The following is a 67,317-nucleotide window of genomic DNA, read 5'->3' as shown; positions in this document are numbered from 1 at the left end:
GGCGTGGGCACAAGTGCGGGCTAGGCTTAAGGCCTGGGCACAAGTGCGGGCTAGGCTTAAGGCCTGGGCACAAGTGCATGCTTCGCTTAAGGCAGGGGCACAAGTGCGGGCTTGGCTTAAGGCAGGGGCACAAGTGCGGGCTTGGCTTAAGGCAGAGGCACAAGTGCGGGCTAGGCTTAAGGCAGGGGCACAAGTGCGGGCTAGGCTTAAGGCCGGGGCACAAGTGCGGGCTAGGCTTAATGCCGGGGCACAAGTGCGGGCAAGGCTTAAGGCCGGGGCACAAGTGCGGGCTAGGCTTAAGGCCGGGGCACAAGTGCGGGCTAGGCTTAAGGCCGGGGCACAAGTTTTGGCTAGTTTTAAGGCCTGGGCACAAGTGCGGGCTAGGCTTCAGGCCTGGGCACAAGTGCGGGCTAGGCTTAAGGCCGGGGCACAAGTGCGGGCTGGGCTTAAGGCCGGGGCACAAGTGCGGGCTAGGCTTAAAGCCTGGGCACAAGTGCGGGCTAGGCTAAAGGCCTGGGCACAAGTGCGGGCTAGGCTTAAGGCCGGGGCACAAGTGCGGGCTAGGCATAAGGCCTGGGCACAAGTGCGGGCTGGGCTTAAGGCCTGGGCACAAGTGCGGGCTGGGCTTAAGGCCTGGGCACAAGTGCGGGCTGGGCTTAAGGCCTGGGCACAAGTGCGGGCTAGGCTTAAGGCCGTGGCACAAGTGCGGGCTAGGCTTAAGGCCGGGGCACAAGTGCGGGCTAGGCTTAAGGCCGGGGCACAAGTGCGGGCTAGGCTTAAGGCCGGGGCACAAGTGCGGGCTAGGCTTAAGGCCGGGGCACAAGTGCGGGCTAGGCTTAAGGCCGGGGCACAAGTGCGGGCTAGGCTTAAGGCCGGGGCACAAGTGCCAGCTAGGCTTAAGGCCAGGGCGCAATTGCAGGCTAGGTTTAAGGCCGGGGCGCAAGTGCAGGCTAGGCTTAATGCCTGGGCACAAGTTCGGGCTAGGCTTAAGGCCTGGGCACAAGTGCAGGCTAGGCTTAAGGCCGGGGCACAAGTTCGGGCTAGGCTTAAGGCCGGGGCACAAGTGCGGGCTAGGCTTAAGGCCGGGGCACAAGTGCGGGCTAGGCTTAAGGCCGGGGCACAAGTGCGGGCTAGGCTTAAGGCCGGGGCACAAGTGCGGGCTAGGCTTAAGGCCGGGGCACAAGTGCGGGCTAGGCTTAAGGCCGGGGCACAAGTGCGGGCTAGGCTTAAGGCCGGGGCACAAGTGCGGGCTAGGCTTAAGGCCGGGGCACAAGTGCGGGCTAGGCTTAAGGCCGGGGCACAAGTGCGGGCTAGGCTTAAGGCCGGGGCACAAGGGCGAGCTAGGCTTAAGGCCAGGGCACAAGTGCGGGCTAGGTTTAAGGCCAGGGCACAAGTGCGGGCTAGGTTTAAGGCCGGGGCACAAGTGCGGGCTACTCTGCACATGGACAATTTAGGACTAGATCCTTTGTTGTACAGTGCGGAGCCTCTCCATAACCCCATGCTCCAAGCGACCAGGCACTTCTTGTCTGTCCTCCGTAAATGGGTAATGCCTTCTTCCCCAATTACAGTCGTGCATGCGCATTCAGATGGGACAAGAGCGAAGAGCGTAAAGCTGGCCCTATGTGCATAACCAACATGAAGCTGAAGACAAAAACAAACAAACAAGCATACAAGGGGCTCAAAAGTGCGGGCTAGGCTTAAGGCCTGGGCACAAGTGCGGGCTGGGCTTAAGGCCTGGGCACAAGTGCGGGCTGGGCTTAAGGCCTGGGCACAAGTGCGGGCTGGGCTTAAGGCCTGGGCACAAGTGCGGGCTGGGCTTAAGGACTGGGCACAAGTGCGGGCTGGGCTTAAGGCCTGGGCACAAGTGCGGGCTGGGCTTAAGGCCTGGGCACAAGTGCGGGCTGGGCTTAAGGCCTGGGCACAAGTGCGGGCTGGGCTTAAGGCCTGGGCACAAGTGCGGGCTGGGCTTAAGGCCTGGGCCCAAGTGCGGGCTGGGCTTAAGGCCTGGGCACAAGTGCGGGCTGGGCTTAAGTCCTGGGCACAAGTGCGGGCTGGGCTTAAGGCCTGGGCACAAGTGGGGGCTGGGCTTAAGGCCTGGGCACAAGTGCGGGCTGGGCTTAAGGCCTGGGCACAAGTGCGGGCTGGGCTTAAGGCCGGGGCACAAGTGCGGGCTGGGCTTAAGGCCGGGGCACAAGTGCGGGCTGGGCTTAGGGCCGGGGCACAAGTGCGGGCTGGGCTTAGGGCCGGGGCACAAGTGCGGGCTAGGCTTAAGGCCGGGGCACAATTGCGGGCTAGGCTTTAGGCCGGGGCACAAGTGCGGGCTAGGCTTAAGGCCGGGGCACAAGTGCGGGCTAGGCTTAAGGCCGGGGCACAAGTGCGGGCTAGGCATTAGGCCGGGGCACAAGTGCGGGCTAGGCTTTAGGCCGGGGCACAAGTGCGGGCTAGGCTTAAGGCCGGGGCACAAGTGCGGGCTAGGCTTAAGGCCGGGGCACAAGTGCGGGCTAGGCTTAAGGCCGGGGCACAAGTGCGGGCTAGGCTTAAGGCCGGGGCACAAGTGCGGGCTAGGCTTAAGGCCGGGGCACAAGTGCGGGCTAGGCTTAAGGCCGGGGCACAAGTGCGGGCTAGGCTTAAGGCCGGGGCACAAGTGCGGGCTAGGCTTAAGGCCGGGGCACAAGTGCGGGCTAGGCTTAAGGCCGGGGCACAAGTGCGGGCTAGGCTTAAGGCCGGGGCACAAGTGCGGGCTAGGCTTAAGGCCGGGGCACACGTGCGGGCTAGGCTTAAGGCCGGGGCACAAGTGCGGCTAGGCTTAAGGCCGGGGCACAAGTGCGGGCTAGGCTTAAGGCCTGGCCACAAGTGCGGGCTAGGCTTAAGGCCTGGCCACAAGTGCGGGCTAGGCTTAAGGCCTGGCCACAAGTGCGGGCTAGGCTTAAGGCCTGGCCACAAGTGCGGGCTAGGCTTAAGGCCGGGGCACAAGTGCGGGCTAGGCTTAAGGCCGGGGCACTAGTGCGGGCTAGGCTTAAGGCCGGGGCACTAGTGCGGGCTAGGCTTAAGGCCGGGGCACTAGTGCGGGCTAGGCTTAAGGCCGGGTCACTAGTGCGGGCTAGGCTTAAGGCCGGGGCACTAGTGCGGGCTAGGCTTAAGGCCGGGGCACAAGTGCGGGCTAGGCTTAAGGCCGGGGCACAAGTGCAGGCTAGGCTAAAGGCCGGGGCACAAGTGCGGGCTAGGCTTAAGGCCTGGGCACAAGTGCGGGCTAGGCTAAAGGCCTGGGCAAAAGTGCGGGCTAGGCTTAAGGCCGGGGCACAAGTGCGGGCTAGGCTTAAGGCCTGGGCACAAGTGCGGGCTAGGCTAAAGGACGGGGCACAAGTGCGGGCTAGGCTTAAGGCCTGGGCACAAGTGCTGGCTAGGCTTAAGGCCTGGGCACAAGTGCGGGCAAGGTTTAAGGCCTGGGCACAAGTGCGGGCAAGGATTAAGGCCGGGGCACAAGTGCGGGCTAGGCTTAAGGCCGGGGCACAAGTGCGGGCTAGGCATAAGGTCTGGGCACAAGTGCGGGCTAGGCTTAAGGCCGGGGCACAAGTGCGGGCTAGGCTTAAGGCCGGAGCACAAGTGCGGGCTAGGCTTAAGGCCGGGGCACAAGTGCGGGCTAGGCTTAAGGCCGGGGCACAAGTGCGGGCTAGGCTTAAGGCCGGGGCACAAGTGCGGGCTAGGCTTAAGGCCGGGGCACAAGTGTGGGCTAGGCTTCAGGCCTGGGCACAAGTGCGGGCAAGGCTTAAGGCCTGGGCACAAGTGCGGGCTAGGCTTAAGGCCGGGGCACAAGTGCGGGCTAGGCTTAAGGCCGGAGCACAAGTGCGGGCTAGGCTTAAGGCCGGGGCACAAGTGCGGGCTAGGCTAAAGGCCGGGGCCCAAGTGCGGGCTAGGCTTAAGGCCGGTGCACAAGTGCGGGCTAGGCTTAAGGCCGGGGCACAAGTGCGGGCTAGGCTTAAGGCCGGGGCACAAGTGCGGGCTAGGCTTAAGGCTGGGGCACAAGTGCGGGCTAGGCTTAAGGCCGGGGCACAAGTGCGGGCTAGGCTTAAGGCCGGGGCACAAGTGCGGGCTAGGCTTAAGGCCGGGGCACAAGTGCGGGCTAGGCTTAAGGCCGGGGCACAAGTGCGGGCTAGGCTTAAGGCCTGGGCACAAGTGTGGGCTAGGCTTAAGGCCTGGGCACAAGTGCGAGCTAGGCTTAAGGCCAGGGTGCAAGTGCAGGCTAGGTTTAAGGCCGGGGCACAAGTGCAGGCTAGGCTTAATGCCTGGGCACAAGTTCGGGCTAGGCTTAAGGCCTGGGCACAAGTGCAGGCTAGGCTTAAGGCCGGGGCACAAGTTCGGGCTAGGCTTAAGGCCTGGGCACAAGTGCGGGCTAGGCTTAAGGCCAGGGCACAAGTGCGGGCTAGGCTTAAGGCCGGGGCACAAGTGCGGGCTAGGCTTAAGGCCGGGGCACAAGGGCGAGCAAGGCTTAAGGCCAGGGCACAAGTGCGGGCTAGGTTTAAGGCCGGGGCACAAGTGCGGGCTACTCTGCACTTGGACAATTTAGGACTAGATCCTTTGTTGTACAGTGCGGAGCCTCTCCATAACCCCATGCTCCAAGCGACCAGGCACTTCTTGTCTGTCCTCCGTAAATGGGTAATGCCTTCTTCCCCAATTACAGTCGTGCATGCGCATTCAGATGGGACAAGAGCGAAGAGCGTAAAGCTGGCCCTATGTGCATAACCAACATGAAGCTGAAGACAAAAACAAACAAACAAGCATACAAGGGGCTCTAAAGTGCGGGCTAGGCTTAAGGCCTGGGCACAAGTGCAGGCTAGGCTTAAAGCCTGGGCACAAGTTCGGGCTAGGCTTAAGGCGTGGGCACAAGTGCGGGCTAGGCTTAAGGCCTGGGCACAAGTGCGGGCTAGGCTTAAGGCCTGGGCACAAGTGCATGCTTCGCTTAAGGCAGGGGCACAAGTGCGGGCTTGGCTTAAGGCAGGGGCACAAGTGCGGGCTTGGCTTAAGGCAGAGGCACAAGTGCGGGCTAGGCTTAAGGCAGGGGCACAAGTGCGGGCTAGGCTTAAGGCCGGGGCACAAGTGCGGGCTAGGCTTAATGCCGGGGCACAAGTGCGGGCAAGGCTTAAGGCCGGGGCACAAGTGCGGGCTAGGCTTAAGGCCGGGGCACAAGTGCGGGCTAGGCTTAAGGCCGGGGCACAAGTTTTGGCTAGTTTTAAGGCCTGGGCACAAGTGCGGGCTAGGCTTCAGGCCTGGGCACAAGTGCGGGCTAGGCTTAAGGCCGGGGCACAAGTGCGGGCTAGGCTTAAGGCCTGGGCACAAGTGCGGGCTGGGCTTAAGGCCGGGGGCACAAGTGCGGGCTGGGCTTAAGGCCGGGGCACAAGTGCGGGCTGGGCTTAAGGCCGGGGCACAAGTGCGGGCTAGGCTTAAAGCCTGGGCACAAGTGCGGGCTAGGCTAAAGGCCTGGGCACAAGTGCGGGCTAGGCTTAAGGCCGGGGCACAAGTGCGGGCTAGGCATAAGGCCTGGGCACAAGTGCGGGCTAGGTTTAAGGCCGGGGCACAAGTGCGGGCTAGGCATAAGGCCTGGGCACAAGTGCGGGCTAGGCTTAAGGCTAGGGCACAAGTGCGGGCTAGGCTTAAGGCTAGGGCACAAGTGCGGGCTGGGCTTAAGGCCTGGGCACAAGTGCGGGCTGGGCTTAAGGCCTGGGCACAAGTGCGGGCTGGTCACAAGTGCGGGCTAGACTTACGGCTAGGGCACAAGTGCGGGCTGGGCTTAAGGCCTGGGCACAAGTGCGGGCTGGGCTTAAGGCCTGGGCACAAGTGCGGGCTGTTCTTAAGGCCTGGGCACAAGTGCGGGCTGGGCTTAAGGCCTGGGCACGAGTGCGGGCTGGGCTTAAAGCCTGGGCACAAGTGCGGGCTAGGCTTAAGGCCGGGGCACAAGTGCGGGCTAGGCTTAAGGCCGGGGCACAAGTGCGGGCTAGGCTTAAGGCCGGGGCACAAGTGCGGGGTAGGCTTAAGGCCTGGGCACAAGTGCGGGCTGGGCTTAAGGCCGGGGCACAAGTGCGGGCTGGGCTTTAGGCCGGGGCACAAGTGCGGGCTGGGCTTAAGGCCGGGGCACAAGTGCGGGCTAGGCTTAAAGCCTGGGCACAAGTGTGGGCTAGGCTAAAGGCCTGGGCACAAGTGCGGGCTAGGCTTAAGGCCGGGGCACAAGTGCGGGCTAGGCATAAGGCCTGTTCACAAGTGCGGGCCAGGCTTAAGGCTAGGGCACAAGTGCGGGCTGGGCTTAAGGCCTGGGCACAAGTGCGGGCTGGGCTTAAGGCCTGGGCACAAGTGCGGGCTGGTCACAAGTGCGGGCTAGGCTTAAGACTAGGGCACAAGTGCGGGCTGGGCTTAAGGCTTGGGCACAAGTGCGGGCTGGGCTTAAGGCCTGGGCACAAGTGCGGGCTGGGCTTAAGGCCTGGGCACAAGTGTGGGCTGGGCTTAAGGCCTGGGCACAAGTGCGGGCTGGGCTTAAGGCCTGGGCACAAGTGCGGGCTGGGCTTAAGGCCTGGGCACAAGTGCGGGCTAGGCTTAAGGCCGGGGCACAAGGGCGAGCTAGGCTTAAGGCCAGGGCACAAGTGCGGGCTAGGTTTAAGGCCGGGGCACAAGTGCGGGCTACTCTGCACTTGGACAATTTAGGACTAGATCCTTTGTTGTACAGTGCGGAGCCTCTCCATAACCCCATGCTCCAAGCGACCAGGCACTTCTTGTCTGTCCTCCGTAAATGGGTAATGCCTTCTTCCCCAATTACAGTCGTGCATGCGCATTCAGATGGGACAAGAGCGAAGAGCGTAAAGCTGGCCCTATGTGCATAACCAACATGAAGCTGAAGACAAAAACAAACAAACAAGCATACAAGGGGCTCTAAAGTGCGGGCTAGGCTTAAGGCCTGGGCACAAGTGCAGGCTAGGCTTAAAGCCTGGGCACAAGTTCGGGCTAGGCTTAAGGCGTGGGCACAAGTGCGGGCTAGGCTTAAGGCCGGGGCACAAGTGCGGGCTAGGCTTAAGGCCGGGGCACAAGTGCGGGCTAGGCTTAAGGCCGGGGCACAAGTGCGGGCTAGGCTTAAGGCCGGGGCACAAGTGCGGGCTAGGCTTAAGGCCGGGGCACAAGTGCGGGCTAGGCTTAAGGCCGGGGCACAAGTGCGGGCTAGGCTTAAGGCCGGGGCACAAGTGCGGGCTAGGCTTAAGGCCGGGGCACAAGTGCGGGCTAGGCTTAAGGCCGGGGCACAAGTGCGGGCTAGGCTTAAGGCCGGGGCACAAGTGCGGGCTAGGCTTAAGGCCGGGGCACAAGGGCGAGCTAGGCTTAAGGCCAGGGCACAAGTGCGGGCTAGGTTTAAGGCCAGGGCACAAGTGCGGGCAAGGTTTAAGGCCGGGGCACAAGTGCGGGCTAGGTTTAAGGCCGGGGCACAAGTGCGGGCTACTCTGCACATGGACAATTTAGGACTAGATCCTTTGTTGTACAGTGCGGAGCCTCTCCATAACCCCATGCTCCAAGCGACCAGGCACTTCTTGTCTGTCCTCCGTAAATGGGTAATGCCTTCTTCCCCAATTACAGTCGTGCATGCGCATTCAGATGGGACAAGAGCGAAGAGCGTAAAGCTGGCCCTATGTGCATAACCAACATGAAGCTGAAGACAAAAACAAACAAACAAGCATACAAGGGGCTCAAAAGTGCGGGCTAGGCTTAAGGCCTGGGCACAAGTGCGGGCTGGGCTTAAGGCCTGGGCACAAGTGCGGGCTGGGCTTAAGGCCTGGGCACAAGTGCGGGCTGGGCTTAAGGCCTGGGCACAAGTGCGGGCTGGGCTTAAGGACTGGGCACAAGTGCGGGCTGGGCTTAAGGCCTGGGCACAAGTGCGGGCTGGGCTTAAGGCCTGGGCACAAGTGCGGGCTGGGCTTAAGGCCTGGGCACAAGTGCGGGCTGGGCTTAAGGCCTGGGCACAAATGCGGGCTGGGCTTAAGGCCTGGGCCCAAGTGCGGGCTGGGCTTAAGGCCTGGGCACAAGTGCGGGCTGGGCTTAAGGCCTGGGCACAAGTGCGGGCTGGGCTTAAGGCCTGGGCACAAGTGGGGGCTGGGCTTAAGGCCTGGGCACAAGTGCGGGCTGGGCTTAAGGCCTGGGCACAAGTGCGGGCTGGGCTTAAGGCCGGGGCACAAGTGCGGGCTGGGCTTAAGGTCGGGGCACAAGTGCGGGCTGGGCTTAGGGCCGGGGCACAAGTGCGGGCTGGGCTTAGGGCCGGGGCACAAGTGCGGGCTAGGCTTAAGGCCGGGGCACAATTGCGGGCTAGGCTTTAGGCCGGGGCACAAGTGCGGGCTAGGCTTAAGGCCGGGGCACAAGTGCGGGCTAGGCTTAAGGCCGGGGCACAAGTGCGGGCTAGGCATTAGGCCGGGGCACAAGTGCGGGCTAGGCTTTAGGCCGGGGTACAAGTGCGGGCTAGGCTTAAGGCCGGGGCACAAGTGCGGGCTAGGCTTAAGGCCGGGGCACAAGTGCGGGCTAGGCTTAAGGCCGGGGCACAAGTGCGGGCTAGGCTTAAGGCCGGGGCACAAGTGCGGGCTAGGCTTAAGGCCGGGGCACAAGTGCGGGCTAGGCTTAAGGCCGGGGCACAAGTGCGGGCTAGGCTTAAGGCCGGGGCACAAGTGCGGGCTAGGCTTAAGGCCGGGGCACAAGTGCGGGCTAGGCTTAAGGCCGGGGCACAAGTGCGGGCTAGGCTTAAGGCCGGGGCACAAGTGCGGGCTAGGCTTAAGGCCGGGGCACACGTGCGGGCTAGGCTTAAGGCCGGGGCACAAGTGCGGGCTAGGCTTAAGGCCGGGGCACAAGTGCGGGCTAGGCTTAAGGCCTGGCCACAAGTGCGGGCTAGGCTTAAGGCCTGGCCACAAGTGCGGGCTAGGCTTAAGGCCTGGCCACAAGTGCGGGCTAGGCTTAAGGCCTGGCCACAAGTGCGGGCTAGGCTTAAGGCCGGGGCACAAGTGCGGGCTAGGCTTAAGGCCGGGGCACTAGTGCGGGCTAGGCTTAAGGCCGGGGCACTAGTGCGGGCTAGGCTTAAGGCCGGGGCACTAGTGCGGGCTAGGCTTAAGGCCGGGTCACTAGTGCGGGCTAGGCTTAAGGCCGGGGCACTAGTGCGGGCTAGGCTTAAGGCCGGGGCACAAGTGCGGGCTAGGCTTAAGGCCGGGGCACAAGTGCAGGCTAGGCTAAAGGCCGGGGCACAAGTGCGGGCTAGGCTTAAGGCCTGGGCACAAGTGCGGGCTAGGCTAAAGGCCTGGGCAAAAGTGCGGGCTAGGCTTAAGGCCGGGGCACAAGTGCGGGCTAGGCTTAAGGCCTGGGCACAAGTGCGGGCTAGGCTAAAGGACGGGGCACAAGTGCGGGCTAGGCTTAAGGCCTGGGCACAAGTGCTGGCTAGGCTTAAGGCCTGGGCACAAGTGCGGGCAAGGTTTAAGGCCTGGGCACAAGTGCGGGCAAGGCTTAAGGCCGGGGCACAAGTGCGGGCTAGGCTTAAGGCCGGGGCACAAGTGCGGGCTAGGCATAAGGTCTGGGCACAAGTGCGGGCTAGGCTTAAGGCCGGGGCACAAGTGCGGGCTAGGCTTAAGGCCGGAGCACAAGTGCGGGCTAGGCTTAAGGCCGGGGCACAAGTGCGGGCTAGGCTTAAGGCCGGGGCACAAGTGCGGGCTAGGCTTAAGGCCGGGGCACAAGTGCGGGCTAGGCTTAAGGCCGGGGCACAAGTGTGGGCTAGGCTTCAGGCCTGGGCACAAGTGCGGGCAAGGCTTAAGGCCTGGGCACAAGTGCGGGCTAGGCTTAAGGCCGGGGCACAAGTGCGGGCTAGGCTTAAGGCCGGAGCACAAGTGCGGGCTAGGCTTAAGGCCGGGGCACAAGTGCGGGCTAGGCTAAAGGCCGGGGCCCAAGTGCGGGCTAGGCTTAAGGCCGGTGCACAAGTGCGGGCTAGGCTTAAGGCCGGGGCACAAGTGCGGGCTAGGCTTAAGGCCGGGGCACAAGTGCGGGCTAGGCTTAAGGCCGGGGCACAAGTGCGGGCTAGGCTTAAGGCCGGGGCACAAGTGCGGGCTAGGCTTAAGGCCGGGGCACAAGTGCGGGCTAGGCTTAAGGCCGGGGCACAAGTGCGGGCTAGGCTTAAGGCCGGGGCACAAGTGCGGGCTAGGCTTAAGGCCTGGGCACAAGTGTGGGCTAGGCTTAAGGCCTGGGCACAAGTGCGAGCTAGGCTTAAGGCCAGGGTGCAAGTGCAGGCTAGGTTTAAGGCCGGGGCACAAGTGCAGGCTAGGCTTAATGCCTGGGCACAAGTTCGGGCTAGGCTTAAGGCCTGGGCACAAGTGCAGGCTAGGCTTAAGGCCGGGGCACAAGTTCGGGCTAGGCTTAAGGCCTGGGCACAAGTGCGGGCTAGGCTTAAGGCCGGGGCACAAGTGCGGGCTAGGCTTAAGGCCGGGGCACAAGTGCGGGCTAGGCTTAAGGCCGGGGCACAAGGGCGAGCTAGGCTTAAGGCCAGGGCACAAGTGCGGGCTAGGTTTAAGGCCGGGGCACAAGTGCGGGCTACTCTGCACTTGGACAATTTAGGACTAGATCCTTTGTTGTACAGTGCGGAGCCTCTCCATAACCCCATGCTCCAAGCGACCAGGCACTTCTTGTCTGTCCTCCGTAAATGGGTAATGCCTTCTTCCCCAATTACAGTCGTGCATGCGCATTCAGATGGGACAAGAGCGAAGAGCGTAAAGCTGGCCCTATGTGCATAACCAACATGAAGCTGAAGACAAAAACAAACAAACAAGCATACAAGGGGCTCTAAAGTGCGGGCTAGGCTTAAGGCCTGGGCACAAGTGCAGGCTAGGCTTAAAGCCTGGGCACAAGTTCGGGCTAGGCTTAAGGCGTGGGCACAAGTGCGGGCTAGGCTTAAGGCCTGGGCACAAGTGCGGGCTAGGCTTAAGGCCTGGGCACAAGTGCATGCTTCGCTTAAGGCAGGGGCACAAGTGCGGGCTTGGCTTAAGGCAGGGGCACAAGTGCGGGCTTGGCTTAAGGCAGAGGCACAAGTGCGGGCTAGGCTTAAGGCAGGGGCACAAGTGCGGGCTAGGCTTAAGGCCGGGGCACAAGTGCGGGCTAGGCTTAATGCCGGGGCACAAGTGCGGGCAAGGCTTAAGGCCGGGGCACAAGTGCGGGCTAGGCTTAAGGCCGGGGCACAAGTGCGGGCTAGGCTTAAGGCCGGGGCACAAGTTTTGGCTAGTTTTAAGGCCTGGGCACAAGTGCGGGCTAGGCTTCAGGCCTGGGCACAAGTGCGGGCTAGGCTTAAGGCCGGGGCACAAGTGCGGGCTGGGCTTAAGGCCGGGGCACAAGTGCGGGCTAGGCTTAAAGCCTGGGCACAAGTGCGGGCTAGGCTAAAGGCCTGGGCACAAGTGCGGGCTAGGCTTAAGGCCGGGGCACAAGTGCGGGCTAGGCATAAGGCCTGGGCACAAGTGCGGGCTGGGCTTAAGGCCTGGGCACAAGTGCGGGCTGGGCTTAAGGCCTGGGCACAAGTGCGGGCTGGGCTTAAGGCCTGGGCACAAGTGCGGGCTAGGCTTAAGGCCGTGGCACAAGTGCGGGCTAGGCTTAAGGCCGGGGCACAAGTGCGGGCTAGGCTTAAGGCCGGGGCACAAGTGCGGGCTAGGCTTAAGGCCGGGGCACAAGTGCGGGCTAGGCTTAAGGCCGGGGCACAAGTGCGGGCTAGGCTTAAGGCCGGGGCACAAGTGCGGGCTAGGCTTAAGGCCGGGGCACAAGTGCGGGCTAGGCTTAAGGCCGGGGCACAAGTGCCAGCTAGGCTTAAGGCCAGGGCGCAATTGCAGGCTAGGTTTAAGGCCGGGGCGCAAGTGCAGGCTAGGCTTAATGCCTGGGCACAAGTTCGGGCTAGGCTTAAGGCCTGGGCACAAGTGCAGGCTAGGCTTAAGGCCGGGGCACAAGTTCGGGCTAGGCTTAAGGCCGGGGCACAAGTGCGGGCTAGGCTTAAGGCCGGGGCACAAGTGCGGGCTAGGCTTAAGGCCGGGGCACAAGTGCGGGCTAGGCTTAAGGCCGGGGCACAAGTGCGGGCTAGGCTTAAGGCCGGGGCACAAGTGCGGGCTAGGCTTAAGGCCGGGGCACAAGTGCGGGCTAGGCTTAAGGCCGGGGCACAAGTGCGGGCTAGGCTTAAGGCCGGGGCACAAGTGCGGGCTAGGCTTAAGGCCGGGGCACAAGTGCGGGCTAGGCTTAAGGCCGGGGCACAAGGGCGAGCTAGGCTTAAGGCCAGGGCACAAGTGCGGGCTAGGTTTAAGGCCAGGGCACAAGTGCGGGCTAGGTTTAAGGCCGGGGCACAAGTGCGGGCTACTCTGCACATGGACAATTTAGGACTAGATCCTTTGTTGTACAGTGCGGAGCCTCTCCATAACCCCATGCTCCAAGCGACCAGGCACTTCTTGTCTGTCCTCCGTAAATGGGTAATGCCTTCTTCCCCAATTACAGTCGTGCATGCGCATTCAGATGGGACAAGAGCGACGAGCGTAAAGCTGGCCCTATGTGCATAACCAACATGAAGCTGAAGACAAAAACAAACAAACAAGCATACAAGGGGCTCAAAAGTGCGGGCTAGGCTTAAGGCCTGGGCACAAGTGCGGGCTGGGCTTAAGGCCTGGGCACAAGTGCGGGCTGGGCTTAAGGCCTGGGCACAAGTGCGGGCTGGGCTTAAGGCCTGGGCACAAGTGCGGGCTGGGCTTAAGGACTGGGCACAAGTGCGGGCTGGGCTTAAGGCCTGGGCACAAGTGCGGGCTGGGCTTAAGGCCTGGGCACAAGTGCGGGCTGGGCTTAAGGCCTGGGCACAAGTGCGGGCTGGGCTTAAGGCCTGGGCACAAGTGCGGGCTGGGCTTAAGGCCTGGGCCCAAGTGCGGGCTGGGCTTAAGGCCTGGGCACAAGTGCGGGCTGGGCTTAAGGCCGGGGCACAAGTGCGGGCTAGGCTTAAGGCCGGGGCACAAGTGCGGGCTAGGCTTAAGGCCGGGGCACAAGTGTGGGCTAGGCTTCAGGCCTGGGCACAAGTGCGGGCAAGGCTTAAGGCCTGGGCACAAGTGCGGGCTAGGCTTAAGGCCGGGGCACAAGTGCGGGCTAGGCTTAAGGCCGGAGCACAAGTGCGGGCTAGGCTTAAGGCCGGGGCACAAGTGCGGGCTAGGCTAAAGGCCGGGGCCCAAGTGCGGGCTAGGCTTAAGGCCGGTGCACAAGTGCGGGCTAGGCTTAAGGCCGGGGCACAAGTGCGGGCTAGGCTTAAGGCCGGGGCACAAGTGCGGGCTAGGCTTAAGGCCGGGGCACAAGTGCGGGCTAGGCTTAAGGCCGGGGCACAAGTGCGGGCTAGGCTTAAGGCCGGGGCACAAGTGCGGGCTAGGCTTAAGGCCGGGGCACAAGTGCGGGCTAGGCTTAAGGCCGGGGCACAAGTGCGGGCTAGGCTTAAGGCCTGGGCACAAGTGTGGGCTAGGCTTAAGGCCTGGGCGCAAGTGCGAGCTAGGCTTAAGGCCAGGGTGCAAGTGCAGGCTAGGTTTAAGGCCGGGGCACAAGTGCAGGCTAGGCTTAATGCCTGGGCACAAGTTCGGGCTAGGCTTAAGGCCTGGGCACAAGTGCAGGCTAGGCTTAAGGCCGGGGCACAAGTTCGGGCTAGGCTTAAGGCCTGGGCACAAGTGCGGGCTAGGCTTAAGGCCGGGGCACAAGTGCGGGCTAGGCTTAAGGCCGGGGCACAAGTGCGGGCTAGGCTTAAGGCCTGGCCACAAGTGCGGGCTAGGCTTAAGGCCTGGCCACAAGTGCGGGCTAGGCTTAAGGCCTGGCCACAAGTGCGGGCTAGGCTTAAGGCCTGGCCACAAGTGCGGGCTAGGCTTAAGGCCGGGGCACAAGTGCGGGCTAGGCTTAAGGCCGGGGCACTAGTGCGGGCTAGGCTTAAGGCCGGGGCACTAGTGCGGGCTAGGCTTAAGGCCGGGGCACTAGTGCGGGCTAGGCTTAAGGCCGGGTCACTAGTGCGGGCTAGGCTTAAGGCCGGGGCACTAGTGCGGGCTAGGCTTAAGGCCGGGGCACAAGTGCGGGCTAGGCTTAAGGCCGGGGCACAAGTGCAGGCTAGGCTAAAGGCCGGGGCACAAGTGCGGGCTAGGCTTAAGGCCTGGGCACAAGTGCGGGCTAGGCTAAAGGCCTGGGCAAAAGTGCGGGCTAGGCTTAAGGCCGGGGCACAAGTGCGGGCTAGGCTTAAGGCCTGGGCACAAGTGCGGGCTAGGCTAAAGGACGGGGCACAAGTGCGGGCTAGGCTTAAGGCCTGGGCACAAGTGCTGGCTAGGCTTAAGGCCTGGGCACAAGTGCGGGCAAGGTTTAAGGCCTGGGCACAAGTGCGGGCAAGGCTTAAGGCCGGGGCACAAGTGCGGGCTAGGCTTAAGGCCGGGGCACAAGTGCGGGCTAGGCATAAGGTCTGGGCACAAGTGCGGGCTAGGCTTAAGGCCGGGGCACAAGTGCGGGCTAGGCTTAAGGCCGGAGCACAAGTGCGGGCTAGGCTTAAGGCCGGGGCACAAGTGCGGGCTAGGCTTAAGGCCGGGGCACAAGTGCGGGCTAGGCTTAAGGCCGGGGCACAAGTGCGGGCTAGGCTTAAGGCCGGGGCACAAGTGTGGGCTAGGCTTCAGGCCTGGGCACAAGTGCGGGCAAGGCTTAAGGCCTGGGCACAAGTGCGGGCTAGGCTTAAGGCCGGGGCACAAGTGCGGGCTAGGCTTAAGGCCGGAGCACAAGTGCGGGCTAGGCTTAAGGCCGGGGCACAAGTGCGGGCTAGGCTAAAGGCCGGGGCCCAAGTGCGGGCTAGGCTTAAGGCCGGTGCACAAGTGCGGGCTAGGCTTAAGGCCGGGGCACAAGTGCGGGCTAGGCTTAAGGCCGGGGCACAAGTGCGGGCTAGGCTTAAGGCCGGGGCACAAGTGCGGGCTAGGCTTAAGGCCGGGGCACAAGTGCGGGCTAGGCTTAAGGCCGGGGCACAAGTGCGGGCTAGGCTTAAGGCCGGGGCACAAGTGCGGGCTAGGCTTAAGGCCGGGGCACAAGTGCGGGCTAGGCTTAAGGCCTGGGCACAAGTGTGGGCTAGGCTTAAGGCCTGGGCACAAGTGCGAGCTAGGCTTAAGGCCAGGGTGCAAGTGCAGGCTAGGTTTAAGGCCGGGGCACAAGTGCAGGCTAGGCTTAATGCCTGGGCACAAGTTCGGGCTAGGCTTAAGGCCTGGGCACAAGTGCAGGCTAGGCTTAAGGCCGGGGCACAAGTTCGGGCTAGGCTTAAGGCCTGGGCACAAGTGCGGGCTAGGCTTAAGGCCGGGGCACAAGTGCGGGCTAGGCTTAAGGCCGGGGCACAAGTGCGGGCTAGGCTTAAGGCCGGGGCACAAGGGCGAGCTAGGCTTAAGGCCAGGGCACAAGTGCGGGCTAGGTTTAAGGCCGGGGCACAAGTGCGGGCTACTCTGCACTTGGACAATTTAGGACTAGATCCTTTGTTGTACAGTGCGGAGCCTCTCCATAACCCCATGCTCCAAGCGACCAGGCACTTCTTGTCTGTCCTCCGTAAATGGGTAATGCCTTCTTCCCCAATTACAGTCGTGCATGCGCATTCAGATGGGACAAGAGCGAAGAGCGTAAAGCTGGCCCTATGTGCATAACCAACATGAAGCTGAAGACAAAAACAAACAAACAAGCATACAAGGGGCTCTAAAGTGCGGGCTAGGCTTAAGGCCTGGGCACAAGTGCAGGCTAGGCTTAAAGCCTGGGCACAAGTTCGGGCTAGGCTTAAGGCGTGGGCACAAGTGCGGGCTAGGCTTAAGGCCTGGGCACAAGTGCGGGCTAGGCTTAAGGCCTGGGCACAAGTGCATGCTTCGCTTAAGGCAGGGGCACAAGTGCGGGCTTGGCTTAAGGCAGGGGCACAAGTGCGGGCTTGGCTTAAGGCAGAGGCACAAGTGCGGGCTAGGCTTAAGGCAGGGGCACAAGTGCGGGCTAGGCTTAAGGCCGGGGCACAAGTGCGGGCTAGGCTTAATGCCGGGGCACAAGTGCGGGCAAGGCTTAAGGCCGGGGCACAAGTGCGGGCTAGGCTTAAGGCCGGGGCACAAGTGCGGGCTAGGCTTAAGGCCGGGGCACAAGTTTTGGCTAGTTTTAAGGCCTGGGCACAAGTGCGGGCTAGGCTTCAGGCCTGGGCACAAGTGCGGGCTAGGCTTAAGGCCGGGGCACAAGTGCGGGCTGGGCTTAAGGCCGGGGCACAAGTGCGGGCTAGGCTTAAAGCCTGGGCACAAGTGCGGGCTAGGCTAAAGGCCTGGGCACAAGTGCGGGCTAGGCTTAAGGCCGGGGCACAAGTGCGGGCTAGGCATAAGGCCTGGGCACAAGTGCGGGCTGGGCTTAAGGCCTGGGCACAAGTGCGGGCTGGGCTTAAGGCCTGGGCACAAGTGCGGGCTGGGCTTAAGGCCTGGGCACAAGTGCGGGCTAGGCTTAAGGCCGTGGCACAAGTGCGGGCTAGGCTTAAGGCCGGGGCACAAGTGCGGGCTAGGCTTAAGGCCGGGGCACAAGTGCGGGCTAGGCTTAAGGCCGGGGCACAAGTGCGGGCTAGGCTTAAGGCCGGGGCACAAGTGCGGGCTAGGCTTAAGGCCGGGGCACAAGTGCGGGCTAGGCTTAAGGCCGGGGCACAAGTGCGGGCTAGGCTTAAGGCCGGGGCACAAGTGCCAGCTAGGCTTAAGGCCAGGGCGCAATTGCAGGCTAGGTTTAAGGCCGGGGCGCAAGTGCAGGCTAGGCTTAATGCCTGGGCACAAGTTCGGGCTAGGCTTAAGGCCTGGGCACAAGTGCAGGCTAGGCTTAAGGCCGGGGCACAAGTTCGGGCTAGGCTTAAGGCCGGGGCACAAGTGCGGGCTAGGCTTAAGGCCGGGGCACAAGTGCGGGCTAGGCTTAAGGCCGGGGCACAAGTGCGGGCTAGGCTTAAGGCCGGGGCACAAGTGCGGGCTAGGCTTAAGGCCGGGGCACAAGTGCGGGCTAGGCTTAAGGCCGGGGCACAAGTGCGGGCTAGGCTTAAGGCCGGGGCACAAGTGCGGGCTAGGCTTAAGGCCGGGGCACAAGTGCGGGCTAGGCTTAAGGCCGGGGCACAAGTGCGGGCTAGGCTTAAGGCCGGGGCACAAGGGCGAGCTAGGCTTAAGGCCAGGGCACAAGTGCGGGCTAGGTTTAAGGCCAGGGCACAAGTGCGGGCTAGGTTTAAGGCCGGGGCACAAGTGCGGGCTACTCTGCACATGGACAATTTAGGACTAGATCCTTTGTTGTACAGTGCGGAGGCTCTCCATAACCCCATGCTCCAAGCGACCAGGCACTTCTTGTCTGTCCTCCGTAAATGGGTAATGCCTTCTTCCCCAATTACAGTCGTGCATGCGCATTCAGATGGGACAAGAGCGACGAGCGTAAAGCTGGCCCTATGTGCATAACCAACATGAAGCTGAAGACAAAAACAAACAAACAAGCATACAAGGGGCTCAAAAGTGCGGGCTAGGCTTAAGGCCTGGGCACAAGTGCGGGCTGGGCTTAAGGCCTGGGCACAAGTGCGGGCTGGGCTTAAGGCCTGGGCACAAGTGCGGGCTGGGCTTAAGGCCTGGGCACAAGTGCGGGCTGGGCTTAAGGACTGGGCACAAGTGCGGGCTGGGCTTAAGGCCTGGGCACAAGTGCGGGCTGGGCTTAAGGCCTGGGCACAAGTGCGGGCTGGGCTTAAGGCCTGGGCACAAGTGCGGGCTGGGCTTAAGGCCTGGGCACAAGTGCGGGCTGGGCTTAAGGCCTGGGCCCAAGTGCGGGCTGGGCTTAAGGCCTGGGCACAAGTGCGGGCTGGGCTTAAGGCCGGGGCACAAGTGCGGGCTAGGCTTAAGGCCGGGGCACAAGTGCGGGCTAGGCTTAAGGCCGGGGCACAAGTGTGGGCTAGGCTTCAGGCCTGGGCACAAGTGCGGGCAAGGCTTAAGGCCTGGGCACAAGTGCGGGCTAGGCTTAAGGCCGGGGCACAAGTGCGGGCTAGGCTTAAGGCCGGAGCACAAGTGCGGGCTAGGCTTAAGGCCGGGGCACAAGTGCGGGCTAGGCTAAAGGCCGGGGCCCAAGTGCGGGCTAGGCTTAAGGCCGGTGCACAAGTGCGGGCTAGGCTTAAGGCCGGGGCACAAGTGCGGGCTAGGCTTAAGGCCGGGGCACAAGTGCGGGCTAGGCTTAAGGCCGGGGCACAAGTGCGGGCTAGGCTTAAGGCCGGGGCACAAGTGCGGGCTAGGCTTAAGGCCGGGGCACAAGTGCGGGCTAGGCTTAAGGCCGGGGCACAAGTGCGGGCTAGGCTTAAGGCCGGGGCACAAGTGCGGGCTAGGCTTAAGGCCTGGGCACAAGTGTGGGCTAGGCTTAAGGCCTGGGCGCAAGTGCGAGCTAGGCTTAAGGCCAGGGTGCAAGTGCAGGCTAGGTTTAAGGCCGGGGCACAAGTGCAGGCTAGGCTTAATGCCTGGGCACAAGTTCGGGCTAGGCTTAAGGCCTGGGCACAAGTGCAGGCTAGGCTTAAGGCCGGGGCACAAGTTCGGGCTAGGCTTAAGGCCTGGGCACAAGTGCGGGCTAGGCTTAAGGCCGGGGCACAAGTGCGGGCTAGGCTTAAGGCCGGGGCACAAGTGCGGGCTAGGCTTAAGGCCGGGGCACAAGGGCGAGCTAGGCTTAAGGCCGGGGCACAAGTGCGGGCTAGGTTTAAGGCCGGGGCACAAGTGCGGGCTACTCTGCACTTGGACAATTTAGGACTAGATCCTTTGTTGTACAGTGCGGAGCCTCTCCATAACCCCATGCTCCAAGCGACCAGGCACTTCTTGTCTGTCCTCCGTAAATGGGTAATGCCTTCTTCCCCAATTACAGTCGTGCATGCGCATTCAGATGGGACAAGAGCGAAGAGCGTAAAGCTGGCCCTATGTGCATAACCAACATGAAGCTGAAGACAAAAACAAACAAACAAGCATACAAGGGGCTCTAAAGTGCGGGCTAGGCTTAAGGCCTGGGCACAAGTGCAGGCTAGGCTTAAAGCCTGGGCACAAGTTCGGGCTAGGCTTAAGGCGTGGGCACAAGTGCGGGCTAGGCTTAAGGCCTGGGCACAAGTGCGGGCTAGGCTTAAGGCCTGGGCACAAGTGCATGCTTCGCTTAAGGCAGGGGCACAAGTGCGGGCTTGGCTTAAGGCAGGGGCACAAGTGCGGGCTTGGCTTAAGGCAGAGGCACAAGTGCGGGCTAGGCTTAAGGCAGGGGCACAAGTGCGGGCTAGGCTTAAGGCCGGGGCACAAGTGCGGGCTAGGCTTAATGCCGGGGCACAAGTGCGGGCAAGGCTTAAGGCCGGGGCACAAGTGCGGGCTAGGCTTAAGGCCGGGGCACAAGTGCGGGCTAGGCTTAAGGCCGGGGCACAAGTTTTGGCTAGTTTTAAGGCCTGGGCACAAGTGCGGGCTAGGCTTCAGGCCTGGGCACAAGTGCGGGCTAGGCTTAAGGCCGGGGCACAAGTGCGGGCTGGGCTTAAGGCCGGGGCACAAGTGCGGGCTAGGCTTAAAGCCTGGGCACAAGTGCGGGCTAGGCTAAAGGCCTGGGCACAAGTGCGGGCTAGGCTTAAGGCCGGGGCACAAGTGCGGGCTAGGCATAAGGCCTGGGCACAAGTGCGGGCTGGGCTTAAGGCCTGGGCACAAGTGCGGGCTGGGCTTAAGGCCTGGGCACAAGTGCGGGCTGGGCTTAAGGCCTGGGCACAAGTGCGGGCTAGGCTTAAGGCCGTGGCACAAGTGCGGGCTAGGCTTAAGGCCGGGGCACAAGTGCGGGCTAGGCTTAAGGCCGGGGCACAAGTGCGGGCTAGGCTTAAGGCCGGGGCACAAGTGCGGGCTAGGCTTAAGGCCGGGGCACAAGTGCGGGCTAGGCTTAAGGCCGGGGCACAAGTGCGGGCTAGGCTTAAGGCCGGGGCACAAGTGCCAGCTAGGCTTAAGGCCAGGGCGCAATTGCAGGCTAGGTTTAAGGCCGGGGCGCAAGTGCAGGCTAGGCTTAATGCCTGGGCACAAGTTCGGGCTAGGCTTAAGGCCTGGGCACAAGTGCAGGCTAGGCTTAAGGCCGGGGCACAAGTTCGGGCTAGGCTTAAGGCCGGGGCACAAGTGCGGGCTAGGCTTAAGGCCGGGGCACAAGTGCGGGCTAGGCTTAAGGCCGGGGCACAAGTGCGGGCTAGGCTTAAGGCCGGGGCACAAGTGCGGGCTAGGCTTAAGGCCGGGGCACAAGTGCGGGCTAGGCTTAAGGCCGGGGCACAAGTGCGGGCTAGGCTTAAGGCCGGGGCACAAGTGCGGGCTAGGCTTAAGGCCGGGGCACAAGTGCGGGCTAGGCTTAAGGCCGGGGCACAAGTGCGGGCTAGGCTTAAGGCCGGGGCACAAGGGCGAGCTAGGCTTAAGGCCAGGGCACAAGTGCGGGCTAGGTTTAAGGCCAGGGCACAAGTGCGGGCTAGGTTTAAGGCCGGGGCACAAGTGCGGGCTACTCTGCACATGGACAATTTAGGACTAGATCCTTTGTTGTACAGTGCGGAGCCTCTCCATAACCCCATGCTCCAAGCGACCAGGCACTTCTTGTCTGTCCTCCGTAAATGGGTAATGCCTTCTTCCCCAATTACAGTCGTGCATGCGCATTCAGATGGGACAAGAGCGAAGAGCGTAAAGCTGGCCCTATGTGCATAACCAACATGAAGCTGAAGACAAAAACAAACAAACAAGCATACAAGGGGCTCAAAAGTGCGGGCTAGGCTTAAGGCCTGGGCACAAGTGCGGGCTGGGCTTAAGGCCTGGGCACAAGTGCGGGCTGGGCTTAAGGCCTGGGCACAAGTGCGGGCTGGGCTTAAGGCCTGGGCACAAGTGCGGGCTGGGCTTAAGGACTGGGCACAAGTGCGGGCTGGGCTTAAGGCCTGGGCACAAGTGCGGGCTGGGCTTAAGGCCTGGGCACAAGTGCGGGCTGGGCTTAAGGCCTGGGCACAAGTGCGGGCTGGGCTTAAGGCCTGGGCACAAGTGCGGGCTGGGCTTAAGGCCTGGGCACAAGTGCGGGCTGGGCTTAAGTCCTGGGCACAAGTGCGGGCTGGGCTTAAGGCCTGGGCACAAGTGGGGGCTGGGCTTAAGGCCTGGGCACAAGTGCGGGCTGGGCTTAAGGCCTGGGCACAAGTGCGGGCTGGGCTTAAGGCCGGGGCACAAGTGCGGGCTGGGCTTAAGGCCGGGGCACAAGTGCGGGCTGGGCTTAGGGCCGGGGCACAAGTGCGGGCTGGGCTTAGGGCCGGGGCACAAGTGCGGGCTAGGCTTAAGGCCGGGGCACAAGTGCGGGCTGGGCTTAAGGCCGGGGCACAAGTGCGGGCTGGGCTTAGGGCCGGGGCACAAGTGCGGGCTGGGCTTAGGGCCGGGGCACAAGTGCGGGCTAGGCTTAAGGCCGGGGCACAATTGCGGGCTAGGCTTTAGGCCGGGGCACAAGTGCGGGCTAGGCTTAAGGCCGGGGCACAAGTGCGGGCTAGGCTTAAGGCCGGGGCACAAGTGCGGGCTAGGCATTAGGCCGGGGCACAAGTGCGGGCTAGGCTTTAGGCCGGGGCACAAGTGCGGGCTAGGCTTAAGGCCGGGGCACAAGTGCGGGCTAGGCTTAAGGCCGGGGCACAAGTGCGGGCTAGGCTTAAGGCCGGGGCACAAGTGCGGGCTAGGCTTAAGGCCGGGGCACAAGTGCGGGCTAGGCTTAAGGCCGGGGCACAAGTGCGGGCTAGGCTTAAGGCCGGGGCACAAGTGCGGGCTAGGCTTAAGGCCGGGGCACAAGTGCGGGCTAGGCTTAAGGCCGGGGCACAAGTGCGGGCTAGGCTTAAGGCCGGGGCACAAGTGCGGGCTAGGCTTAAGGCCGGGGCACAAGTGCGGGCTAGGCTTAAGGCCGGGGCACACGTGCGGGCTAGGCTTAAGGCCGGGGCACAAGTGCGGGCTAGGCTTAAGGCCGGGGCACAAGTGCGGGCTAGGCTTAAGGCCTGGCCACAAGTGCGGGCTAGGCTTAAGGCCTGGCCACAAGTGCGGGCTAGGCTTAAGGCCTGGCCACAAGTGCGGGCTAGGCTTAAGGCCTGGCCACAAGTGCGGGCTAGGCTTAAGGCCGGGGCACAAGTGCGGGCTAGGCTTAAGGCCGGGGCACTAGTGCGGGCTAGGCTTAAGGCCGGGGCACTAGTGCGGGCTAGGCTTAAGGCCGGGGCACTAGTGCGGGCTAGGCTTAAGGCCGGGTCACTAGTGCGGGCTAGGCTTAAGGCCGGGGCACTAGTGCGGGCTAGGCTTAAGGCCGGGGCACAAGTGCGGGCTAGGCTTAAGGCCGGGGCACAAGTGCAGGCTAGGCTAAAGGCCGGGGCACAAGTGCGGGCTAGGCTTAAGGCCTGGGCACAAGTGCGGGCTAGGCTAAAGGCCTGGGCAAAAGTGCGGGCTAGGCTTAAGGCCGGGGCACAAGTGCGGGCTAGGCTTAAGGCCTGGGCACAAGTGCGGGCTAGGCTAAAGGACGGGGCACAAGTGCGGGCTAGGCTTAAGGCCTGGGCACAAGTGCTGGCTAGGCTTAAGGCCTGGGCACAAGTGCGGGCAAGGTTTAAGGCCTGGGCACAAGTGCGGGCAAGGATTAAGGCCGGGGCACAAGTGCGGGCTAGGCTTAAGGCCGGGGCACAAGTGCGGGCTAGGCATAAGGTCTGGGCACAAGTGCGGGCTAGGCTTAAGGCCGGGGCACAAGTGCGGGCTAGGCTTAAGGCCGGAGCACAAGTGCGGGCTAGGCTTAAGGCCGGGGCACAAGTGCGGGCTAGGCTTAAGGCCGGGGCACAAGTGCGGGCTAGGCTTAAGGCCGGGGCACAAGTGCGGGCTAGGCTTAAGGCCGGGGCACAAGTGTGGGCTAGGCTTCAGGCCTGGGCACAAGTGCGGGCAAGGCTTAAGGCCTGGGCACAAGTGCGGGCTAGGCTTAAGGCCGGGGCACAAGTGCGGGCTAGGCTTAAGGCCGGAGCACAAGTGCGGGCTAGGCTTAAGGCCGGGGCACAAGTGCGGGCTAGGCTAAAGGCCGGGGCCCAAGTGCGGGCTAGGCTTAAGGCCGGTGCACAAGTGCGGGCTAGGCTTAAGGCCGGGGCACAAGTGCGGGCTAGGCTTAAGGCCGGGGCACAAGTGCGGGCTAGGCTTAAGGCTGGGGCACAAGTGCGGGCTAGGCTTAAGGCCGGGGCACAAGTGCGGGCTAGGCTTAAGGCCGGGGCACAAGTGCGGGCTAGGCTTAAGGCCGGGGCACAAGTGCGGGCTAGGCTTAAGGCCGGGGCACAAGTGCGGGCTAGGCTTAAGGCCTGGGCACAAGTGTGGGCTAGGCTTAAGGCCTGGGCACAAGTGCGAGCTAGGCTTAAGGCCAGGGTGCAAGTGCAGGCTAGGTTTAAGGCCGGGGCACAAGTGCAGGCTAGGCTTAATGCCTGGGCACAAGTTCGGGCTAGGCTTAAGGCCTGGGCACAAGTGCAGGCTAGGCTTAAGGCCGGGGCACAAGTTCGGGCTAGGCTTAAGGCCTGGGCACAAGTGCGGGCTAGGCTTAAGGCCAGGGCACAAGTGCGGGCTAGGCTTAAGGCCGGGGCACAAGTGCGGGCTAGGCTTAAGGCCGGGGCACAAGGGCGAGCAAGGCTTAAGGCCAGGGCACAAGTGCGGGCTAGGTTTAAGGCCGGGGCACAAGTGCGGGCTACTCTGCACTTGGACAATTTAGGACTAGATCCTTTGTTGTACAGTGCGGAGCCTCTCCATAACCCCATGCTCCAAGCGACCAGGCACTTCTTGTCTGTCCTCCGTAAATGGGTAATGCCTTCTTCCCCAATTACAGTCGTGCATGCGCATTCAGATGGGACAAGAGCGAAGAGCGTAAAGCTGGCCCTATGTGCATAACCAACATGAAGCTGAAGACAAAAACAAACAAACAAGCATACAAGGGGCTCTAAAGTGCGGGCTAGGCTTAAGGCCTGGGCACAAGTGCAGGCTAGGCTTAAAGCCTGGGCACAAGTTCGGGCTAGGCTTAAGGCGTGGGCACAAGTGCGGGCTAGGCTTAAGGCCTGGGCACAAGTGCGGGCTAGGCTTAAGGCCTGGGCACAAGTGCATGCTTCGCTTAAGGCAGGGGCACAAGTGCGGGCTTGGCTTAAGGCAGGGGCACAAGTGCGGGCTTGGCTTAAGGCAGAGGCACAAGTGCGGGCTAGGCTTAAGGCAGGGGCACAAGTGCGGGCTAGGCTTAAGGCCGGGGCACAAGTGCGGGCTAGGCTTAATGCCGGGGCACAAGTGCGGGCAAGGCTTAAGGCCGGGGCACAAGTGCGGGCTAGGCTTAAGGCCGGGGCACAAGTGCGGGCTAGGCTTAAGGCCGGGGCACAAGTTTTGGCTAGTTTTAAGGCCTGGGCACAAGTGCGGGCTAGGCTTCAGGCCTGGGCACAAGTGCGGGCTAGGCTTAAGGCCGGGGCACAAGTGCGGGCTAGGCTTAAGGCCTGGGCACAAGTGCGGGCTGGGCTTAAGGCCGGGGGCACAAGTGCGGGCTGGGCTTAAGGCCGGGGCACAAGTGCGGGCTGGGCTTAAGGCCGGGGCACAAGTGCGGGCTAGGCTTAAAGCCTGGGCACAAGTGCGGGCTAGGCTAAAGGCCTGGGCACAAGTGCGGGCTAGGCTTAAGGCCGGGGCACAAGTGCGGGCTAGGCATAAGGCCTGGGCACAAGTGCGGGCTAGGTTTAAGGCCGGGGCACAAGTGCGGGCTAGGCATAAGGCCTGGGCACAAGTGCGGGCTAGGCTTAAGGCTAGGGCACAAGTGCGGGCTGGGCTTAAGGCCTGGGCACAAGTGCGGGCTGGGCTTAAGGCCTGGGCACAAGTGCGGGCTGGTCACAAGTGCGGGCTAGACTTACGGCTAGGGCACAAGTGCGGGCTGGGCTTAAGGCCTGGGCACAAGTGCGGGCTGGGCTTAAGGCCTGGGCACAAGTGCGGGCTGTTCTTAAGGCCTGGGCACAAGTGCGGGCTGGGCTTAAGGCCTGGGCACGAGTGCGGGCTGGGCTTAAAGCCTGGGCACAAGTGCGGGCTAGGCTTAAGGCCGGGGCACAAGTGCGGGCTAGGCTTAAGGCCGGGGCACAAGTGCGGGCTAGGCTTAAGGCCGGGGCACAAGTGCGGGGTAGGCTTAAGGCCTGGGCACAAGTGCGGGCTGGGCTTAAGGCCGGGGCACAAGTGCGGGCTGGGCTTTAGGCCGGGGCACAAGTGCGGGCTGGGCTTAAGGCCGGGGCACAAGTGCGGGCTAGGCTTAAAGCCTGGGCACAAGTGTGGGCTAGGCTAAAGGCCTGGGCACAAGTGCGGGCTAGGCTTAAGGCCGGGGCACAAGTGCGGGCTAGGCATAAGGCCTGTTCACAAGTGCGGGCCAGGCTTAAGGCTAGGGCACAAGTGCGGGCTGGGCTTAAGGCCTGGGCACAAGTGCGGGCTGGGCTTAAGGCCTGGGCACAAGTGCGGGCTGGTCACAAGTGCGGGCTAGGCTTAAGACTAGGGCACAAGTGCGGGCTGGGCTTAAGGCTTGGGCACAAGTGCGGGCTGGGCTTAAGGCCTGGGCACAAGTGCGGGCTGGGCTTAAGGCCTGGGCACAAGTGTGGGCTGGGCTTAAGGCCTGGGCACAAGTGCGGGCTGGGCTTAAGGCCTGGGCACAAGTGCGGGCTGGGCTTAAGGCCTGGGCACAAGTGCGGGCTAGGCTTAAGGCCGGGGCACAAGGGCGAGCTAGGCTTAAGGCCAGGGCACAAGTGCGGGCTAGGTTTAAGGCCGGGGCACAAGTGCGGGCTACTCTGCACTTGGACAATTTAGGACTAGATCCTTTGTTGTACAGTGCGGAGCCTCTCCATAACCCCATGCTCCAAGCGACCAGGCACTTCTTGTCTGTCCTCCGTAAATGGGTAATGCCTTCTTCCCCAATTACAGTCGTGCATGCGCATTCAGATGGGACAAGAGCGAAGAGCGTAAAGCTGGCCCTATGTGCATAACCAACATGAAGCTGAAGACAAAAACAAACAAACAAGCATACAAGGGGCTCTAAAGTGCGGGCTAGGCTTAAGGCCTGGGCACAAGTGCAGGCTAGGCTTAAAGCCTGGGCACAAGTTCGGGCTAGGCTTAAGGCGTGGGCACAAGTGCGGGCTAGGCTTAAGGCCTGGGCACAAGTGCGGGCTAGGCTTAAGGCCTGGGCACAAGTGCATGCTTCGCTTAAGGCAGGGGCACAAGTGCGGGCTTGGCTTAAGGCAGGGGCACAAGTGCGGGCTTGGCTTAAGGCAGAGGCACAAGTGCGGGCTAGGCTTAAGGCAGGGGCACAAGTGCGGGCTAGGCTTAAGGCCGGGGCACAAGTGCGGGCTAGGCTTAATGCCGGGGCACAAGTGCGGGCAAGGCTTAAGGCCGGGGCACAAGTGCGGGCTAGGCTTAAGGCCGGGGCACAAGTGCGGGCTAGGCTTAAGGCCGGGGCACAAGTTTTGGCTAGTTTTAAGGCCTGGGCACAAGTGCGGGCTAGGCTTCAGGCCTGGGCACAAGTGCGGGCTAGGCTTAAGGCCGGGGCACAAGTGCGGGCTGGGCTTAAGGCCGGGGCACAAGTGCGGGCTAGGCTTAAAGCCTGGGCACAAGTGCGGGCTAGGCTAAAGGCCTGGGCACAAGTGCGGGCTAGGCTTAAGGCCGGGGCACAAGTGCGGGCTAGGCATAAGGCCTGGGCACAAGTGCGGGCTGGGCTTAAGGCCTGGGCACAAGTGCGGGCTGGGCTTAAGGCCTGGGCACAAGTGCGGGCTGGGCTTAAGGCCTGGGCACAAGTGCGGGCTAGGCTTAAGGCCGTGGCACAAGTGCGGGCTAGGCTTAAGGCCGGGGCACAAGTGCGGGCTAGGCTTAAGGCCGGGGCACAAGTGCGGGCTAGGCTTAAGGCCGGGGCACAAGTGCGGGCTAGGCATAAGGCCTGGGCACAAGTGCGGGCTGGGCTTAAGGCCTGGGCACAAGTGCGGGCTAGGCTTAAGGCCTGGGCACAAGTGCAGGCTAGGCTTAAAGCCTGGGCACAAGTTCGGGCTAGGCTTAAGGCGTGGGCACAAGTGCGGGCTAGGCTTAAGGCCTGGGCACAAGTGCGGGCTAGGCTTAAGGCCTGGGCACAAGTGCATGCTTCGCTTAAGGCAGGGGCACAAGTGCGGGCTTGGCTTAAGGCAGGGGCACAAGTGCGGGCTTGGCTTAAGGCAGAGGCACAAGTGCGGGCTAGGCTTAAGGCAGGGGCACAAGTGCGGGCTAGGCTTAAGGCCGGGGCACAAGTGCGGGCTAGGCTTAATGCCGGGGCACAAGTGCGGGCAAGGCTTAAGGCCGGGGCACAAGTGCGGGCTAGGCTTAAGGCCGGGGCACAAGTGCGGGCTAGGCTTAAGGCCGGGGCACAAGTTTTGGCTAGTTTTAAGGCCTGGGCACAAGTGCGGGCTAGGCTTCAGGCCTGGGCACAAGTGCGGGCTAGGCTTAAGGCCGGGGCACAAGTGCGGGCTGGGCTTAAGGCCGGGGCACAAGTGCGGGCTAGGCTTAAAGCCTGGGCACAAGTGCTGGCTAGGCTAAAGGCCTGGGCACAAGTGCGGGCTAGGCTTAAGGCCGGGGCACAAGTGCGGGCTAGGCATAAGGCCTGGGCACAAGTGCGGGCTGGGCTTAAGGCCTGGGCACAAGTGCGGGCTGGGCTTAAGGCCTGGGCACAAGTGCGGGCTGGGCTTAAGGCCTGGGCACAAGTGCGGGCTAGGCTTAAGGCCGTGGCACAAGTGCGGGCTAGGCTTAAGGCCGGGGCACAAGTGCGGGCTAGGCTTAAGGCCGGGGCACAAGTGCGGGCTAGGCTTAAGGCCGGGGCACAAGTGCGGGCTAGGCTTAAGGCCGGGGCACAAGTGCGGGCTAGGCTTAAGGCCGGGGCACAAGTGCGGGCTAGGCTTAAGGCCGGGGCACAAGTGCGGGCTAGGCTTAAGGCCGGGGCACAAGTGCCAGCTAGGCTTAAGGCCAGGGCGCAATTGCAGGCTAGGTTTAAGGCCGGGGCACAAGTGCAGGCTAGGCTTAATGCCTGGGCACAAGTTCGGGCTAGGCTTAAGGCCTGGGCACAAGTGCAGGCTAGGCTTAAGGCCGGGGCACAAGTTCGGGCTAGGCTTAAGGCCGGGGCACAAGTGCGGGCTAGGCTTAAGGCCGGGGCACAAGTGCGGGCTAGGCTTAAGGCCGGGGCACAAGTGCGGGCTAGGCTTAAGGCCGGGGCACAAGTGCGGGCTAGGCTTAAGGCCGGGGCACAAGTGCGGGCTAGGCTTAAGGCCGGGGCACAAGTGCGGGCTAGGCTTAAGGCCGGGGCACAAGTGCGGGCTAGGCTTAAGGCCGGGGCACAAGTGCGGGCTAGGCTTAAGGCCGGGGCACAAGTGCGGGCTAGGCTTAAGGCCGGGGCACAAGGGCGAGCTAGGCTTAAGGCCAGGGCACAAGTGCGGGCTAGGTTTAAGGCCAGGGCACAAGTGCGGGCTAGGTTTAAGGCCGGGGCACAAGTGCGGGCTACTCTGCACATGGACAATTTAGGACTAGATCCTTTGTTGTACAGTGCGGAGCCTCTCCATAACCCCATGCTCCAAGCGACCAGGCACTTCTTGTCTGTCCTCCGTAAATGGGTAATGCCTTCTTCCCCAATTACAGTCGTGCATGCGCATTCAGATGGGACAAGAGCGAAGAGCGTAAAGCTGGCCCTATGTGCATAACCAACATGAAGCTGAAGACAAAAACAAACAAACAAGCATACAAGGGGCTCAAAAGTGCGGGCTAGGCTTAAGGCCTGGGCACAAGTGCGGGCTGGGCTTAAGGCCTGGGCACAAGTGCGGGCTGGGCTTAAGGCCTGGGCACAAGTGCGGGCTGGGCTTAAGGCCTGGGCACAAGTGCGGGCTGGGCTTAAGGCCTGGGCACAAGTGCGGGCTGGGCTTAAGGACTGGGCACAAGTGCGGGCTGGGCTTAAGGCCTGGGCACAAGTGCGGGCTGGGCTTAAGGCCTGGGCACAAGTGCGGGCTGGGCTTAAGGCCTGGGCACAAGTGCGGGCTGGGCTTAAGGCCTGGGCACAAGTGCGGGCTGGGCTTAAGGCCTGGGCCCAAGTGCGGGCTGGGCTTAAGGCCTGGGCACAAGTGCGGGCTGGGCTTAAGGCCTGGGCACAAGTGCGGGCTGGGCTTAAGGCCTGGGCACAAGTGGGGGCTGGGCTTAAGGCCTGGGCACAAGTGCGGGCTGGGCTTAAGGCCTGGGCACAAGTGCGGGCTGGGCTTAAGGCCGGGGCACAAGTGCGGGCTGGGCTTAAGGCCGGGGCACAAGTGCGGGCTGGGCTTAGGGCCGGGGCACAAGTGCGGGCTGGGCTTAGGGCCGGGGCACAAGTGCGGGCTAGGCTTAAGGCCGGGGCACAATTGCGGGCTAGGCTTTAGGCCGGGGCACAAGTGCGGGCTAGGCTTAAGGCCGGGGCACAAGTGCGGGCTAGGCTTAAGGCCGGGGCACAAGTGCGGGCTAGGCATTAGGCCGGGGCACAAGTGCGGGCTAGGCTTTAGGCCGGGGTACAAGTGCGGGCTAGGCTTAAGGCCGGGGCACAAGTGCGGGCTAGGCTTAAGGCCGGGGCACAAGTGCGGGCTAGGCTTAAGGCCGGGGCACAAGTGCGGGCTAGGCTTAAGGCCGGGGCACAAGTGCGGGCTAGGCTTAAGGCCGGGGCACAAGTGCGGGCTAGGCTTAAAGCCTGGGCACAAGTGCGGGCTAGGCTAAAGGCCTGGGCACAAGTGCGGGCTAGGCTTAAGGCCGGGGCACAAGTGCGGGCTAGGCATAAGGCCTGGGCACAAGTGCGGGCTAGGTTTAAGGCCGGGGCACAAGTGCGGGCTAGGCATAAGGCCTGGGCACAAGTGCGGGCTAGGCTTAAGGCTAGGGCACAAGTGCGGGCTGGGCTTAAGGCCTGGGCACAAGTGCGGGCTGGGCTTAAGGCCTGGGCACAAGTGCGGGCTGGTCACAAGTGCGGGCTAGACTTACGGCTAGGGCACAAGTGCGGGCTGGGCTTAAGGCCTGGGCACAAGTGCGGGCTGGGCTTAAGGCCTGGGCACAAGTGCGGGCTGTTCTTAAGGCCTGGGCACAAGTGCGGGCTGGGCTTAAGGCCTGGGCACGAGTGCGGGCTGGGCTTAAAGCCTGGGCACAAGTGCGGGCTAGGCTTAAGGCCGGGGCACAAGTGCGGGCTAGGCTTAAGGCCGGGGCACAAGTGCGGGCTAGGCTTAAGGCCGGGGCACAAGTGCGGGGTAGGCTTAAGGCCTGGGCACAAGTGCGGGCTGGGCTTAAGGCCGGGGCACAAGTGCGGGCTGGGCTTTAGGCCGGGGCACAAGTGCGGGCTGGGCTTAAGGCCGGGGCACAAGTGCGGGCTAGGCTTAAAGCCTGGGCACAAGTGTGGGCTAGGCTAAAGGCCTGGGCACAAGTGCGGGCTAGGCTTAAGGCCGGGGCACAAGTGCGGGCTAGGCATAAGGCCTGTTCACAAGTGCGGGCCAGGCTTAAGGCTAGGGCACAAGTGCGGGCTGGGCTTAAGGCCTGGGCACAAGTGCGGGCTGGGCTTAAGGCCTGGGCACAAGTGCGGGCTGGTCACAAGTGCGGGCTAGGCTTAAGACTAGGGCACAAGTGCGGGCTGGGCTTAAGGCTTGGGCACAAGTGCGGGCTGGGCTTAAGGCCTGGGCACAAGTGCGGGCTGGGCTTAAGGCCTGGGCACAAGTGTGGGCTGGGCTTAAGGCCTGGGCACAAGTGCGGGCTGGGCTTAAGGCCTGGGCACAAGTGCGGGCTGGGCTTAAGGCCTGGGCACAAGTGCGGGCTAGGCTTAAGGCCGGGGCACAAGGGCGAGCTAGGCTTAAGGCCAGGGCACAAGTGCGGGCTAGGTTTAAGGCCGGGGCACAAGTGCGGGCTACTCTGCACTTGGACAATTTAGGACTAGATCCTTTGTTGTACAGTGCGGAGCCTCTCCATAACCCCATGCTCCAAGCGACCAGGCACTTCTTGTCTGTCCTCCGTAAATGGGTAATGCCTTCTTCCCCAATTACAGTCGTGCATGCGCATTCAGATGGGACAAGAGCGAAGAGCGTAAAGCTGGCCCTATGTGCATAACCAACATGAAGCTGAAGACAAAAACAAACAAACAAGCATACAAGGGGCTCTAAAGTGCGGGCTAGGCTTAAGGCCTGGGCACAAGTGCAGGCTAGGCTTAAAGCCTGGGCACAAGTTCGGGCTAGGCTTAAGGCGTGGGCACAAGTGCGGGCTAGGCTTAAGGCCTGGGCACAAGTGCGGGCTAGGCTTAAGGCCTGGGCACAAGTGCATGCTTCGCTTAAGGCAGGGGCACAAGTGCGGGCTTGGCTTAAGGCAGGGGCACAAGTGCGGGCTTGGCTTAAGGCAGAGGCACAAGTGCGGGCTAGGCTTAAGGCAGGGGCACAAGTGCGGGCTAGGCTTAAGGCCGGGGCACAAGTGCGGGCTAGGCTTAATGCCGGGGCACAAGTGCGGGCAAGGCTTAAGGCCGGGGCACAAGTGCGGGCTAGGCTTAAGGCCGGGGCACAAGTGCGGGCTAGGCTTAAGGCCGGGGCACAAGTTTTGGCTAGTTTTAAGGCCTGGGCACAAGTGCGGGCTAGGCTTCAGGCCTGGGCACAAGTGCGGGCTAGGCTTAAGGCCGGGGCACAAGTGCGGGCTGGGCTTAAGGCCGGGGCACAAGTGCGGGCTAGGCTTAAAGCCTGGGCACAAGTGCGGGCTAGGCTAAAGGCCTGGGCACAAGTGCGGGCTAGGCTTAAGGCCGGGGCACAAGTGCGGGCTAGGCATAAGGCCTGGGCACAAGTGCGGGCTGGGCTTAAGGCCTGGGCACAAGTGCGGGCTGGGCTTAAGGCCTGGGCACAAGTGCGGGCTGGGCTTAAGGCCTGGGCACAAGTGCGGGCTAGGCTTAAGGCCGTGGCACAAGTGCGGGCTAGGCTTAAGGCCGGGGCACAAGTGCGGGCTAGGCTTAAGGCCGGGGCACAAGTGCGGGCTAGGCTTAAGGCCGGGGCACAAGTGCGGGCTAGGCATAAGGCCTGGGCACAAGTGCGGGCTGGGCTTAAGGCCTGGGCACAAGTGCGGGCTAGGCTTAAGGCCTGGGCACAAGTGCAGGCTAGGCTTAAAGCCTGGGCACAAGTTCGGGCTAGGCTTAAGGCGTGGGCACAAGTGCGGGCTAGGCTTAAGGCCTGGGCACAAGTGCGGGCTAGGCTTAAGGCCTGGGCACAAGTGCATGCTTCGCTTAAGGCAGGGGCACAAGTGCGGGCTTGGCTTAAGGCAGGGGCACAAGTGCGGGCTTGGCTTAAGGCAGAGGCACAAGTGCGGGCTAGGCTTAAGGCAGGGGCACAAGTGCGGGCTAGGCTTAAGGCCGGGGCACAAGTGCGGGCTAGGCTTAATGCCGGGGCACAAGTGCGGGCAAGGCTTAAGGCCGGGGCACAAGTGCGGGCTAGGCTTAAGGCCGGGGCACAAGTGCGGGCTAGGCTTAAGGCCGGGGCACAAGTTTTGGCTAGTTTTAAGGCCTGGGCACAAGTGCGGGCTAGGCTTCAGGCCTGGGCACAAGTGCGGGCTAGGCTTAAGGCCGGGGCACAAGTGCGGGCTGGGCTTAAGGCCGGGGCACAAGTGCGGGCTAGGCTTAAAGCCTGGGCACAAGTGCTGGCTAGGCTAAAGGCCTGGGCACAAGTGCGGGCTAGGCTTAAGGCCGGGGCACAAGTGCGGGCTAGGCATAAGGCCTGGGCACAAGTGCGGGCTGGGCTTAAGGCCTGGGCACAAGTGCGGGCTGGGCTTAAGGCCTGGGCACAAGTGCGGGCTGGGCTTAAGGCCTGGGCACAAGTGCGGGCTAGGCTTAAGGCCGTGGCACAAGTGCGGGCTAGGCTTAAGGCCGGGGCACAAGTGCGGGCTAGGCTTAAGGCCGGGGCACAAGTGCGGGCTAGGCTTAAGGCCGGGGCACAAGTGCGGGCTAGGCTTAAGGCCGGGGCACAAGTGCGGGCTAGGCTTAAGGCCGGGGCACAAGTGCGGGCTAGGCTTAAGGCCGGGGCACAAGTGCGGGCTAGGCTTAAGGCCGGGGCACAAGTGCCAGCTAGGCTTAAGGCCAGGGCGCAATTGCAGGCTAGGTTTAAGGCCGGGGCACAAGTGCAGGCTAGGCTTAATGCCTGGGCACAAGTTCGGGCTAGGCTTAAGGCCTGGGCACAAGTGCAGGCTAGGCTTAAGGCCGGGGCACAAGTTCGGGCTAGGCTTAAGGCCGGGGCACAAGTGCGGGCTAGGCTTAAGGCCGGGGCACAAGTGCGGGCTAGGCTTAAGGCCGGGGCACAAGTGCGGGCTAGGCTTAAGGCCGGGGCACAAGTGCGGGCTAGGCTTAAGGCCGGGGCACAAGTGCGGGCTAGGCTTAAGGCCGGGGCACAAGTGCGGGCTAGGCTTAAGGCCGGGGCACAAGTGCGGGCTAGGCTTAAGGCCGGGGCACAAGTGCGGGCTAGGCTTAAGGCCGGGGCACAAGTGCGGGCTAGGCTTAAGGCCGGGGCACAAGGGCGAGCTAGGCTTAAGGCCAGGGCACAAGTGCGGGCTAGGTTTAAGGCCAGGGCACAAGTGCGGGCTAGGTTTAAGGCCGGGGCACAAGTGCGGGCTACTCTGCACATGGACAATTTAGGACTAGATCCTTTGTTGTACAGTGCGGAGCCTCTCCATAACCCCATGCTCCAAGCGACCAGGCACTTCTTGTCTGTCCTCCGTAAATGGGTAATGCCTTCTTCCCCAATTACAGTCGTGCATGCGCATTCAGATGGGACAAGAGCGAAGAGCGTAAAGCTGGCCCTATGTGCATAACCAACATGAAGCTGAAGACAAAAACAAACAAACAAGCATACAAGGGGCTCAAAAGTGCGGGCTAGGCTTAAGGCCTGGGCACAAGTGCGGGCTGGGCTTAAGGCCTGGGCACAAGTGCGGGCTGGGCTTAAGGCCTGGGCACAAGTGCGGGCTGGGCTTAAGGCCTGGGCACAAGTGCGGGCTGGGCTTAAGGCCTGGGCACAAGTGCGGGCTGGGCTTAAGGACTGGGCACAAGTGCGGGCTGGGCTTAAGGCCTGGGCACAAGTGCGGGCTGGGCTTAAGGCCTGGGCACAAGTGCGGGCTGGGCTTAAGGCCTGGGCACAAGTGCGGGCTGGGCTTAAGGCCTGGGCACAAGTGCGGGCTGGGCTTAAGGCCTGGGCCCAAGTGCGGGCTGGGCTTAAGGCCTGGGCACAAGTGCGGGCTGGGCTTAAGGCCTGGGCACAAGTGCGGGCTGGGCTTAAGGCCTGGGCACAAGTGGGGGCTGGGCTTAAGGCCTGGGCACAAGTGCGGGCTGGGCTTAAGGCCTGGGCACAAGTGCGGGCTGGGCTTAAGGCCGGGGCACAAGTGCGGGCTGGGCTTAAGGCCGGGGCACAAGTGCGGGCTGGGCTTAGGGCCGGGGCACAAGTGCGGGCTGGGCTTAGGGCCGGGGCACAAGTGCGGGCTAGGCTTAAGGCCGGGGCACAATTGCGGGCTAGGCTTTAGGCCGGGGCACAAGTGCGGGCTAGGCTTAAGGCCGGGGCACAAGTGCGGGCTAGGCTTAAGGCCGGGGCACAAGTGCGGGCTAGGCATTAGGCCGGGGCACAAGTGCGGGCTAGGCTTTAGGCCGGGGTACAAGTGCGGGCTAGGCTTAAGGCCGGGGCACAAGTGCGGGCTAGGCTTAAGGCCGGGGCACAAGTGCGGGCTAGGCTTAAGGCCGGGGCACAAGTGCGGGCTAGGCTTAAGGCCGGGGCACAAGTGCGGGCTAGGCTTAAGGCCGGGGCACAAGTGCGGGCTAGGCTTAAGGCCGGGGCACAAGTGCGGGCTAGGCTTAAGGCCGGGGCACAAGTGCGGGCTAGGCTTAAGGCCGGGGCACAAGTGCGGGCTAGGCTTAAGGCCGGGGCACAAGTGCGGGCTAGGCTTAAGGCCGGGGCACAAGTGCGGGCTAGGCTTAAGGCCTGGCCACAAGTGCGGGCTAGGCTTAAGGCCTGGCCACAAGTGCGGGCTAGGCTTAAGGCCTGGCCACAAGTGCGGGCTAGGCTTAAGGCCTGGCCACAAGTGCGGGCTAGGCTTAAGGCCGGGGCACAAGTGCGGGCTAGGCTTAAGGCCGGGGCACTAGTGCGGGCTAGGCTTAAGGCCGGGGCACTAGTGCGGGCTAGGCTTAAGGCCGGGGCACTAGTGCGGGCTAGGCTTAAGGCCTGGGCACAAGTGTGGGCTAGGCTTAAGGCCTGGGCACAAGTGCGAGCTAGGCTTAAGGCCAGGGTGCAAGTGCAGGCTAGGTTTAAGGCCGGGGCACAAGTGCAGGCTAGGCTTAATGCCTGGGCACAAGTTCGGGCTAGGCTTAAGGCCTGGGCACAAGTGCAGGCTAGGCTTAAGGCCGGGGCACAAGTTCGGGCTAGGCTTAAGGCCTGGGCACAAGTGCGGGCTAGGCTTAAGGCCGGGGCACAAGTGCGGGCTAGGCTTAAGGCCGGGGCACAAGTGCGGGCTAGGCTTAAGGCCGGGGCACAAGGGCGAGCTAGGCTTAAGGCCAGGGCACAAGTGCGGGCTAGGTTTAAGGCCGGGGCACAAGTGCGGGCTACTCTGCACTTGGACAATTTAGGACTAGATCCTTTGTTGTACAGTGCGGAGCCTCTCCATAACCCCATGCTCCAAGCGACCAGGCACTTCTTGTCTGTCCTCCGTAAATGGGTAATGCCTTCTTCCCCAATTACAGTCGTGCATGCGCATTCAGATGGGACAAGAGCGAAGAGCGTAAAGCTGGCCCTATGTGCATAACCAACATGAAGCTGAAGACAAAAACAAACAAACAAGCATACAAGGGGCTCTAAAGTGCGGGCTAGGCTTAAGGCCTGGGCACAAGTGCAGGCTAGGCTTAAAGCCTGGGCACAAGTTCGGGCTAGGCTTAAGGCGTGGGCACAAGTGCGGGCTAGGCTTAAGGCCTGGGCACAAGTGCGGGCTAGGCTTAAGGCCTGGGCACAAGTGCATGCTTCGCTTAAGGCAGGGGCACAAGTGCGGGCTTGGCTTAAGGCAGGGGCACAAGTGCGGGCTTGGCTTAAGGCAGAGGCACAAGTGCGGGCTAGGCTTAAGGCAGGGGCACAAGTGCGGGCTAGGCTTAAGGCCGGGGCACAAGTGCGGGCTAGGCTTAATGCCGGGGCACAAGTGCGGGCAAGGCTTAAGGCCGGGGCACAAGTGCGGGCTAGGCTTAAGGCCGGGGCACAAGTGCGGGCTAGGCTTAAGGCCGGGGCACAAGTTTTGGCTAGTTTTAAGGCCTGGGCACAAGTGCGGGCTAGGCTTCAGGCCTGGGCACAAGTGCGGGCTAGGCTTAAGGCCGGGGCACAAGTGCGGGCTAGGCTTAAGGCCTGGGCACAAGTGCGGGCTGGGCTTAAGGCCGGGGGCACAAGTGCGGGCTGGGCTTAAGGCCGGGGCACAAGTGCGGGCTAGGCATAAGGCCTGGGCACAAGTGCGGGCTAGGCTTAAGGCCGGGGCACAAGTGCGGGCTAGGCATAAGGCCTGGGCACAAGTGCGGGCTAGGCTTAAGGCTAGGGCACAAGTGCGGGCTGGGCTTAAGGCCTGGGCACAAGTGCGGGCTGGGCTTAAGGCCTGGGCACAAGTGCGGGCTGGTCACAAGTGCGGGCTAGACTTACGGCTAGGGCACAAGTGCGGGCTGGGCTTAAGGCCTGGGCACAAGTGCGGGCTGGGCTTAAGGCCTGGGCACAAGTGCGGGCTGTTCTTAAGGCCTGGGCACAAGTGCGGGCTGGGCTTAAGGCCTGGGCACGAGTGCGGGCTGGGCTTAAAGCCTGGGCACAAGTGCGGGCTAGGCTTAAGGCCGGGGCACAAGTGCGGGCTAGGCTTAAGGCCGGGGCACAAGTGCGGGCTAGGCTTAAGGCCGGGGCACAAGTGCGGGGTAGGCTTAAGGCCTGGGCACAAGTGCGGGCTGGGCTTAAGGCCGGGGCACAAGTGCGGGCTGGGCTTTAGGCCGGGGCACAAGTGCGGGCTGGGCTTAAGGCCGGGGCACAAGTGCGGGCTAGGCTTAAAGCCTGGGCACAAGTGTGGGCTAGGCTAAAGGCCTGGGCACAAGTGCGGGCTAGGCTTAAGGCCGGGGCACAAGTGCGGGCTAGGCATAAGGCCTGTTCACAAGTGCGGGCCAGGCTTAAGGCTAGGGCACAAGTGCGGGCTGGGCTTAAGGCCTGGGCACAAGTGCGGGCTGGGCTTAAGGCCTGGGCACAAGTGCGGGCTGGTCACAAGTGCGGGCTAGGCTTAAGACTAGGGCACAAGTGCGGGCTGGGCTTAAGGCTTGGGCACAAGTGCGGGCTGGGCTTAAGGCCTGGGCACAAGTGCGGGCTGGGCTTAAGGCCTGGGCACAAGTGTGGGCTGGGCTTAAGGCCTGGGCACAAGTGCGGGCTGGGCTTAAGGCCTGGGCACAAGTGCGGGCTGGGCTTAAGGCCTGGGCACAAGTGCGGGCTAGGCTTAAGGCCGGGGCACAAGGGCGAGCTAGGCTTAAGGCCAGGGCACAAGTGCGGGCTAGGTTTAAGGCCGGGGCACAAGTGCGGGCTACTCTGCACTTGGACAATTTAGGACTAGATCCTTTGTTGTACAGTGCGGAGCCTCTCCATAACCCCATGCTCCAAGCGACCAGGCACTTCTTGTCTGTCCTCCGTAAATGGGTAATGCCTTCTTCCCCAATTACAGTCGTGCATGCGCATTCAGATGGGACAAGAGCGAAGAGCATAAAGCTGGCCCTATGTGCATAACCAACATGAAGCTGAAGACAAAAACAAACAAACAAGCATACAAGGGGCTCTAAAGTGCGGGCTAGGCTTAAGGCCTGGGCACAAGTGCAGGCTAGGCTTAAAGCCTGGGCACAAGTTCGGGCTAGGCTTAAGGCGTGGGCACAAGTGCGGGCTAGGCTTAAGGCCTGGGCACAAGTGCGGGCTAGGCTTAAGGCCTGGGCACAAGTGCATGCTTCGCTTAAGGCAGGGGCACAAGTGCGGGCTTGGCTTAAGGCAGGGGCACAAGTGCGGGCTTGGCTTAAGGCAGAGGCACAAGTGCGGGCTAGGCTTAAGGCAGGGGCACAAGTGCGGGCTAGGCTTAAGGCCGGGGCACAAGTGCGGGCTAGGCTTAATGCCGGGGCACAAGTGCGGGCAAGGCTTAAGGCCGGGGCACAAGTGCGGGCTAGGCTTAAGGCCGGGGCACAAGTGCGGGCTAGGCTTAAGGCCGGGGCACAAGTTTTGGCTAGTTTTAAGGCCTGGGCACAAGTGCGGGCTAGGCTTCAGGCCTGGGCACAAGTGCGGGCTAGGCTTAAGGCCGGGGCACAAGTGCGGGCTGGGCTTAAGGCCGGGGCACAAGTGCGGGCTAGGCTTAAGGCCGGGGCACAAGTTTTGGCTAGTTTTAAGGCCTGGGCACAAGTGCGGGCTAGGCTTCAGGCCTGGGCACAAGTGCGGGCTAGGCTTAAGGCCGGGGCACAAGTGCGGGCTAGGCTTAAGGCCTGGGCACAAGTGCGGGCTGGGCTTAAGGCCGGGGGCACAAGTGCGGGCTGGGCTTAAGGCCGGGGCACAAGTGCGGGCTGGGCTTAAGGCCGGGGCACAAGTGCGGGCTAGGCTTAAAGCCTGGGCACAAGTGCGGGCTAGGCTAAAGGCCTGGGCACAAGTGCGGGCTAGGCTTAAGGCCGGGGCACAAGTGCGGGCTAGGCATAAGGCCTGGGCACAAGTGCGGGCTAGGTTTAAGGCCGGGGCACAAGTGCGGGCTAGGCATAAGGCCTGGGCACAAGTGCGGGCTAGGCTTAAGGCTAGGGCACAAGTGCGGGCTGGGCTTAAGGCCTGGGCACAAGTGCGGGCTGGGCTTAAGGCCTGGGCACAAGTGCGGGCTGGTCACAAGTGCGGGCTAGACTTACGGCTAGGGCACAAGTGCGGGCTGGGCTTAAGGCCTGGGCACAAGTGCGGGCTGGGCTTAAGGCCTGGGCACAAGTGCGGGCTGTTCTTAAGGCCTGGGCACGAGTGCGGGCTGGGCTTAAGGCCTGGGCACGAGTGCGGGCTGGGCTTAAAGCCTGGGCACAAGTGCGGGCTAGGCTTAAGGCCGGGGCACAAGTGCGGGCTAGGCTTAAGGCCGGGGCACAAGTGCGGGCTAGGCTTAAGGCCGGGGCACAAGTGCGGGGTAGGCTTAAGGCCTGGGCACAAGTGCGGGCTGGGCTTAAGGCCGGGGCACAAGTGCGGGCTGGGCTTTAGGCCGGGGCACAAGTGCGGGCTGGGCTTAAGGCCGGGGCACAAGTGCGGGCTAGGCTTAAAGCCTGGGCACAAGTGTGGGCTAGGCTAAAGGCCTGGGCACAAGTGCGGGCTAGGCTTAAGGCCGGGGCACAAGTGCGGGCTAGGCATAAGGCCTGTTCACAAGTGCGGGCCGGGCTTAAGGCTAGGGCACAAGTGCGGGCTGGGCTTAAGGCCTGGGCACAAGTGCGGGCTGGGCTTAAGGCCTGGGCACAAGTGCGGGCTCGTCACAAGTGCGGGCTAGGCTTAAGACTAGGGCACAAGTGCGGGCTGGGCTTAAGGCTTGGGCACAAGTGCGGGCTGGGCTTAAGGCCTGGGCACAAGTGCGGGCTGGGCTTAAGGCCTGGGCACAAGTGTGGGCTGGGCTTAAGGCCTGGGCACAAGTGCGGGCTGGGCTTAAGGCCTGGGCACAAGTGCGGGCTGGGCTTAAGGCCTGGGCACAAGTGCGGGCTAGGCTTAAGGCCGGGGCACAAGGGCGAGCTAGGCTTAAGGCCAGGGCACAAGTGCGGGCTAGGTTTAAGGCCGGGGCACAAGTGCGGGCTACTCTGCACTTGGACAATTTAGGACTAGATCCTTTGTTGTACAGTGCGGAGCCTCTCCATAACCCCATGCTCCAAGCGACCAGGCACTTCTTGTCTGTCCTCCGTAAATGGGTAATGCCTTCTTCCCCAATTACAGTCGTGCATGCGCATTCAGATGGGACAAGAGCGAAGAGCGTAAAGCTGGCCCTATGTGCATAACCAACATGAAGCTGAAGACAAAAACAAACAAACAAGCATACAAGGGGCTCTAAAGTGCGGGCTAGGCTTAAGGCCTGGGCACAAGTGCAGGCTAGGCTTAAAGCCTGGGCACAAGTTCGGGCTAGGCTTAAGGCGTGGGCACAAGTGCGGGCTAGGCTTAAGGCCTGGGCACAAGTGCGGGCTAGGCTTAAGGCCTGGGCACAAGTGCATGCTTCGCTTAAGGCAGGGGCACAAGTGCGGGCTTGGCTTAAGGCAGGGGCACAAGTGCGGGCTTGGCTTAAGGCAGAGGCACAAGTGCGGGCTAGGCTTAAGGCAGGGGCACAAGTGCGGGCTAGGCTTAAGGCCGGGGCACAAGTGCGGGCTAGGCTTAATGCCGGGGCACAAGTGCGGGCAAGGCTTAAGGCCGGGGCACAAGTGCGGGCTAGGCTTAAGGCCGGGGCACAAGTGCGGGCTAGGCTTAAGGCCGGGGCACAAGTTTTGGCTAGTTTTAAGGCCTGGGCACAAGTGCGGGCTAGGCTTCAGGCCTGGGCACAAGTGCGGGCTAGGCTTAAGGCCGGGGCACAAGTGCGGGCTGGGCTTAAGGCCGGGGCACAAGTGCGGGCTAGGCTTAAAGCCTGGGCACAAGTGCGGGCTAGGCTAAAGGCCTGGGCACAAGTGCGGGCTAGGCTTAAGGCCGGGGCACAAGTGCGGGCTAGGCATAAGGCCTGGGCACAAGTGCGGGCTGGGCTTAAGGCCTGGGCACAAGTGCGGGCTGGGCTTAAGGCCTGGGCACAAGTGCGGGCTGGGCTTAAGGCCTGGGCACAAGTGCGGGCTAGGCTTAAGGCCGTGGCACAAGTGCGGGCTAGGCTTAAGGCCGGGGCACAAGTGCGGGCTAGGCTTAAGGCCGGGGCACAAGTGCGGGCTAGGCTTAAGGCCGGGGCACAAGTGCGGGCTAGGCATAAGGCCTGGGCACAAGTGCGGGCTGGGCTTAAGGCCTGGGCACAAGTGCGGGCTAGGCTTAAGGCCTGGGCACAAGTGCAGGCTAGGCTTAAAGCCTGGGCACAAGTTCGGGCTAGGCTTAAGGCGTGGGCACAAGTGCGGGCTAGGCTTAAGGCCTGGGCACAAGTGCGGGCTAGGCTTAAGGCCTGGGCACAAGTGCATGCTTCGCTTAAGGCAGGGGCACAAGTGCGGGCTTGGCTTAAGGCAGGGGCACAAGTGCGGGCTTGGCTTAAGGCAGAGGCACAAGTGCGGGCTAGGCTTAAGGCAGGGGCACAAGTGCGGGCTAGGCTTAAGGCCGGGGCACAAGTGCGGGCTAGGCTTAATGCCGGGGCACAAGTGCGGGCAAGGCTTAAGGCCGGGGCACAAGTGCGGGCTAGGCTTAAGGCCGGGGCACAAGTGCGGGCTAGGCTTAAGGCCGGGGCACAAGTTTTGGCTAGTTTTAAGGCCTGGGCACAAGTGCGGGCTAGGCTTCAGGCCTGGGCACAAGTGCGGGCTAGGCTTAAGGCCGGGGCACAAGTGCGGGCTGGGCTTAAGGCCGGGGCACAAGTGCGGGCTAGGCTTAAAGCCTGGGCACAAGTGCTGGCTAGGCTAAAGGCCTGGGCACAAGTGCGGGCTAGGCTTAAGGCCGGGGCACAAGTGCGGGCTAGGCATAAGGCCTGGGCACAAGTGCGGGCTGGGCTTAAGGCCTGGGCACAAGTGCGGGCTGGGCTTAAGGCCTGGGCACAAGTGCGGGCTGGGCTTAAGGCCTGGGCACAAGTGCGGGCTAGGCTTAAGGCCGTGGCACAAGTGCGGGCTAGGCTTAAGGCCGGGGCACAAGTGCGGGCTAGGCTTAAGGCCGGGGCACAAGTGCGGGCTAGGCTTAAGGCCGGGGCACAAGTGCGGGCTAGGCTTAAGGCCGGGGCACAAGTGCGGGCTAGGCTTAAGGCCGGGGCACAAGTGCGGGCTAGGCTTAAGGCCGGGGCACAAGTGCGGGCTAGGCTTAAGGCCGGGGCACAAGTGCCAGCTAGGCTTAAGGCCAGGGCGCAATTGCAGGCTAGGTTTAAGGCCGGGGCACAAGTGCAGGCTAGGCTTAATGCCTGGGCACAAGTTCGGGCTAGGCTTAAGGCCTGGGCACAAGTGCAGGCTAGGCTTAAGGCCGGGGCACAAGTTCGGGCTAGGCTTAAGGCCGGGGCACAAGTGCGGGCTAGGCTTAAGGCCGGGGCACAAGTGCGGGCTAGGCTTAAGGCCGGGGCACAAGTGCGGGCTAGGCTTAAGGCCGGGGCACAAGTGCGGGCTAGGCTTAAGGCCGGGGCACAAGTGCGGGCTAGGCTTAAGGCCGGGGCACAAGTGCGGGCTAGGCTTAAGGCCGGGGCACAAGTGCGGGCTAGGCTTAAGGCCGGGGCACAAGTGCGGGCTAGGCTTAAGGCCGGGGCACAAGTGCGGGCTAGGCTTAAGGCCGGGGCACAAGGGCGAGCTAGGCTTAAGGCCAGGGCACAAGTGCGGGCTAGGTTTAAGGCCAGGGCACAAGTGCGGGCTAGGTTTAAGGCCGGGGCACAAGTGCGGGCTACTCTGCACATGGACAATTTAGGACTAGATCCTTTGTTGTACAGTGCGGAGCCTCTCCATAACCCCATGCTCCAAGCGACCAGGCACTTCTTGTCTGTCCTCCGTAAATGGGTAATGCCTTCTTCCCCAATTACAGTCGTGCATGCGCATTCAGATGGGACAAGAGCGAAGAGCGTAAAGCTGGCCCTATGTGCATAACCAACATGAAGCTGAAGACAAAAACAAACAAACAAGCATACAAGGGGCTCAAAAGTGCGGGCTAGGCTTAAGGCCTGGGCACAAGTGCGGGCTGGGCTTAAGGCCTGGGCACAAGTGCGGGCTGGGCTTAAGGCCTGGGCACAAGTGCGGGCTGGGCTTAAGGCCTGGGCACAAGTGCGGGCTGGGCTTAAGGCCTGGGCACAAGTGCGGGCTGGGCTTAAGGACTGGGCACAAGTGCGGGCTGGGCTTAAGGCCTGGGCACAAGTGCGGGCTGGGCTTAAGGCCTGGGCACAAGTGCGGGCTGGGCTTAAGGCCTGGGCACAAGTGCGGGCTGGGCTTAAGGCCTGGGCACAAGTGCGGGCTGGGCTTAAGGCCTGGGCCCAAGTGCGGGCTGGGCTTAAGGCCTGGGCACAAGTGCGGGCTGGGCTTAAGGCCTGGGCACAAGTGCGGGCTGGGCTTAAGGCCTGGGCACAAGTGGGGGCTGGGCTTAAGGCCTGGGCACAAGTGCGGGCTGGGCTTAAGGCCTGGGCACAAGTGCGGGCTGGGCTTAAGGCCGGGGCACAAGTGCGGGCTGGGCTTAAGGCCGGGGCACAAGTGCGGGCTGGGCTTAGGGCCGGGGCACAAGTGCGGGCTGGGCTTAGGGCCGGGGCACAAGTGCGGGCTAGGCTTAAGGCCGGGGCACAATTGCGGGCTAGGCTTTAGGCCGGGGCACAAGTGCGGGCTAGGCTTAAGGCCGGGGCACAAGTGCGGGCTAGGCTTAAGGCCGGGGCACAAGTGCGGGCTAGGCATTAGGCCGGGGCACAAGTGCGGGCTAGGCTTTAGGCCGGGGTACAAGTGCGGGCTAGGCTTAAGGCCGGGGCACAAGTGCGGGCTAGGCTTAAGGCCGGGGCACAAGTGCGGGCTAGGCTTAAGGCCGGGGCACAAGTGCGGGCTAGGCTTAAGGCCGGGGCACAAGTGCGGGCTAGGCTTAAGGCCGGGGCACAAGTGCGGGCTAGGCTTAAGGCCGGGGCACAAGTGCGGGCTAGGCTTAAGGCCGGGGCACAAGTGCGGGCTAGGCTTAAGGCCGGGGCACAAGTGCGGGCTAGGCTTAAGGCCGGGGCACAAGTGCGGGCTAGGCTTAAGGCCGGGGCACACGTGCGGGCTAGGCTTAAGGCCGGGGCACAAGTGCGGGCTAGGCTTAAGGCCGGGGCACAAGTGCGGGCTAGGCTTAAGGCCTGGCCACAAGTGCGGGCTAGGCTTAAGGCCTGGCCACAAGTGCGGGCTAGGCTTAAGGCCTGGCCACAAGTGCGGGCTAGGCTTAAGGCCTGGCCACAAGTGCGGGCTAGGCTTAAGGCCGGGGCACAAGTGCGGGCTAGGCTTAAGGCCGGGGCACTAGTGCGGGCTAGGCTTAAGGCCGGGGCACTAGTGCGGGCTAGGCTTAAGGCCGGGGCACTAGTGCGGGCTAGGCTTAAGGCCTGGGCACAAGTGTGGGCTAGGCTTAAGGCCTGGGCACAAGTGCGAGCTAGGCTTAAGGCCAGGGTGCAAGTGCAGGCTAGGTTTAAGGCCGGGGCACAAGTGCAGGCTAGGCTTAATGCCTGGGCACAAGTTCGGGCTAGGCTTAAGGCCTGGGCACAAGTGCAGGCTAGGCTTAAGGCCGGGGCACAAGTTCGGGCTAGGCTTAAGGCCTGGGCACAAGTGCGGGCTAGGCTTAAGGCCGGGGCACAAGTGCGGGCTAGGCTTAAGGCCGGGGCACAAGTGCGGGCTAGGCTTAAGGCCGGGGCACAAGGGCGAGCTAGGCTTAAGGCCAGGGCACAAGTGCGGGCTAGGTTTAAGGCCGGGGCACAAGTGCGGGCTACTCTGCACTTGGACAATTTAGGACTAGATCCTTTGTTGTACAGTGCGGAGCCTCTCCATAACCCCATGCTCCAAGCGACCAGGCACTTCTTGTCTGTCCTCCGTAAATGGGTAATGCCTTCTTCCCCAATTACAGTCGTGCATGCGCATTCAGATGGGACAAGAGCGAAGAGCGTAAAGCTGGCCCTATGTGCATAACCAACATGAAGCTGAAGACAAAAACAAACAAACAAGCATACAAGGGGCTCTAAAGTGCGGGCTAGGCTTAAGGCCTGGGCACAAGTGCAGGCTAGGCTTAAAGCCTGGGCACAAGTTCGGGCTAGGCTTAAGGCGTGGGCACAAGTGCGGGCTAGGCTTAAGGCCTGGGCACAAGTGCGGGCTAGGCTTAAGGCCTGGGCACAAGTGCATGCTTCGCTTAAGGCAGGGGCACAAGTGCGGGCTTGGCTTAAGGCAGGGGCACAAGTGCGGGCTTGGCTTAAGGCAGAGGCACAAGTGCGGGCTAGGCTTAAGGCAGGGGCACAAGTGCGGGCTAGGCTTAAGGCCGGGGCACAAGTGCGGGCTAGGCTTAATGCCGGGGCACAAGTGCGGGCAAGGCTTAAGGCCGGGGCACAAGTGCGGGCTAGGCTTAAGGCCGGGGCACAAGTGCGGGCTAGGCTTAAGGCCGGGGCACAAGTTTTGGCTAGTTTTAAGGCCTGGGCACAAGTGCGGGCTAGGCTTCAGGCCTGGGCACAAGTGCGGGCTAGGCTTAAGGCCGGGGCACAAGTGCGGGCTAGGCTTAAGGCCTGGGCACAAGTGCGGGCTGGGCTTAAGGCCGGGGGCACAAGTGCGGGCTGGGCTTAAGGCCGGGGCACAAGTGCGGGCTAGGCATAAGGCCTGGGCACAAGTGCGGGCTAGGCTTAAGGCCGGGGCACAAGTGCGGGCTAGGCATAAGGCCTGGGCACAAGTGCGGGCTAGGCTTAAGGCTAGGGCACAAGTGCGGGCTGGACTTAAGGCCTGGGCACAAGTGCGGGCTGGGCTTAAGGCCTGGGCACAAGTGCGGGCTGGTCACAAGTGCGGGCTAGACTTACGGCTAGGGCACAAGTGCGGGCTGGGCTTAAGGCCTGGGCACAAGTGCGGGCAGGGCTTAAGGCCTGGGCACAAGTGCGGGCTGTTCTTAAGGCCTGGGCACAAGTGCGGGCTGGGCTTAAGGCCTGGGCACGAGTGCGGGCTGGGCTTAAAGCCTGGGCACAAGTGCGGGCTAGGCTTAAGGCCGGGGCACAAGTGCGGGCTAGGCTTAAGGCCGGGGCACAAGTGCGGGCTAGGCTTAAGGCCGGGGCACAAGTGCGGGGTAGGCTTAAGGCCTGGGCACAAGTGCGGGCTGGGCTTAAGGCCGGGGCACAAGTGCGGGCTGGGCTTTAGGCCGGGGCACAAGTGCGGGCTGGGCTTAAGGCCGGGGCACAAGTGCGGGCTAGGCTTAAAGCCTGGGCACAAGTGTGGGCTAGGCTAAAGGCCTGGGCACAAGTGCGGGCTAGGCTTAAGGCCGGGGCACAAGTGCGGGCTAGGCATAAGGCCTGTTCACAAGTGCGGGCCAGGCTTAAGGCTAGGGCACAAGTGCGGGCTGGGCTTAAGGCCTGGGCACAAGTGCGGGCTGGGCTTAAGGCCTGGGCACAAGTGCGGGCTGGTCACAAGTGCGGGCTAGGCTTAAGACTAGGGCACAAGTGCGGGCTGGGCTTAAGGCCTGGGCACAAGTGCGGGCTGGGCTTAAGGCCTGGGCACGAGTGCGGGCTGGGCTTAAAGCCTGGGCACAAGTGCGGGCTAGGCTTAAGGCCGGGGCACAAGTGCGGGCTAGGCTTAAGGCCGGGGCACAAGTGCGGGCTAGGCTTAAGGCCGGGGCACAAGTGCGGGGTAGGCTTAAGGCCTGGGCACAAGTGCGGGCTGGGCTTAAGGCCGGGGCACAAGTGCGGGCTGGGCTTTAGGCCGGGGCACAAGTGCGGGCTGGGCTTAAGGCCGGGGCACAAGTGCGGGCTAGGCTTAAAGCCTGGGCACAAGTGTGGGCTAGGCTAAAGGCCTGGGCACAAGTGCGGGCTAGGCTTAAGGCCGGGGCACAAGTGCGGGCTAGGCATAAGGCCTGTTCACAAGTGCGGGCCAGGCTTAAGGCTAGGGCACAAGTGCGGGCTGGGCTTAAGGCCTGGGCACAAGTGCGGGCTGGGCTTAAGGCCTGGGCACAAGTGCGGGCTGGTCACAAGTGCGGGCTAGGCTTAAGACTAGGGCACAAGTGCGGGCTGGGCTTAAGGCTTGGGCACAAGTGCGGGCTGGGCTTAAGGCCTGGGCACAAGTGCGGGCTGGGCTTAAGGCCTGGGCACAAGTGTGGGCTGGGCTTAAGGCCTGGGCACAAGTGCGGGCTGGGCTTAAGGCCTGGGCACAAGTGCGGGCTGGGCTTAAGGCCTGGGCACAAGTGCGGGCTAGGCTTAAGGCCGGGGCACAAGGGCGAGCTAGGCTTAAGGCCAGGGCACAAGTGCGGGCTAGGTTTAAGGCCGGGGCACAAGTGCGGGCTACTCTGCACTTGGACAATTTAGGACTAGATCCTTTGTTGTACAGTGCGGAGCCTCTCCATAACCCCATGCTCCAAGCGACCAGGCACTTCTTGTCTGTCCTCCGTAAATGGGTAATGCCTTCTTCCCCAATTACAGTCGTGCATGCGCATTCAGATGGGACAAGAGCGAAGAGCGTAAAGCTGGCCCTATGTGCATAACCAACATGAAGCTGAAGACAAAAACAAACAAACAAGCATACAAGGGGCTCTAAAGTGCGGGCTAGGCTTAAGGCCTGGGCACAAGTGCAGGCTAGGCTTAAAGCCTGGGCACAAGTTCGGGCTAGGCTTAAGGCGTGGGCACAAGTGCGGGCTAGGCTTAAGGCCTGGGCACAAGTGCGGGCTAGGCTTAAGGCCTGGGCACAAGTGCATGCTTCGCTTAAGGCAGGGGCACAAGTGCGGGCTTGGCTTAAGGCAGGGGCACAAGTGCGGGCTTGGCTTAAGGCAGAGGCACAAGTGCGGGCTAGGCTTAAGGCAGGGGCACAAGTGCGGGCTAGGCTTAAGGCCGGGGCACAAGTGCGGGCTAGGCTTAATGCCGGGGCACAAGTGCGGGCAAGGCTTAAGGCCGGGGCACAAGTGCGGGCTAGGCTTAAGGCCGGGGCACAAGTGCGGGCTAGGCTTAAGGCCGGGGCACAAGTTTTGGCTAGTTTTAAGGCCTGGGCACAAGTGCGGGCTAGGCTTCAGGCCTGGGCACAAGTGCGGGCTAGGCTTAAGGCCGGGGCACAAGTGCGGGCTGGGCTTAAGGCCGGGGCACAAGTGCGGGCTAGGCTTAAAGCCTGGGCACAAGTGCGGGCTAGGCTAAAGGCCTGGGCACAAGTGCGGGCTAGGCTTAAGGCCGGGGCACAAGTGCGGGCTAGGCATAAGGCCTGGGCACAAGTGCGGGCTGGGCTTAAGGCCTGGGCACAAGTGCGGGCTGGGCTTAAGGCCTGGGCACAAGTGCGGGCTGGGCTTAAGGCCTGGGCACAAGTGCGGGCTAGGCTTAAGGCCGTGGCACAAGTGCGGGCTAGGCTTAAGGCCGGGGCACAAGTGCGGGCTAGGCTTAAGGCCGGGGCACAAGTGCGGGCTAGGCTTAAGGCCGGGGCACAAGTGCGGGCTAGGCATAAGGCCTGGGCACAAGTGCGGGCTGGGCTTAAGGCCTGGGCACAAGTGCGGGCTAGGCTTAAGGCCTGGGCACAAGTGCAGGCTAGGCTTAAAGCCTGGGCACAAGTTCGGGCTAGGCTTAAGGCGTGGGCACAAGTGCGGGCTAGGCTTAAGGCCTGGGCACAAGTGCGGGCTAGGCTTAAGGCCTGGGCACAAGTGCATGCTTCGCTTAAGGCAGGGGCACAAGTGCGGGCTTGGCTTAAGGCAGGGGCACAAGTGCGGGCTTGGCTTAAGGCAGAGGCACAAGTGCGGGCTAGGCTTAAGGCAGGGGCACAAGTGCGGGCTAGGCTTAAGGCCGGGGCACAAGTGCGGGCTAGGCTTAATGCCGGGGCACAAGTGCGGGCACGGCTTAAGGCCGGGGCACAAGTGCGGGCTAGGCTTAAGGCCGGGGCACAAGTGCGGGCTAGGCTTAAGGCCGGGGCACAAGTTTTGGCTAGTTTTAAGGCCTGGGCACAAGTGCGGGCTAGGCTTCAGGCCTGGGCACAAGTGCGGGCTAGGCTTAAGGCCGGGGCACAAGTGCGGGCTGGGCTTAAGGCCGGGGCACAAGTGCGGGCTAGGCTTAAAGCCTGGGCACAAGTGCGGGCTAGGCTAAAGGCCTGGGCACAAGTGCGGGCTAGGCTTAAGGCCGGGGCACAAGTGCGGGCTAGGCATAAGGCCTGGGCACAAGTGCGGGCTGGGCTTAAGGCCTGGGCACAAGTGCGGGCTGGGCTTAAGGCCTGGGCACAAGTGCGGGCTGGGCTTAAGGCCTGGGCACAAGTGCGGGCTAGGCTTAAGGCCGTGGCACAAGTGCGGGCTAGGCTTAAGGCCGGGGCACAAGTGCGGGCTAGGCTTAAGGCCGGGGCACAAGTGCGGGCTAGGCTTAAGGCCGGGGCACAAGTGCGGGCTAGGCTTAAGGCCGGGGCACAAGTGCGGGCTAGGCTTAAGGCCGGGGCACAAGTGCGGGCTAGGCTTAAGGCCGGGGCACAAGTGCCAGCTAGGCTTAAGGCCGGGGCACAAGTGCCAGCTAGGCTTAAGGCCAGGGCGCAATTGCAGGCTAGGTTTAAGGCCGGGGCACAAGTGCAGGCTAGGCTTAATGCCTGGGCACAAGTTCGGGCTAGGCTTAAGGCCTGGGCACAAGTGCAGGCTAGGCTTAAGGCCGGGGCACAAGTTCGGGCTAGGCTTAAGGCCGGGGCACAAGTGCGGGCTAGGCTTAAGGCCGGGGCACAAGTGCGGGCTAGGCTTAAGGCCGGGGCACAAGTGCGGGCTAGGCTTAAGGCCGGGGCACAAGTGCGGGCTAGGCTTAAGGCCGGGGCACAAGTGCGGGCTAGGCTTAAGGCCGGGGCACAAGTGCGGGCTAGGCTTAAGGCCGGGGCACAAGTGCGGGCTAGGCTTAAGGCCGGGGCACAAGTGCGGGCTAGGCTTAAGGCCGGGGCACAAGTGCGGGCTAGGCTTAAGGCCGGGGCACAAGGGCGAGCTAGGCTTAAGGCCAGGGCACAAGTGCGGGCTAGGTTTAAGGCCAGGGCACAAGTGCGGGCTAGGTTTAAGGCCGGGGCACAAGTGCGGGCTACTCTGCACGTGGACAATTTAGGACTAGATCCTTTGTTGTACAGTGCGGAGCCTCTCCATAACCCCATGCTCCAAGCGACCAGGCACTTCTTGTCTGTCCTCCGTAAATGGGTAATGCCTTCTTCCCCAATTACAGTCGTGCATGCGCATTCAGATGGGACAAGAGCGAAGAGCGTAAAGCTGGCCCTATGTGCATAACCAACATGAAGCTGAAGACAAAAACAAACAAACAAGCATACAAGGGGCTCAAAAGTGCGGGCTAGGCTTAAGGCCTGGGCACAAGTGCGGGCTGGGCTTAAGGCCTGGGCACAAGTGCGGGCTGGGCTTAAGGCCTGGGCACAAGTGCGGGCTGGGCTTAAGGCCTGGGCACAAGTGCGGGCTGGGCTTAAGGCCTGGGCACAAGTGCGGGCTGGGCTTAAGGACTGGGCACAAGTGCGGGCTGGGCTTAAGGCCTGGGCACAAGTGCGGGCTGGGCTTAAGGCCTGTGCACAAGTGCGGGCTGGGCTTAAGGCCTGGGCACAAGTGCGGGCTGGGCTTAAGGCCTGGGCACAAGTGCGGGCTGGGCTTAAGGCCTGGGCCCAAGTGCGGGCTGGGCTTAAGGCCTGGGCACAAGTGCGGGCTGGGCTTAAGGCCTGGGCACAAGTGCGGGCTGGGCTTAAGGCCTGGGCACAAGTGGGGGCTGGGCTTAAGGCCTGGGCACAAGTGCGGGCTGGGCTTAAGGCCTGGGCACAAGTGCGGGCTGGGCTTAAGGCCGGGGCACAAGTGCGGGCTGGGCTTAAGGCCGGGGCACAAGTGCGGGCTGGGCTTAGGGCCGGGGCACAAGTGCGGGCTGGGCTTAGGGCCGGGGCACAAGTGCGGGCTGGGCTTAAGGCTGGGGCACAATTGCGGGCTGGGCTTTAGGCCGGGGCACAAGTGCGGGCTAGGCTTAAGGCCGGGGCACAAGTGCGGGCTAGGCTTAAGGCCGGGGCACAAGTGCGGGCTAGGCATTAGGCCGGGGCACAAGTGCGGGCTAGGCTTTAGGCCGGGGTACAAGTGCGGGCTAGGCTTAAGGCCGGGGCACAAGTGCGGGCTAGGCTTAAGGCCGGGGCACAAGTGCGGGCTAGGCTTAAGGCCGGGGCACAAGTGCGGGCTAGGCTTAAGGCCGGGGCACAAGTGCGGGCTAGGCTTAAGGCCGGGGCACAAGTGCGGGCTAGGCTTAAGGCCGGGGCACAAGTGCGGGCTAGGCTTAAGGCCGGGGCACAAGTGCGGGCTAGGCTTAAGGCCGGGGCACAAGTGCGGGCTAGGCTTAAGGCCGGGGCACAAGTGCGGGCTAGGCTTAAGGCCGGGGCACACGTGCGGGCTAGGCTTAAGGCCGGGGCACAAGTGCGGGCTAGGCTTAAGGCCGGGGCACAAGTGCGGGCTAGGCTTAAGGCCTGGCCACAAGTGCGGGCTAGGCTTAAGGCCTGGCCACAAGTGCGGGCTAGGCTTAAGGCCTGGCCACAAGTGCGGGCTAGGCTTAAGGCCTGGCCACAAGTGCGGGCTAGGCTTAAGGCCGGGGCACAAGTGCGGGCTAGGCTTAAGGCCGGGGCACTAGTGCGGGCTAGGCTTAAGGCCGGGGCACTAGTGCGGGCTAGGCTTAAGGCCGGGGCACTAGTGCGGGCTAGGCTTAAGGCCGGGTCACTAGTGCGGGCTAGGCTTAAGGCCGGGGCACTAGTGCGGGCTAGGCTTAAGGCCGGGGCACAAGTGCGGGCTAGGCTTAAGGCCGGGGCACAAGTGCAGGCTAGGCTAAAGGCCGGGGCACAAGTGCGGGCTAGGCTTAAGGCCTGGGCACAAGTGCGGGCTAGGCTAAAGGCCTGGGCAAAAGTGCGGGCTAGGCTTAAGGCCGGGGCACAAGTGCGGGCTAGGCTTAAGGCCTGGGCACAAGTGCGGGCTAGGCTAAAGGACGGGGCACAAGTGCGGGCTAGGCTTAAGGCCTGGGCACAAGTGCTGGCTAGGCTTAAGGCCTGGGCACAAGTGCGGGCAAGGTTTAAGGCCTGGGCACAAGTGCGGGCAAGGATTAAGGCCGGGGCACAAGTGCGGGCTAGGCTTAAGGCCGGGGCACAAGTGCGGGCTAGGCATAAGGTCTGGGCACAAGTGCGGGCTAGGCTTAAGGCCGGGGCACAAGTGCGGGCTAGGCTTAAGGCCGGAGCACAAGTGCGGGCTAGGCTTAAGGCCGGGGCACAAGTGCGGGCTAGGCTTAAGGCCGGGGCACAAGTGCGGGCTAGGCTTAAGGCCGGGGCACAAGTGCGGGCTAGGCTTAAGGCCGGGGCACAAGTGTGGGCTAGGCTTCAGGCCTGGGCACAAGTGCGGGCAAGGCTTAAGGCCTGGGCACAAGTGCGGGCTAGGCTTAAGGCCGGGGCACAAGTGCGGGCTAGGCTTAAGGCCGGAGCACAAGTGCGGGCTAGGCTTAAGGCCGGGGCACAAGTGCGGGCTAGGCTAAAGGCCGGGGCCCAAGTGCGGGCTAGGCTTAAGGCCGGTGCACAAGTGCGGGCTAGGCTTAAGGCCGGGGCACAAGTGCGGGCTAGGCTTAAGGCCGGGGCACAAGTGCGGGCTAGGCTTAAGGCCGGGGCACAAGTGCGGGCTAGGCTTAAGGCCGGGGCACAAGTGCGGGCTGGGCTTAAGGCCGGGGCACAAGTGCGGGCTAGGCTTAAGGCCGGGGCACAAGTTTTGGCTAGTTTTAAGGCCTGGGCACAAGTGCGGGCTAGGCTTCAGGCCTGGGCACAAGTGCGGGCTAGGCTTAAGGCCGGGGCACAAGTGCGGGCTAGGCTTAAGGCCTGGGCACAAGTGCGGGCTGGGCTTAAGGCCGGGGGCACAAGTGCGGGCTGGGCTTAAGGCCGGGGCACAAGTGCGGGCTGGGCTTAAGGCCGGGGCACAAGTGCGGGCTAGGCTTAAAGCCTGGGCACAAGTGCGGGCTAGGCTAAAGGCCTGGGCACAAGTGCGGGCTAGGCTTAAGGCCGGGGCACAAGTGCGGGCTAGGCATAAGGCCTGGGCACAAGTGCGGGCTAGGTTTAAGGCCGGGGCACAAGTGCGGGCTAGGCATAAGGCCTGGGCACAAGTGCGGGCTAGGCTTAAGGCTAGGGCACAAGTGCGGGCTGGGCTTAAGGCCTGGGCACAAGTGCGGGCTGGGCTTAAGGCCTGGGCACAAGTGCGGGCTGGTCACAAGTGCGGGCTAGACTTACGGCTAGGGCACAAGTGCGGGCTGGGCTTAAGGCCTGGGCACAAGTGCGGGCTGGGCTTAAGGCCTGGGCACAAGTGCGGGCTGTTCTTAAGGCCTGGGCACAAGTGCGGGCTGGGCTTAAGGCCTGGGCACGAGTGCGGGCTGGGCTTAAAGCCTGGGCACAAGTGCGGGCTAGGCTTAAGGCCGGGGCACAAGTGCGGGCTAGGCTTAAGGCCGGGGCACAAGTGCGGGCTAGGCTTAAGGCCGGGGCACAAGTGCGGGGTAGGCTTAAGGCCTGGGCACAAGTGCGGGCTGGGCTTAAGGCCGGGGCACAAGTGCGGGCTGGGCTTTAGGCCGGGGCACAAGTGCGGGCTGGGCTTAAGGCCGGGGCACAAGTGCGGGCTAGGCTTAAAGCCTGGGCACAAGTGTGGGCTAGGCTAAAGGCCTGGGCACAAGTGCGGGCTAGGCTTAAGGCCGGGGCACAAGTGCGGGCTAGGCATAAGGCCTGTTCACAAGTGCGGGCCAGGCTTAAGGCTAGGGCACAAGTGCGGGCTGGGCTTAAGGCCTGGGCACAAGTGCGGGCTGGGCTTAAGGCCTGGGCACAAGTGCGGGCTGGTCACAAGTGCGGGCTAGGCTTAAGACTAGGGCACAAGTGCGGGCTGGGCTTAAGGCTTGGGCACAAGTGCGGGCTGGGCTTAAGGCCTGGGCACAAGTGCGGGCTGGGCTTAAGGCCTGGGCACAAGTGTGGGCTGGGCTTAAGGCCTGGGCACAAGTGCGGGCTGGGCTTAAGGCCTGGGCACAAGTGCGGGCTGGGCTTAAGGCCTGGGCACAAGTGCGGGCTAGGCTTAAGGCCGGGGCACAAGGGCGAGCTAGGCTTAAGGCCAGGGCACAAGTGCGGGCTAGGTTTAAGGCCGGGGCACAAGTGCGGGCTACTCTGCACTTGGACAATTTAGGACTAGATCCTTTGTTGTACAGTGCGGAGCCTCTCCATAACCCCATGCTCCAAGCGACCAGGCACTTCTTGTCTGTCCTCCGTAAATGGGTAATGCCTTCTTCCCCAATTACAGTCGTGCATGCGCATTCAGATGGGACAAGAGCGAAGAGCGTAAAGCTGGCCCTATGTGCATAACCAACATGAAGCTGAAGACAAAAACAAACAAACAAGCATACAAGGGGCTCTAAAGTGCGGGCTAGGCTTAAGGCCTGGGCACAAGTGCAGGCTAGGCTTAAAGCCTGGGCACAAGTTCGGGCTAGGCTTAAGGCGTGGGCACAAGTGCGGGCTAGGCTTAAGGCCTGGGCACAAGTGCGGGCTAGGCTTAAGGCCTGGGCACAAGTGCATGCTTCGCTTAAGGCAGGGGCACAAGTGCGGGCTTGGCTTAAGGCAGGGGCACAAGTGCGGGCTTGGCTTAAGGCAGAGGCACAAGTGCGGGCTAGGCTTAAGGCAGGGGCACAAGTGCGGGCTAGGCTTAAGGCCGGGGCACAAGTGCGGGCTAGGCTTAATGCCGGGGCACAAGTGCGGGCAAGGCTTAAGGCCGGGGCACAAGTGCGGGCTAGGCTTAAGGCCGGGGCACAAGTGCGGGCTAGGCTTAAGGCCGGGGCACAAGTTTTGGCTAGTTTTAAGGCCTGGGCACAAGTGCGGGCTAGGCTTCAGGCCTGGGCACAAGTGCGGGCTAGGCTTAAGGCCGGGGCACAAGTGCGGGCTGGGCTTAAGGCCGGGGCACAAGTGCGGGCTAGGCTTAAAGCCTGGGCACAAGTGCGGGCTAGGCTAAAGGCCTGGGCACAAGTGCGGGCTAGGCTTAAGGCCGGGGCACAAGTGCGGGCTAGGCATAAGGCCTGGGCACAAGTGCGGGCTGGGCTTAAGGCCTGGGCACAAGTGCGGGCTGGGCTTAAGGCCTGGGCACAAGTGCGGGCTGGGCTTAAGGCCTGGGCACAAGTGCGGGCTAGGCTTAAGGCCGTGGCACAAGTGCGGGCTAGGCTTAAGGCCGGGGCACAAGTGCGGGCTAGGCTTAAGGCCGGGGCACAAGTGCGGGCTAGGCTTAAGGCCGGGGCACAAGTGCGGGCTAGGCATAAGGCCTGGGCACAAGTGCGGGCTGGGCTTAAGGCCTGGGCACAAGTGCGGGCTAGGCTTAAGGCCTGGGCACAAGTGCAGGCTAGGCTTAAAGCCTGGGCACAAGTTCGGGCTAGGCTTAAGGCGTGGGCACAAGTGCGGGCTAGGCTTAAGGCCTGGGCACAAGTGCGGGCTAGGCTTAAGGCCTGGGCACAAGTGCATGCTTCGCTTAAGGCAGGGGCACAAGTGCGGGCTTGGCTTAAGGCAGGGGCACAAGTGCGGGCTTGGCTTAAGGCAGAGGCACAAGTGCGGGCTAGGCTTAAGGCAGGGGCACAAGTGCGGGCTAGGCTTAAGGCCGGGGCACAAGTGCGGGCTAGGCTTAATGCCGGGGCACAAGTGCGGGCAAGGCTTAAGGCCGGGGCACAAGTGCGGGCTAGGCTTAAGGCCGGGGCACAAGTGCGGGCTAGGCTTAAGGCCGGGGCACAAGTTTTGGCTAGTTTTAAGGCCTGGGCACAAGTGCGGGCTAGGCTTCAGGCCTGGGCACAAGTGCGGGCTAGGCTTAAGGCCGGGGCACAAGTGCGGGCTGGGCTTAAGGCCGGGGCACAAGTGAGGGCTAGGCTTAAAGCCTGGGCACAAGTGCTGGCTAGGCTAAAGGCCTGGGCACAAGTGCGGGCTAGGCTTAAGGCCGGGGCACAAGTGCGGGCTAGGCATAAGGCCTGGGCACAAGTGCGGGCTGGGCTTAAGGCCTGGGCACAAGTGCGGGCTGGGCTTAAGGCCTGGGCACAAGTGCGGGCTGGGCTTAAGGCCTGGGCACAAGTGCGGGCTAGGCTTAAGGCCGTGGCACAAGTGCGGGCTAGGCTTAAGGCCGGGGCACAAGTGCGGGCTAGGCTTAAGGCCGGGGCACAAGTGCGGGCTAGGCTTAAGGCCGGGGCACAAGTGCGGGCTAGGCTTAAGGCCGGGGCACAAGTGCGGGCTAGGCTTAAGGCCGGGGCACAAGTGCGGGCTAGGCTTAAGGCCGGGGCACAAGTGCGGGCTAGGCTTAAGGCCGGGGCACAAGTGCCAGCTAGGCTTAAGGCCAGGGCGCAATTGCAGGCTAGGTTTAAGGCCGGGGCACAAGTGCAGGCTAGGCTTAATGCCTGGGCACAAGTTCGGGCTAGGCTTAAGGCCTGGGCACAAGTGCAGGCTAGGCTTAAGGCCGGGGCACAAGTTCGGGCTAGGCTTAAGGCCGGGGCACAAGTGCGGGCTAGGCTTAAGGCCGGGGCACAAGTGCGGGCTAGGCTTAAGGCCGGGGCACAAGTGCGGGCTAGGCTTAAGGCCGGGGCACAAGTGCGGGCTAGGCTTAAGGCCGGGGCACAAGTGCGGGCTAGGCTTAAGGCCGGGGCACAAGTGCGGGCTAGGCTTAAGGCCGGGGCACAAGTGCAGGCTAGGCTTAAGGCCGGGGCACAAGTGCGGGCTAGGCTTAAGGCCGGGGCACAAGTGCGGGCTAGGCTTAAGGCCGGGGCACAAGGGCGAGCTAGGCTTAAGGCCAGGGCACAAGTGCGGGCTAGGTTTAAGGCCAGGGCACAAGTGCGGGCTAGGTTTAAGGCCGGGGCACAAGTGCGGGCTACTCTGCACATGGACAATTTAGGACTAGATCCTTTGTTGTACAGTGCGGAGCCTCTCCATAACCCCATGCTCCAAGCGACCAGGCACTTCTTGTCTGTCCTCCGTAAATGGGTAATGCCTTCTTCCCCAATTACAGTCGTGCATGCGCATTCAGATGGGACAAGAGCGAAGAGCGTAAAGCTGGCCCTATGTGCATAACCAACATGAAGCTGAAGACAAAAACAAACAAACAAGCATACAAGGGGCTCAAAAGTGCGGGCTAGGCTTAAGGCCTGGGCACAAGTGCGGGCTGGGCTTAAGGCCTGGGCACAAGTGCGGGCTGGGCTTAAGGCCTGGGCACAAGTGCGGGCTGGGCTTAAGGCCTGGGCACAAGTGCGGGCTGGGCTTAAGGCCTGGGCACAAGTGCGGGCTGGGCTTAAGGACTGGGCACAAGTGCGGGCTGGGCTTAAGGCCTGGGCACAAGTGCGGGCTGGGCTTAAGGCCTGGGCACAAGTGCGGGCTGGGCTTAAGGCCTGGGCACAAGTGCGGGCTGGGCTTAAGGCCTGGGCACAAGTGCGGGCTGGGCTTAAGGCCTGGGCCCAAGTGCGGGCTGGGCTTAAGGCCTGGGCACAAGTGCGGGCTGGGCTTAAGGCCTGGGCACAAGTGCGGGCTGGGCTTAAGGCCTGGGCACAAGTGGGGGCTGGGCTTAAGGCCTGGGCACAAGTGCGGGCTGGGCTTAAGGCCTGGGCACAAGTGCGGGCTGGGCTTAAGGCCGGGGCACAAGTGCGGGCTGGGCTTAAGGCCGGGGCACAAGTGCGGGCTGGGCTTAGGGCCGGGGCACAAGTGCGGGCTGGGCTTAGGGCCGGGGCACAAGTGCGGGCTAGGCTTAAGGCCGGGGCACAATTGCGGGCTAGGCTTTAGGCCGGGGCACAAGTGCGGGCTAGGCTTAAGGCCGGGGCACAAGTGCGGGCTAGGCTTAAGGCCGGGGCACAAGTGCGGGCTAGGCATTAGGCCGGGGCACAAGTGCGGGCTAGGCTTTAGGCCGGGGTACAAGTGCGGGCTAGGCTTAAGGCCGGGGCACAAGTGCGGGCTAGGCTTAAGGCCGGGGCACAAGTGCGGGCTAGGCTTAAGGCCGGGGCACAAGTGCGGGCTAGGCTTAAGGCCGGGGCACAAGTGCGGGCTAGGCTTAAGGCCGGGGCACAAGTGCGGGCTAGGCTTAAGGCCGGGGCACAAGTGCGGGCTAGGCTTAAGGCCGGGGCACAAGTGCGGGCTAGGCTTAAGGCCGGGGCACAAGTGCGGGCTAGGCTTAAGGCCGGGGCACAAGTGCGGGCTAGGCTTAAGGCCTGGGCACAAGTGCGGGCTGGGCTTAAGGCCTGGGCACAAGTGCGGGCTAGGCTTAAGGCCGGGGCACAAGGGCGAGCTAGGCTTAAGGCCAGGGCACAAGTGCGGGCTAGGTTTAAGGCCGGGGCACAAGTGCGGGCTACTCTGCACTTGGACAATTTAGGACTAGATCCTTTGTTGTACAGTGCGGAGCCTCTCCATAACCCCATGCTCCAAGCGACCAGGCACTTCTTGTCTGTCCTCCGTAAATGGGTAATGCCTTCTTCCCCAATTACAGTCGTGCATGCGCATTCAGATGGGACAAGAGCGAAGAGCGTAAAGCTGGCCCTATGTGCATAACCAACATGAAGCTGAAGACAAAAACAAACAAACAAGCATACAAGGGGCTCTAAAGTGCGGGCTAGGCTTAAGGCCTGGGCACAAGTGCAGGCTAGGCTTAAAGCCTGGGCACAAGTTCGGGCTAGGCTTAAGGCGTGGGCACAAGTGCGGGCTAGGCTTAAGGCCTGGGCACAAGTGCGGGCTAGGCTTAAGGCCTGGGCACAAGTGCATGCTTCGCTTAAGGCAGGGGCACAAGTGCGGGCTTGGCTTAAGGCAGGGGCACAAGTGCGGGCTTGGCTTAAGGCAGAGGCACAAGTGCGGGCTAGGCTTAAGGCAGGGGCACAAGTGCGGGCTAGGCTTAAGGCCGGGGCACAAGTGCGGGCTAGGCTTAATGCCGGGGCACAAGTGCGGGCAAGGCTTAAGGCCGGGGCACAAGTGCGGGCTAGGCTTAAGGCCGGGGCACAAGTGCGGGCTAGGCTTAAGGCCGGGGCACAAGTTTTGGCTAGTTTTAAGGCCTGGGCACAAGTGCGGGCTAGGCTTCAGGCCTGGGCACAAGTGCGGGCTAGGCTTAAGGCCGGGGCACAAGTGCGGGCTAGGCTTAAGGCCTGGGCACAAGTGCGGGCTGGGCTTAAGGCCGGGGGCACAAGTGCGGGCTGGGCTTAAGGCCGGGGCACAAGTGCGGGCTAGGCATAAGGCCTGGGCACAAGTGCGGGCTAGGCTTAAGGCCGGGGCACAAGTGCGGGCTAGGCATAAGGCCTGGGCACAAGTGCGGGCTAGGCTTAAGGCTAGGGCACAAGTGCGGGCTGGGCTTAAGGCCTGGGCACAAGTGCGGGCTGGGCTTAAGGCCTGGGCACAAGTGCGGGCTGGTCACAAGTGCGGGCTAGACTTACGGCTAGGGCACAAGTGCGGGCTGGGCTTAAGGCCTGGGCACAAGTGCGGGCTGGGCTTAAGGCCTGGGCACAAGTGCGGGCTGTTCTTAAGGCCTGGGCACAAGTGCGGGCTGGGCTTAAGGCCTGGGCACGAGTGCGGGCTGGGCTTAAAGCCTGGGCACAAGTGCGGGCTAGGCTTAAGGCCGGGGCACAAGTGCGGGCTAGGCTTAAGGCCGGGGCACAAGTGCGGGCTAGGCTTAAGGCCGGGGCACAAGTGCGGGGTAGGCTTAAGGCCTGGGCACAAGTGCGGGCTGGGCTTAAGGCCGGGGCACAAGTGCGGGCTGGGCTTTAGGCCGGGGCACAAGTGCGGGCTGGGCTTAAGGCCGGGGCACAAGTGCGGGCTAGGCTTAAAGCCTGGGCACAAGTGTGGGCTAGGCTAAAGGCCTGGGCACAAGTGCGGGCTAGGCTTAAGGCCGGGGCACAAGTGCGGGCTAGGCATAAGGCCTGTTCACAAGTGCGGGCCAGGCTTAAGGCTAGGGCACAAGTGCGGGCTGGGCTTAAGGCCTGGGCACAAGTGCGGGCTGGGCTTAAGGCCTGGGCACAAGTGCGGGCTGGTCACAAGTGCGGGCTAGGCTTAAGACTAGGGCACAAGTGCGGGCTGGGCTTAAGGCTTGGGCACAAGTGCGGGCTGGGCTTAAGGCCTGGGCACAAGTGCGGGCTGGGCTTAAGGCCTGGGCACAAGTGTGGGCTGGGCTTAAGGCCTGGGCACAAGTGCGGGCTGGGCTTAAGGCCTGGGCACAAGTGCGGGCTGGGCTTAAGGCCTGGGCACAAGTGCGGGCTAGGCTTAAGGCCGGGGCACAAGGGCGAGCTAGGCTTAAGGCCAGGGCACAAGTGCGGGCTAGGTTTAAGGCCGGGGCACAAGTGCGGGCTACTCTGCACTTGGACAATTTAGGACTAGATCCTTTGTTGTACAGTGCGGAGCCTCTCCATAACCCCATGCTCCAAGCGACCAGGCACTTCTTGTCTGTCCTCCGTAAATGGGTAATGCCTTCTTCCCCAATTACAGTCGTGCATGCGCATTCAGATGGGACAAGAGCGAAGAGCGTAAAGCTGGCCCTATGTGCATAACCAACATGAAGCTGAAGACAAAAACAAACAAACAAGCATACAAGGGGCTCTAAAGTGCGGGCTAGGCTTAAGGCCTGGGCACAAGTGCAGGCTAGGCTTAAAGCCTGGGCACAAGTTCGGGCTAGGCTTAAGGCGTGGGCACAAGTGCGGGCTAGGCTTAAGGCCTGGGCACAAGTGCGGGCTAGGCTTAAGGCCTGGGCACAAGTGCATGCTTCGCTTAAGGCAGGGGCACAAGTGCGGGCTTGGCTTAAGGCAGGGGCACAAGTGCGGGCTTGGCTTAAGGCAGAGGCACAAGTGCGGGCTAGGCTTAAGGCAGGGGCACAAGTGCGGGCTAGGCTTAAGGCCGGGGCACAAGTGCGGGCTAGGCTTAATGCCGGGGCACAAGTGCGGGCAAGGCTTAAGGCCGGGGCACAAGTGCGGGCTAGGCTTAAGGCCGGGGCACAAGTGCGGGCTAGGCTTAAGGCCGGGGCACAAGTTTTGGCTAGTTTTAAGGCCTGGGCACAAGTGCGGGCTAGGCTTCAGGCCTGGGCACAAGTGCGGGCTAGGCTTAAGGCCGGGGCACAAGTGCGGGCTGGGCTTAAGGCCGGGGCACAAGTGCGGGCTAGGCTTAAAGCCTGGGCACAAGTGCGGGCTAGGCTAAAGGCCTGGGCACAAGTGCGGGCTAGGCTTAAGGCCGGGGCACAAGTGCGGGCTAGGCATAAGGCCTGGGCACAAGTGCGGGCTGGGCTTAAGGCCTGGGCACAAGTGCGGGCTGGGCTTAAGGCCTGGGCACAAGTGCGGGCTGGGCTTAAGGCCTGGGCACAAGTGCGGGCTAGGCTTAAGGCCGTGGCACAAGTGCGGGCTAGGCTTAAGGCCGGGGCACAAGTGCGGGCTAGGCTTAAGGCCGGGGCACAAGTGCGGGCTAGGCTTAAGGCCGGGGCACAAGTGCGGGCTAGGCATAAGGCCTGGGCACAAGTGCGGGCTGGGCTTAAGGCCTGGGCACAAGTGCGGGCTAGGCTTAAGGCCTGGGCACAAGTGCAGGCTAGGCTTAAAGCCTGGGCACAAGTTCGGGCTAGGCTTAAGGCGTGGGCACAAGTGCGGGCTAGGCTTAAGGCCTGGGCACAAGTGCGGGCTAGGCTTAAGGCCTGGGCACAAGTGCATGCTTCGCTTAAGGCAGGGGCACAAGTGCGGGCTTGGCTTAAGGCAGGGGCACAAGTGCGGGCTTGGCTTAAGGCAGAGGCACAAGTGCGGGCTAGGCTTAAGGCAGGGGCACAAGTGCGGGCTAGGCTTAAGGCCGGGGCACAAGTGCGGGCTAGGCTTAATGCCGGGGCACAAGTGCGGGCACGGCTTAAGGCCGGGGCACAAGTGCGGGCTAGGCTTAAGGCCGGGGCACAAGTGCGGGCTAGGCTTAAGGCCGGGGCACAAGTTTTGGCTAGTTTTAAGGCCTGGGCACAAGTGCGGGCTAGGCTTCAGGCCTGGGCACAAGTGCGGGCTAGGCTTAAGGCCGGGGCACAAGTGCGGGCTGGGCTTAAGGCCGGGGCACAAGTGCGGGCTAGGCTTAAAGCCTGGGCACAAGTGCGGGCTAGGCTAAAGGCCTGGGCACAAGTGCGGGCTAGGCTTAAGGCCGGGGCACAAGTGCGGGCTAGGCATAAGGCCTGGGCACAAGTGCGGGCTGGGCTTAAGGCCTGGGCACAAGTGCGGGCTGGGCTTAAGGCCTGGGCACAAGTGCGGGCTGGGCTTAAGGCCTGGGCACAAGTGCGGGCTAGGCTTAAGGCCGTGGCACAAGTGCGGGCTAGGCTTAAGGCCGGGGCACAAGTGCGGGCTAGGCTTAAGGCCGGGGCACAAGTGCGGGCTAGGCTTAAGGCCGGGGCACAAGTGCGGGCTAGGCTTAAGGCCGGGGCACAAGTGCGGGCTAGGCTTAAGGCCGGGGCACAAGTGCGGGCTAGGCTTAAGGCCGGGGCACAAGTGCGGGCTAGGCTTAAGGCCGGGGCACAAGTGCCAGCTAGGCTTAAGGCCGGGGCACAAGTGCCAGCTAGGCTTAAGGCCAGGGCGCAATTGCAGGCTAGGTTTAAGGCCGGGGCACAAGTGCAGGCTAGGCTTAATGCCTGGGCACAAGTTCGGGCTAGGCTTAAGGCCTGGGCACAAGTGCAGGCTAGGCTTAAGGCCGGGGCACAAGTTCGGGCTAGGCTTAAGGCCGGGGCACAAGTGCGGGCTAGGCTTAAGGCCGGGGCACAAGTGCGGGCTAGGCTTAAGGCCGGGGCACAAGTGCGGGCTAGGCTTAAGGCCGGGGCACAAGTGCGGGCTAGGCTTAAGGCCGGGGCACAAGTGCGGGCTAGGCTTAAGGCCGGGGCACAAGTGCGGGCTAGGCTTAAGGCCGGGGCACAAGTGCGGGCTAGGCTTAAGGCCGGGGCACAAGTGCGGGCTAGGCTTAAGGCCGGGGCACAAGTGCGGGCTAGGCTTAAGGCCGGGGCACAAGGGCGAGCTAGGCTTAAGGCCAGGGCACAAGTGCGGGCTAGGTTTAAGGCCAGGGCACAAGTGCGGGCTAGGTTTAAGGCCGGGGCACAAGTGCGGGCTACTCTGCACGTGGACAATTTAGGACTAGATCCTTTGTTGTACAGTGCGGAGCCTCTCCATAACCCCATGCTCCAAGCGACCAGGCACTTCTTGTCTGTCCTCCGTAAATGGGTAATGCCTTCTTCCCCAATTACAGTCGTGCATGCGCATTCAGATGGGACAAGAGCGAAGAGCGTAAAGCTGGCCCTATGTGCATAACCAACATGAAGCTGAAGACAAAAACAAACAAACAAGCATACAAGGGGCTCAAAAGTGCGGGCTAGGCTTAAGGCCTGGGCACAAGTGCGGGCTGGGCTTAAGGCCTGGGCACAAGTGCGGGCTGGGCTTAAGGCCTGGGCACAAGTGCGGGCTGGGCTTAAGGCCTGGGCACAAGTGCGGGCTGGGCTTAAGGCCTGGGCACAAGTGCGGGCTGGGCTTAAGGACTGGGCACAAGTGCGGGCTGGGCTTAAGGCCTGGGCACAAGTGCGGGCTGGGCTTAAGGCCTGTGCACAAGTGCGGGCTGGGCTTAAGGCCTGGGCACAAGTGCGGGCTGGGCTTAAGGCCTGGGCACAAGTGCGGGCTGGGCTTAAGGCCTGGGCCCAAGTGCGGGCTGGGCTTAAGGCCTGGGCACAAGTGCGGGCTGGGCTTAAGGCCTGGGCACAAGTGCGGGCTGGGCTTAAGGCCTGGGCACAAGTGGGGGCTGGGCTTAAGGCCTGGGCACAAGTGCGGGCTGGGCTTAAGGCCTGGGCACAAGTGCGGGCTGGGCTTAAGGCCGGGGCACAAGTGCGGGCTGGGCTTAAGGCCGGGGCACAAGTGCGGGCTGGGCTTAGGGCCGGGGCACAAGTGCGGGCTGGGCTTAGGGCCGGGGCACAAGTGCGGGCTGGGCTTAAGGCTGGGGCACAATTGCGGGCTGGGCTTTAGGCCGGGGCACAAGTGCGGGCTAGGCTTAAGGCCGGGGCACAAGTGCGGGCTAGGCTTAAGGCCGGGGCACAAGTGCGGGCTAGGCATTAGGCCGGGGCACAAGTGCGGGCTAGGCTTTAGGCCGGGGTACAAGTGCGGGCTAGGCTTAAGGCCGGGGCACAAGTGCGGGCTAGGCTTAAGGCCGGGGCACAAGTGCGGGCTAGGCTTAAGGCCGGGGCACAAGTGCGGGCTAGGCTTAAGGCCGGGGCACAAGTGCGGGCTAGGCTTAAGGCCGGGGCACAAGTGCGGGCTAGGCTTAAGGCCGGGGCACAAGTGCGGGCTAGGCTTAAGGCCGGGGCACAAGTGCGGGCTAGGCTTAAGGCCGGGGCACAAGTGCGGGCTAGGCTTAAGGCCGGGGCACAAGTGCGGGCTAGGCTTAAGGCCGGGGCACACGTGCGGGCTAGGCTTAAGGCCGGGGCACAAGTGCGGGCTAGGCTTAAGGCCGGGGCACAAGTGCGGGCTAGGCTTAAGGCCTGGCCACAAGTGCGGGCTAGGCTTAAGGCCTGGCCACAAGTGCGGGCTAGGCTTAAGGCCTGGCCACAAGTGCGGGCTAGGCTTAAGGCCTGGCCACAAGTGCGGGCTAGGCTTAAGGCCGGGGCACAAGTGCGGGCTAGGCTTAAGGCCGGGGCACTAGTGCGGGCTAGGCTTAAGGCCGGGGCACTAGTGCGGGCTAGGCTTAAGGCCGGGGCACTAGTGCGGGCTAGGCTTAAGGCCGGGTCACTAGTGCGGGCTAGGCTTAAGGCCGGGGCACTAGTGCGGGCTAGGCTTAAGGCCGGGGCACAAGTGCGGGCTAGGCTTAAGGCCGGGGCACAAGTGCAGGCTAGGCTAAAGGCCGGGGCACAAGTGCGGGCTAGGCTTAAGGCCTGGGCACAAGTGCGGGCTAGGCTAAAGGCCTGGGCAAAAGTGCGGGCTAGGCTTAAGGCCAGGGGCACAAGTGCGGGCTAGGCTTAAGGCCTGGGCACAAGTGCGGGCTAGGCTAAAGGACGGGGCACAAGTGCGGGCTAGGCTTAAGGCCTGGGCACAAGTGCTGGCTAGGCTTAAGGCCTGGGCACAAGTGCGGGCAAGGTTTAAGGCCTGGGCACAAGTGCGGGCAAGGATTAAGGCCGGGGCACAAGTGCGGGCTAGGCTTAAGGCCGGGGCACAAGTGCGGGCTAGGCATAAGGTCTGGGCACAAGTGCGGGCTAGGCTTAAGGCCGGGGCACAAGTGCGGGCTAGGCTTAAGGCCGGAGCACAAGTGCGGGCTAGGCTTAAGGCCGGGGCACAAGTGCGGGCTAGGCTTAAGGCCGGGGCACAAGTGCGGGCTAGGCTTAAGGCCGGGGCACAAGTGCGGGCTAGGCTTAAGGCCGGGGCACAAGTGTGGGCTAGGCTTCAGGCCTGGGCACAAGTGCGGGCAAGGCTTAAGGCCTGGGCACAAGTGCGGGCTAGGCTTAAGGCCGGGGCACAAGTGCGGGCTAGGCTTAAGGCCGGAGCACAAGTGCGGGCTAGGCTTAAGGCCGGGGCACAAGTGCGGGCTAGGCTAAAGGCCGGGGCCCAAGTGCGGGCTAGGCTTAAGGCCGGTGCACAAGTGCGGGCTAGGCTTAAGGCCGGGGCACAAGTGCGGGCTAGGCTTAAGGCCGGGGCACAAGTGCGGGCTAGGCTTAAGGCCGGGGCACAAGTGCGGGCTAGGCTTAAGGCCGGGGCACAAGTGCGGGCTAGGCTTAAGGCCGGGGCACAAGTGCGGGCTAGGCTTAAGGCCGGGGCACAAGTGCGGGCTAGGCTTAAGGCCGGGGCACAAGTGCGGGCTAGGCTTAAGGCCTGGGCACAAGTGTGGGCTAGGCTTAAGGCCTGGGCACAAGTGCGAGCTAGGCTTAAGGCCAGGGTGCAAGTGCAGGCTAGGTTTAAGGCCGGGGCACAAGTGCAGGCTAGGCTTAATGCCTGGGCACAAGTTCGGGCTAGGCTTAAGGCCTGGGCACAAGTGCAGGCTAGGCTTAAGGCCGGGGCACAAGTGCGGGCTAGGCTTAAGGCCGGGGCACAAGTGCGGGCTAGGCTTAAGGCCGGGGCACAAGGGCGAGCTAGGCTTAAGGCCAGGGCACAAGTGCGGGCTAGGTTTAAGGCCGGGGCACAAGTGCGGGCTACTCTGCACTTGGACAATTTAGGACTAGATCCTTTGTTGTACAGTGCGGAGCCTCTCCATAACCCCATGCTCCAAGCGACCAGGCACTTCTTGTCTGTCCTCCGTAAATGGGTAATGCCTTCTTCCCCAATTACAGTCGTGCATGCGCATTCAGATGGGACAAGAGCGAAGAGCGTAAAGCTGGCCCTATGTGCATAACCAACATGAAGCTGAAGACAAAAACAAACAAACAAGCATACAAGGGGCTCAAAAGTGCGGGCTGGGCTTAAGGCCTGGGCACAAGTGCGGGCTGGGCTTAAGGCCTGGGCACAAGTGCGGGCTGGTCACAAGTGCGGGCTAGACTTACGGCTAGGGCACAAGTGCGGGCTGGGCTTAAGGCCTGGGCACAAGTGCGGGCTGGGCTTAAGGCCTGGGCACAAGTGCGGGCTGTTCTTAAGGCCTGGGCACAAGTGCGGGCTGGGCTTAAGGCCTGGGCACGAGTGCGGGCTGGGCTTAAAGCCTGGGCACAAGTGCGGGCTAGGCTTAAGGCCGGGGCACAAGTGCGGGCTAGGCTTAAGGCCGGGGCACAAGTGCGGGCTAGGCTTAAGGCCGGGGCACAAGTGCGGGGTAGGCTTAAGGCCTGGGCACAAGTGCGGGCTGGGCTTAAGGCCGGGGCACAAGTGCGGGCTGGGCTTTAGGCCGGGGCACAAGTGCGGGCTGGGCTTAAGGCCGGGGCACAAGTGCGGGCTAGGCTTAAAGCCTGGGCACAAGTGTGGGCTAGGCTAAAGGCCTGGGCACAAGTGCGGGCTAGGCTTAAGGCCGGGGCACAAGTGCGGGCTAGGCATAAGGCCTGTTCACAAGTGCGGGCCAGGCTTAAGGCTAGGGCACAAGTGCGGGCTGGGCTTAAGGCCTGGGCACAAGTGCGGGCTGGGCTTAAGGCCTGGGCACAAGTGCGGGCTGGTCACAAGTGCGGGCTAGGCTTAAGACTAGGGCACAAGTGCGGGCTGGGCTTAAGGCTTGGGCACAAGTGCGGGCTGGGCTTAAGGCCTGGGCACAAGTGCGGGCTGGGCTTAAGGCCTGGGCACAAGTGTGGGCTGGGCTTAAGGCCTGGGCACAAGTGCGGGCTGGGCTTAAGGCCTGGGCACAAGTGCGGGCTGGGCTTAAGGCCTGGGCACAAGTGCGGGCTGGGCTTAAGGCCTGGGCACAAGTGCGGGCTGGGCTTAAGGCCTGGGCACAAGTGCGGGCTAGGCTTAAGGCCGTGGCACAAGTGCGGGCTAGGCTTAAGGCCGGGGCACAAGTGCGGGCTAGGCTTAAGGCCGGGGCACAAGTGCGGGCTAGGCTTAAGGCCGGGGCACAAGTGCGGGCTAGGCTTAAGGCCGGGGCACAAGTGCGGGCTAGGCTTAAGGCCGGGGC

This window comes from Ranitomeya imitator, chromosome 6 (assembly GCF_032444005.1).
Source record: "Ranitomeya imitator isolate aRanImi1 chromosome 6, aRanImi1.pri, whole genome shotgun sequence".
NCBI classification, from domain to species: domain Eukaryota; kingdom Metazoa; phylum Chordata; class Amphibia; order Anura; family Dendrobatidae; genus Ranitomeya; species Ranitomeya imitator.
This window is presented reverse-complemented; position numbering follows the sequence as displayed.